The sequence below is a fragment of the Carassius gibelio genome, chromosome A18, assembly GCF_023724105.1.
Source record: "Carassius gibelio isolate Cgi1373 ecotype wild population from Czech Republic chromosome A18, carGib1.2-hapl.c, whole genome shotgun sequence".
Classification (NCBI taxonomy): Eukaryota; Metazoa; Chordata; class Actinopteri; order Cypriniformes; family Cyprinidae; genus Carassius; species Carassius gibelio.
In genome coordinates, this window is record NC_068388.1 from 29681800 (window position 1) to 29753888 (window position 72089).

The 72089-nt window shown below is 40.3% G+C and overlaps 2 protein-coding genes across 2 annotated transcripts; both read left to right on the top strand.

The window, feature by feature from the left end:
* The first annotated feature begins 1553 nt into the window (after positions 1–1553).
* On the top strand, positions 1554–56804 carry cd151l (CD151 antigen, like). Its single transcript, XM_052531247.1, has 6 exons — positions 1554–1909; positions 17162–17236; positions 17313–17417; positions 20206–20367; positions 45377–45463; positions 54854–56804. Exons 1-6 carry the CDS (start codon positions 1736–1738, stop codon positions 54911–54913), a joined length of 663 nt encoding a protein of 220 aa, XP_052387207.1. The 5' UTR covers positions 1554–1735; the 3' UTR covers positions 54914–56804.
* A 4407-nt stretch (positions 56805–61211) lies between these two features.
* Positions 61212–63262, top strand: uraha (urate (5-hydroxyiso-) hydrolase a). Its single transcript, XM_052531249.1, has 4 exons — positions 61212–61488; positions 61937–62079; positions 62264–62399; positions 62729–63262. Exons 1-4 carry the CDS (start codon positions 61444–61446, stop codon positions 62816–62818), a joined length of 414 nt encoding a protein of 137 aa, XP_052387209.1. The 5' UTR covers positions 61212–61443; the 3' UTR covers positions 62819–63262.
* Positions 63263–72089: the final 8827 nt, after the last annotated feature.

Below are 72089 nucleotides of genomic sequence, written 5' to 3' on the forward strand. Positions count from 1 at the left end.
GCACAGGGGATGAGAGAAAAAGCCATTTTAATGGCTCCTTTGGAAGCTTTCGTTTTTGTTGTTTCTTTTCTTTTCTTTACTAAGTTTATTCAACTATTCGCCTCTCCACACAAGGAAGACGAATTCTGGAACATTGTTTGTTGAACCTTTCAAATACCGCGCGAGGACAGAACAAAGGACCACGTGCTCCACGCTCACGCCAAGATCAAGCGCAGCGTGCACGCGCGTCACATGGCCTCCAGGACCACGCACGCTGTTTTCAAAAGGAACAGCGCGCAAAGCTCACACGCTCGACGCCGATCTCACGCCACGCACACTGGGCCATGCAAGTATCTTTCTCTATGGAGATTTAAATGCTGCTTTAAAGTGTTGCTATGATCTGATTGTTGTTGGCTTCCAAAAGTTACTGACTATGATTTCCATACCTGAGCTCCTTATGTGATCTCATTCTATTCTCTCTCTCTCTCTCTCTCTCTTTTATTTGGATTCCGTTATGTCTTGCATAAAGCTTACTGTTTGTAGTGTCGTACGCATATTTACTCTGTGTGATTTGTAGTTTGATGTATTACTAGTTGATTTATTAAAAACCCATATACTGACGATTGGCTTGGACTCCACCCCACTTACATTACGAGTCACTGAGTTGTCTGATCTTTAGCTACAAGCTTTAAATTTAGAAACTAAATTTATCATAAGGATAGGATAATGTTTTCATGGCCAGAGAATATTTTTCCTTGAATTATAATAAGATAGGTCAGTCTGGTTTGCTGGACAAACCACTGTTTTATTTGCAGTAATTTACAGTAAGGCATATCACAACAATTGATATGGAGAATGGAATATTGACATGTTAATGAGTAAATTACAGTGCCCTGTGATTATTTATTGGTATAGGCAATTGAGCTATTTTTCATAATCAATCAAATTTAATGTAACTGTCATCTTAGATATAAATTAATCATATTCCTGATTAATTATTCAAATTCCCTATTTATCATTTGAGTTAATTATTCTGTAAGACTCATTGTTGTTACATAATATATCACTTGGGTGCTGAAATCTGTTTGAACTAAACTCATTTAAAGGTGCCATATGCAAAAATTGAGGTAAAAATATCCATAACATGACCTACACGCATCAAAAGAATGAGAAGAAATAAGGGCGATGATGTCATAAAAAAAATGTCGAGTTATAGTGCTGCTGAGATATTAACCTTAATTAGCATTAGCATTTTTTTCATGCGCCTGCCTTTACTAACATGCAAGTTCATCATCCTTCCTCCCCCTTCTCGTTCCGTGAACCTCTGGAGTTGTGAGTTTAGACTGTTCCTGTGGTATTGAGCAACTACGATTTATTTTAATCCTATAATTTTATATTATAATTTATTTAAAGTGAATAAATTGTAATGAAAAATAAATACAATTAAATAGCTAAAGTAAATCATAAGTGAAATCATAAGTTACACATGTTTAGGGGAATAGGGCATTATTAATATACCATGTAAGGTGGTATGTGCTAGAAATGGGTAAACCACTATCAGTGAGTCTGCCCATGGGGTGTGTCCCGCATTGTCCCTCAGAAACATACCCCTTGTCCCCCCTTGGACTTATTAGCAGGTGGTCACCCTAAATGTATATCCAAGTGAAATAGCATCTTGGAGAAAAGAAATTTAGTTTAGAAATTTTATTTGGTAATTGACTTTACATTTTTTTTCCAGCTGGCAGGGGGTGCAGTGATGGCAGTAGGCATCTGGACGCTAGTTGAGAAGAGTGACTACATCAGTCTGCTGTCCTCAAAGATTTATGCTGTCTCTGCCTATATACTGATCATGGCTGGGGTGATTGTCATGGTAACGGGGGTTTTAGGCTGTTGTGCCACCTTCAAGGAGCAAAGACGACTTCTGAGAGTGGTGAGGAACCCATTTAAATGTTTACTTTAGGATTATGTTTCCATTTTCTTATGCTGTATGTTCCTCAATTTAAGTATAAAAGCATGACTGATGGGCAATTAATTTATGGATGGGTATATATCAACACAGTTTATAGTATGACCAAAAGAGGTTAGCACACTAAAGCTTTCCTCATTTTACATCCATAGTTGGCCTGTAAAATGTAAAACTGTAATTAAAGGGATACTTTAAAAACACACACACACACACAAAAAAAAATTAATTAGTTATCAATTACTTTTCCCTCATGTCATTCGAAAATGATAAGATAGCTTCTGAATGACAAATGCATATATATTTACATTTGATAATGCAGTCAGTGTTTGTGTATTTTTTGTTTGATTTTGTTATAAATGACAATGATATAATTCTTTATAACTATATCATATGTTAGAACAGCCACTGATTTAAAATATGTGCTGTTGAATACAGAGATAAGGTGTTGCATGGTCACGAGTGTGATATTGCAATTATACCACAGTTAGATGGCATAAATATGTAAATAAATAGGAGACAAGAGAACTGTCTTTAAAAACAGCTTGTGTGCAGAACTTCTTCCACCAGTTGAAAGTATCAATAGGGCTGCACGATTATATGAAAAATAATAATTGTTTATTATTTCCTTGAAATTGTAATTGCAATTATTAATAAAGATTATTTTGAAAGGATTTATGCCATTATTTAAAGCTGCATGTCATGTTTGTTTATATATATATATATATATATATATATATATATATATATATATATATATATATATATATGTATTATAATATATGCTGAAAGCTCTCTTCCTGAATTTTATTGCTTTTCTGTAGCATTGAGCCTCAAATAGTGGTTTGGTTTCTTCCTTAAAAAAAAAAAAAAAAGTAAAAGTATCCATGGTATAATAATATTATACTAAAAATAAAGGAAGCAAAAAAATAAAACATTACTACAGTAAAACTATGGTAAACGTGGGTGACTTGTGGATCAAAACGTCTTCTAACTGGATTGTTGTAGCTCTATTTATACTGCTTTCTGCATCAGTGTTGATGAGAATAACAGCTCTGATTTATTTAGCTTTAAACTACTTTAAATCAGAGAGACATACAGGTGCTGGTCATATAATTAGAATATCATCAAAAGTTTATTTATTTCACTAATTCAATTCAAAAGTGAAACTTGTAGATTATTTTCATTCATTACACACAGACTGATATCTTTCAAATGTTCATTTCTTTTAGGAAAATCCCAAATTCAGTATCTCAGAAACAGAGCTGGGTAGATTACTTATGAATTGTAATCAGTTACTGATTACAGATTACATGAGAAAAATTGTAATCAGTAATATTATCTCTTAGATTACATATTTTTGGTAACATAATCTGATTATTTCTGGATTACATTTAGATTACATTTGTGCTAACCCTTATTTGATATCACATATATTCGGTTAGCCTGATCTTGTACTTTTTTTGCAAAATTTGTACATATGGTAAATGGACTGCATTTATATAGCACTTTCAACAGACCACATGGCCATCCGAAGCGCTTTACAATTTGCCTCACATTCACCCATTCACACACCGACTGCGGTGTCAGCCATTCATATAAACACTAATTATAGGTGCACCCTCGTGATTCAGGACAGGCTAAAAACACAGTTTTGAAAATGGATTCATGGTGTACTCGCTTATTATTATATAAATTTTTCTACATTTTGAACACAAACAAAGTTACGGACGCAGCTCTGATTGGTTGCGGTAATACCCCGCCAACCTCAAAAGGCCCGTACCTGTGTTTTAGAGGTGGGCCGCAGCGCGGAGTGGATAGCTGCCACCTTCTTCGCTTGAGGTTTGATCAGGCCGCGACCCACCTGATATCCGAAATATTCCGGTCCCGACCCAGCGCTTCAGCAGATTAATGAGGTAGAGTTGATCCTCCCTTCTTCTACAGGGCTGCCATACACGGTACGTAACGGGGCCGACCTTTTCTGTGACTGTATAGGGGCCCTGCCAGGTGGCCAGGAATTTGCAGGCAGCTGTGGGCACAAGGACCAGGACATGATCTCCTCGCTGGAACTCCTGTGGTCGGGCCGCCCGGTTGTAATGCCATTGCTGCGCCTGTTGTGCTTTAACGAGGTGTTCCCGGACGATGGGCATCACTCTATTAATCCATTCCCTCATTTCACGCACCTGTTCGATGGTGGTTCGGTGTACCGCCGGCTGTTGTTCCCAGGCCTCTCAGACCACGTCGAGCAGACCGCGGGGCTGTCGGCCGAAGAGCAGTTCAAAGGGGGTGAAGCTGGTGGAGGCCTGAGGGATTTCACGAATGCCGAAAAGCACATAGGGGAGCATCTGGTCCCAATCCCGTTGGTCTTCAGTCACCACTCGGCACAGCATCTCTGGTTAACCTCTTAGCCAGCACCCCGACGCCCTCGTCCTGAACGCCTCTCAACTTGCACGTGTCAGTGTTTATGAATAGATTAAATGAAACGGGACAAATTTAATCTTGACAAACTATGTATCATTATAAAGATCTAAGCCTCAAGCATCGACGACAGATCACTGTTTTTCAATGGAAAGCTAATAAAGACTGTATTTGCTACATTTGTGTAAGCAGTACACATAAAAAATGAGCAATGGAAATGCAGTACATACCAGATCCGTCGTAATAATGAGTCATAAACACATCCACAGCTGTAAATCCCAGTTTAGTTAGAAAGAGAAGGGTCCACTGAACGACATCTCATGAAGCACGTTTAGTCCAACGAAGCAATAAGGTTGTAATATGGATCATAATTCCTTTGTTTACACTTCAGTTATTCAGCGACATAACGGTTTGCTTCCATTATGGAATAACTCACAGTCAGAAACTGCATCTTGGTAGTAAAAAAACGGCATGGTTTTGCAGCGTACAGTGTCACAAACAGAATGAGATGATCCACCGGAAAAAAGAATGAATGAAAGATAGTATATTCGAATTTTGGCGGCTCATTACGCGCTCTGACGCACCTGTCAGCTGATGGAGGCGGAACTTATAGCGATCGCCTTTTTCTTTCTTTGTTTTATTTTTCAACAGTTTTTATATATGTGAGAGTGTGTTTTATGTTGAATGTGAATGTGTCTGCATGATTACCATCTGTTTGAGTGCAAATCAGCCCAAATCAGCTCGCTACTACTGTATGATCATGGCTATCAAAGTGAACAGGTCTATATGAATAGAGAGAATGGATTATTTAGTTTGTGGCACATTTGTGTTATTACCATCTGTATAAGTGGCCATCAGCACTTATTTGCATCGCTGCATTTCTAGCAATCTCAGGATTTTCTGTAATTGGCAAACAAAGTTAAATCTTTTTTTTTATTTACTTATTATTCTTATTTTTCTTACTCATTCTTATTGTATTTTTCTGGTGCTCAAATAAGTTTCTGTCTAGTTTATTATAATTGAAAAAAATATGCAGTGGTATGTTTACTGACTAAATAGTTTGTAGAAGCCTTCAATACTATTGGGAAATTTATTTTCTTATATTTGGGGGATATTTGCAGGAGTCTCATTTTTCATGATATCTTATTCAGAATTGAAATATAAACTCATGAGACATGTGGCTTTCAACCCATTACTTTCATAGATTGCTCCAGGACTCATATCATGTATTTTTATATCAAATAAAAAAAATATCTATGTGTGGTTAAAAAAAAAAAAAAATTCAAGGCACTTCAGTGTCTATAACTTTTAATATTTTTGAGCATTTTTAAATCTGGTTGATAAAAAGTAAAGCCCAAAGGGTCTTCTTTCAATAAGACACCAAAATTATGTTTGTAATACACTGAAGTAGGAAACTGTTACAATTATAAGTAAGGTAGAGCACTTTCAGCTGTGAGTCTCATAATTGGGGGTGCTGGCTAACAGGTCAAACTGCTCGACGAGCCCGTCAGTCTGGGGGTGGTACACTGTGGTGCGGAGCTGTTGAACCTTCAATAACTTGCACACGTCCACCATGATCCGGGACATAAAGGGGGGGGGGGTACCCTGGTCAGTCAGGATCTGCGATGGGATGCCGACCCGGTTGAAGAGGAGGAAGAGCTCCTGGGCGATGGCCTTCGTCATGGCCTTTCAGAGGGGATGGCCTCAGGGTACCGGGTGGCATAGTCCACGATGACCAGGATGTGTTCCTGGCCCCGGGCGGACTTCAGCAGCGGCCCCACCAAATCCATGGCAGCTGGTTAGCAGCTGGGTTGCCTGGACATGGGGGTCAGGTAGCGGAGTTCGCGGGGCTGTGGTGAGGCGAAGCGCGGCCAACTCCCGCTCGGTGTCCCCCTGCTGAGAGGCCATGTGCTCCATAATTTGTTGCTGGCGGATGCTCACCTCGGTGAGATGTTTCAGAAGCTCTTCCATCATCGGGGGAGGAGCGCCACCTGGGGAACCAGAGAAGACACATGAGGTAGAGACCATTGGGGAAAACAAACCAGTCCAATAGTAGCACACGGTGTGGGGAAGGGTCCTCTTCACTGTCCTGCCCGCATTCTCCACCAGTGTGGCGGGGTGAAGTAGGACACGACTCAAGGATGAGGGTAAATTCCCCGAAAGGGTGGATTTTATTGGTAAAAACGGGGCGGTGGAAGGCGTTGCTGTGAGGCGGTTTGATGCTCGGTGCTCGGCGTCTTGCCTTGAGACAAAGTTAGCCAAGCCTTGTGGAGACATCTCTCACCTCATTGCTCGCTTGCGGGGTTCATGAGAGCCTCTGCAGATGAGGCGCAGGTGTGGCCGCTCAGCCCGTGATGAGCAGGTGCAGGTGTGTCTGCTCCGTTGCCAGGGCGACGCTGATGAGCGCTCGGGACACGTGTCACAAATGGCAAAGTGATTTTATTTATTTATTTATTTATTTTTTATTATTAAGTTAATTTAGAAAAACATTTATTCATTTGTTAAATATAAGTTTTTAATTTATTAATTTTTTAAGTATAATGACCAACCGGTCAGCGGCAGACAGTGAGCCTATGTTTGATCAATTTAGCCCTCTAAAATCATCACGGCTTGCCTAAAATAAAATCTATAGACATAAAACTGTTCAAGCATATAACAATGTTTAAATGTTAAAACTAGATAAATGTGTGCTATATCAAATAGTTTGTGCAGAGACGCTTCAGGACATCGAGACGCTAGCCTGATCACTTGAATTTTTTGCAGTGTATACACTGTCATTTTTGCTCATAATGTTAAGAGTAATATATCATTGATAACTGCAAAGGGTCTACTTTTATTTGTGTGCACTAACAATATCAACAATGTTTTATGCTTTTATAAAATAAAATAAAAAACATGATGCGCTCTCTGCCATCTCATCTTTAACTGGAGTACAAAAATGAACCGAAAATCTGTGAAAACATGCCTCACAGACATGATAAACATATCTCTTTAAATGACTACTTAACTAAATTAAACAAATCGAAAACAAAAACTCTTTAATTATAAACATAATCCGTAAAGATGCACTTCTCTCTAAAGGTGCTTCTGAGGAGATGACGAGTCAGGTTTGGCAACCTTCATCCTTGCGACACAGACTCAGAAAACAATAGTTTTCAGTAAATAATCTACTTACTATTTCTCCATCACATTAATGGTTATTACTTTTGCGGGTGCTTTGCGGCTAGCTTAAGCCTATTGCGTGCATTTAAGTGCAGAACTATACATAAAAAAGTTGGGGCCAGTCAGCCTCACACTGAAATGCAGGGCTCTAGTGTCTGTTGTTGAACCACATGGAGACTTTCAGTCGTCGTGGAGACTTTTTTTTTTTTTCCTCAAACGGCTTGTCGCACCATGCAACCTCTGTTTTTTTTTTCACACCATTGAGAAATTAAGTTGCATGTGCGACCAAATTGGTCGCAAACTAGAGCCCTGAATAAACTTAAGTTCAAAGGCCAATTTAAAATATTGGTACAGTAAATAAAGTGCACAAAATAAGCATTTTATTTAGGCAGTATTTATAGCTGTTGATAAATCATGTTGCGAGATTTGTCCAAAAGGTGTGCGTTTTTGCACCAAAGCCAGTGGTGTCAAAAGTATTGACATTCATTACTCAAGTAGAAGTATAGATACTAGGGTTTGAAAAGACTTTTGTAGAAGTTGAAGTATCAACTCAAGCTTTTTACTCAAGTAAAAGTGTAAAAGTACTGGTTTAAAAAACTACTTAAAGTATAAATGTAAAAGTAATGTAAGGGGGAAAAAATGCAATTAAGAACAAAATAGTAGGCCGCACCACAGGGGCCTATTGTGCACTACCCCACCTCCTCAAAAAACATTTTGCTAAAGGCCATAGGCCATAATGACTATGTTATATTAAAATGTTCATGCTGAAAAATTTGGGATGAACTAGGCTACCTGTTTCAGCTGCATATATGCCCATTGAAAATGAACGCACTTTAGTACAATGCAAATATATTAAAGAACTAGAGATATGATGACTAGTTGCCTATAAGTATTGTTATGGTGCAAAAAGTCAAACTTCAGAGGCATGTCATCAATAACCTTTAATGGAATGTAAATGTACATCCAAGCTTAGCTGCGGGAATCTGTGATGGCAATGATCATTGGTGCAGGCTTAGGAACGATTACCCTTGTATGGTTGTCTATATACAATAAACATTTAGAGCTCTGTCAAAGAGAATGATTTATCCAAGTGAATAATCAAAAACTAAAAATGAAAAATAACTCTGTCACTATCATTAGATGGAGTGCCCATGAACTTCAGTAGAGGGCACTCCAATCAGGACCATTCCACATCAACCACCAGATGTCACTCGGACTCTAGCACCTCTCATCTGTTGCACCACACCCGAACTACATTCCCCATGAGTCACTGCATCACAATCACCCTGCCACACCTGCACATCATTCATCAGCCAATTTCCTTGCGACACCTGCACCTCATTTACACACACATAAAAGCAGCACACTCACTCCCACTCTCTGCGAAGTCTTGTTTAGCCAGTCTGACATTTCCAAGCATTTTCCTTGTGTTTGTTCCTTCTGTACCTGACCTTTGGATTGTTTATACCGACTCTGATTCTCTGCTGCCTGCCCCCGACCAGCGCCGCTGCACAAGATGGCCGCCAGCCCAGCACCGCTGCACAAGATGGCAGCCTCAGTTGACTTTCCAGAGTCAAGTCAGGTCCCCACTAACACCCAAGAGTCAAGTGAAACAACAATTAGGGTGTACTCACACTGCCAGTTTGAACCGTGCCGGGGTGCGTTTGACCACCAAAGCGCGGTTTGTTTGACTAGTGTGAGTGCTCCGAACTGTGCCTGGGCGCGGCTCTATTGGCCGGCCCTGGCCCGCTTGGAAGAGGTGGGCCAGGGCACGGTTCAGTTGGACTCGGGCGCGGTTCGCATGCAGTGTGAGCGCTAACCGTGCTGGAGCACGGAACAGGACGTGTGACGTCATGGTTTTGCGACGCTCCAAAACCAACATGGCGGGGAAAGGGTCGCTTTGGTCCACGGCAGAGGTGCAATGCTTGTTGGAAATTTGGGCAGATGAGAGCATACAAGAACAGCTGAACAAAACACATAAAAACTCAGATATATTTAGAAAAATCTTATTCGTCATGGATATCAAAGAACTACCGAGCAGTGTAGAGACAAGGTAAAAAAACTGCGCGCACAGTATTTAAGGGTACGGGATGCACTCCGTAAATCGGGCAGCTCTGCAGAAGAAAAGGAAACATTTCAATGGTATGACGCTGTCAACAGTATAATTGGCAGCAAACCTTCTAGCCAACCTAATGTGCTGGAGTCCCATCCACGAAGATCGCTGGATTCTACGTCATCTGATACGGAGAACACAGGACTGGAGAGATCACAGAGCTGTGAGTAACGTTAACATACATACCAGTTCCATTTGATAGCTATTCTGTTAAATCAGTATGTGCATGTCCCTACAGTAAATTACGCAAGGTTTTACTACGAATCCAACCAAGAAACCATGGTTACTGTAGTAAAATCTTGGTTTCCACAAACTGACCATGGGTATGCTGTTAAAACTGGGTTTTACTACAAAAAGAAATAAATTAGTTTACATAAGGGATGTTTGTTTAATGTTATTATTAAAATGATTACCTTTTGTGTTTATTTTGCTTTTATTTCTGTAGTTACATCGGTCAATTCAGACTCAACAATCGCTTCAAACACTGGTGATGAGACACAGGACACATCAGATAACACTGAGACAATACCTTCAGAACAAGGCAAAAAGAGAAAGAGAACGGCAGAAGTGAGTGACATGATGACTGCCTTTCTAGATATGCAGAAAAAACAGCATGAAGAATTCATGCAAAGGGAGCACTTGCGTTACCAGCAAGAAAAAGAAATGCTTGATAACTGGATGAAGGCTCAAGTACAGATGGAGGAGCGTCGACTGCAACAACAGAGGGAGGAACGCCAAGAAACAAACATTATGTTCCTGCAAACCATGAACCGACTGTTTGATGCCATGATTCCCTCACACTCTCATCACCAGCTCTCTCCTCATGCTCCTCCTCCTACACCTCCTCCTGCTGCTACTCCTCCTCTTCCTCCTCATCTGCAGTATCCCTACCATGCTGAGACATCATCATCCTACTCTGAGCTTGATAACTCTACACATGTTTATCGCAACCTGTAAAGGCACAGTTGTTTACGTCCATGTTTTTATATTGTTATTGTATTTGGACGTTGCCTTTCATTATAAGGGTTATTTAAGTTTTATCTTGTTTTTTTAATTAATAACATGTTTGTAATAGGTAAATATGACCAAAAGTTGTTTAATTTCCTGTAGCATATATTTACTATGCACTTTAACCTAACACTATGCACTACCTCAAACCTCTACACTTTATAAATCTACCTCGAACCTCTACAATATATACCACACACTTCCATAAATTATACACCACACACACTAGGTAGCCTATTTTGTTTCACCACTGCACATGGTCGTGTTCTGTGAAGTACCGGTTTTTTTTTTCTTGTGAGAAGTGCTCCTGAGTTTATGATTAAAACTTTTTTCGGCATCATCTTATGTTTTGTGTGTTATTCGCAAATAACTCCTGCACTGTTCTTGAAATGAACAATATGGCTTTATTGACAACAGCACAATAATAAGTCATAGTAAACCAATAAGTAAAATAAATATACATGCACTGAATGTAGTAGCGGCATGACACAGAAGTATGTAATGAAAACCATCCTCCTGAAATATACACTATCTCTCTACAAATTTGAGAAATATGAACACAATGCATCTCTGGTGACATTTGAACTAGTGGCTGTATTATGAGGATTCCATTCACTGTTCACATTTTCCTCTTCTGTGGCAATCTTCTCACATTCCTCACCATTTACTTGACAAAAATTGTGGAGAACACGCAACATGCGCTGATAATAGTGTTTATGTTGTCTATGCGGCAATCACACCTCTTCATTAAGCATCTCCACCTTCCTTTCAGGAGGCCAAATGCCCTTTCCACAGTCATCCGTGCCTTGCTAAGGCGGTTGTTGAAGGTGGCCTGTGCAGGGGTTGTTTGTTGATTTTCTGGATATGGTTTCATCAACCATGGCAGTAATGGATATGCAGCATCCCCCAAAATCACCACTGGCACATCTACTCCTTCAAACCTCTCTGTTATTCGAGGGAACAGTGTATTACTCTGACCCCTCTCAAACAAGGATGAATTGGCAAAAACTCTTGCATCATGAACCTTGCCCGGCCATCCCACATTAATGTCCCAGAACATAAGTCGGTTGTCAACCACACCTTGCAGAATAACAGAGTAGAAACCTTTCCGGTTGTAGTAGTCTGCAGAGCTAACAGGTGGAGCCAAAATCCCAATGTGAGTGCCATCAATAGCTCCTCCACATTGTGGGAAGCCCCACCTGTCTCTGAATCCCTGAATTATGCTTTCAAATTCCTGTTCAGATGGTGTTCTGATGAAAAGGGAAAGCTAATTTTTCACAATTGCAGAGGCTACATGGTTGGTAATGCTAACAGCAGTTGACTGACCAATCCCAAATAAATGGGAGATGGTTCTGAACTCTACATTTGTGGCCAGTCTCCATATGCATATTGCAACACGTTGGTCCACGGGCACTGGTTTTCTGAATGAAGTGGTCTGTCTTTGAAGGTGCGGCTGCAGGCTGTTGCACAGCTGCAAGAATGATGTCCTTCTCATTCTGAAATTAGCCTTCAACTCACAGTCTGTCCAGCTGCTGAGAACATGCTGCCACCACACAGCAGATCTCTGCCGAATCCATATGGTCCTGTAGCAGAATGGAGAACTATTGTTAACTGTATATAGTTTATGCATACACAATTACCTTACAGTTTTTTTAAGCGGAATTAAAAAAACAACAAACTACTACTCCAGTGCATACATAACAGTTATGTGTCCCGTTGAAAACAGGTGTCTTAATACAAGAATGCAGCTAATATTAACCAGCAAATTATATTAACTTACATGATTATTAGCTTTAGAACGCTACTGTCATAATTAAAAAAAAAAAAAAAAAAAAACATTATACACATATTGTATTTAAAATTTCACAATACACTTTTCAATTGTATTCAATTACATTTCAGTATATTAATTCTAACCTTGTCAATGTACGGGAACTGTAGTAAGTAATCAAAGCTGCAAAGTCCTTGCTGCACTTCAGCTGGTACCTTGCAAACCTCCTCATACGAGCAGCACGATTGCGTGAAAATTTTCGCGCCACTAAGGCGACACATCTGTTTAACAACAGGCTGTGAGAGGGCTGTGGACCACCGTGGACCAAACGATACAAAATTAAACACAAAGAAAACAGAGCGATGGACTCCATTGTGTTCACAGAGCGCCGCTTTTCCTGTTTATCCCGAAACCGTCGCACCATAATGATGTAAGCGTGCTCCGGCACGAATGCTGAAACCCTATGTGAGTGCAGGACAGAGGGGGAGTGGGGAGGGGGACAATCGTACTCGGGCCCGGTTCATGGCAACCATGCCTAGTGTGAGTACACCCTTAATCTTCTTGATTCTAGTCAGGTCACCGTTGATCAGGTTCCTGTTGATTTTCCGGAGTCTAGTCAGGTCACCATTGATCATCCAGAGTCAGGTCAAGTCTCCACTGACCGTCCAGAACAAGGTCAGGTCACCATTAACACCCAAGAGTCAAGTCAGGTCCCTGTTGATTTCCCAGAATCTAGTCAGGTTACCATTGATCAGGTCACCGTTGACCGTCCAGAGTCAGGCCAAGTGTTCGCTGACCATCCAGAGTCAGGGTTAGTTACCGTTGACCTTCCAGAGTTAGGGCTAGTTCCTGTTGACTGTCCAGAGTCGAGTCAGGTGCCCATTGACTTTCCAGAGTTGAGTCAGGTTCCGGTTGACCCTCCAGAGTCGAGTCAGGTGCTCGTCGAGCTTCCGGAGTCAGGGTTAGTCACCGTCGACCTTCTGGAATCAGGGCTAGTCACCGTCGACCTTCCAGAGTCAGGTCAATTCACCGGTGATCGTCAAGGACAGAGTCAAGTCACCGGTGATCGTCAAGGACAGAGTCAAGTCACCGGTGATCTTCAAGGACAGAGTCAAATCACAGTCGTTCTTCAGGAACCAAGTCAAGTCACAGTCGATCCTCAAGAGCACAGTCAAGTCCCCAACAATCTTCATGAGCAAAGTCAAATCACAGTCGTTCTTCAGGAACCAAGTCAAGTCAAAGTCGATCCTCAAGAGCACAGTCAAGTCCCCAACAATCTTCATGAGCAAAGTCAAGTCACAGTCGATCTTCAGGAACCAAGTCGAGTCACAGTCGATCTTCAGGAACCAAGTCAAGTCACAGTCAATCTTCATGAATCCAGTCAAATCACTATGGATCTACCAGAGCCTCGTCACATCTCAGCCGCACTTCCAGAGCTCTCGTCCTATTCGGTCACGGCCATGGAGGCCGTCTATGAGCTTTCATTCATTCCGGTCATGGCTACGGAGGTCCTCCATGAACTCACCGCCTGCCCTGTCATGGCCATGGAGGCCAGCTACCATCTTATCACGGCCACGGAGGCCGCTATTAACCTGTTTATGTTCCCTGTTTCAGTCCCACCTGACCAGACTTGCTTTCCTGTGCCATCAACTCCACTGTGGTGGTCCTCTGCTCCGCCCTGGTGGGCCTCTGTCATGTCTGCTCAACTATGGTGGTCGTCTGGTCCACCCTGGTGGGCTTCTGTCATGTCTGCTCAACTATGGTGGTCGTCTGGTCTGCCCTGGTGGGCTTCTGTCTGATCTTCTCAGCTGTGGTGGTCGTCTGTTCCGCCCTGAGGGCTTTTGTTCCCTCTTCTCAGCTGTGGTGGTCGTCTGCTCCACCCTGGTGGGCTCCAGCTCCACCTGCTCCGCTCTGGTGCACACATCAGAGTGTGATGTGATTTGTGTCATGTGCAGATGCGATGGATCGCGTACAAACCAATAGGGTGTCGGAATGGTATAGGTTTAATACTTCTCTTCAAACCACAATGAAATTCACTGCATCCGGATGGCGCGATTTATCTGGATAGGATGAAAACAAGCTGAAATGAAATAGCCATAACGAAGCTATTTTTTAAATGTAAAGACTTGTTAAAGATCTGTTGTGGTATGATGAAGCTCTGGAAGATCTGTTGATACGTGATGAAGTTCTGGAAGATTGGTAGTGATTTGACTGGATCAACTGTTACTTGACTTTGTTCACGAAGATCAACGGTGACGTGACTTGACTCATAAAGTTTAACTGTGTTTTTTACTTGACTCATGGGTGTTAATGGTGACTTGACCTGACTCTGGACATTCAGCTATGACTTGACCTGACTCTGGATGGTTAGCGGTGACTTTACTGGACCTTGATTCTGGGAGATCGACAGTGACTTGACCTTGTTCATGAAGATCAGCGGTGACTTGACTCATGAAGTTTAACTGTGGTTTTACTTGACTCATGGGGGTTAATGGTGATTTGACTAGACTCTGGATGGTCATCGGTGACTTGACCTGACTCTGGACAGTCAGTGGTGACTTGACCTGACTCTGGGTGGTCAGCGATGACTGACTTGATCTGACTCTGGACAATTTGGGTCTACACTGCTGTGTGGTGTAGTGGCTAGAGCATTGGGCTACCAGCAACACATTTTGGATTCTAGCCCCGGTCATAACATCATAAAAATAGTGAAACAAAGATTTTTAATCTAAAATATTGTATATAGATATTTGTGACTGTTTGCGGCTGACTGAAGCGGTGCTACGAGGATGAATAATAATTTGCACTGAGGTGAGAAACACCTCGCAATTCTATTGCAGATCATTCGATCTGTGATTGTCACACAGTAAAATGATCTGCAACGTCAAATTCCTGAGAATTAGAACTTTCTGTGAAATATGACTTTACTGTTTTGTGAAAAATATTTTTCATTTTAATTTTCACATTCTTCTGAAAAATTATTGGCAATCTTTAGACGGAAATTTGTGTGTGGGGAAAAATGTATTTCTTAGCTCAATTTCACTACTTTATGAATCAAACCCCTATTAATGGTATTCTTGTTAAAGAAAACACTCTAAGCTTTCAAATGAACCCATATATCGGCTGATAACCATATAAGGAAGGCTTTGCAAATGAAGCACAATCATATTGCATGATATTTTCAGACCCGGTACTGGGTCTGCAGAGTCAAAGGGGTTTTAATATTTGTTATGGAATATTGTACTTTTTATCTCTATTTGTATTAAACAGATCTGGTTGGTTTGCTGCTCAAAAGCTCTTTTTTGTTTCGTCTGACCATAAAAGCCAGTGGCATTTTAAGTTCCAGTTGTGTCTGACAACAAGGATAATTTTCTTGAAAACTTCACGAACAACGTGGTGATGTAGGGACTCTTTGATTATTTTATTTCTTTTAGGCTTTCTGACCCCAAGTTTTAACTCATCTCTGCAATTCTCCAGCTGTGATCCTTGGAGAGTCTTTATCCACTCAAACTCCCCTCCTCACTGTGCATTAGGACATTAAAGACACATCCTCTTCCAGGCAGAATTGTAGCAAATTGTATCAAATTGTATTTGATAGAAGCCCCTCAATTTCAATGGTTTAGCTCTTTATGTACAGCCACTTTCTATTTTGTGAAGCTCAACGGTCTTTATTCTGCACATCAGAGTTATATTGTTTGGTGTTAATCCTTGTGATGGATGATTTATGGGTGTTTGGCCTTTGTGTTATAATCCTGTGGAACAGGAAGTCATGGCTGGACAATTTCATGCTCCCAATCACCCTGGTGTGCAAAACATTTATGGAAATATACTTCAGAGATATTTTACTCATAATAAATTCTAGGGGTGCCAATAATTGTGGCCAACATGCATTGGAGAAAAACATTTATTTCACAGTTAGATTTCTCCACCACTTTCAATTGACTTGATTGAATTGAATGAATTGTTAGAATTTTGTGAATTTGCGGAATGAATGAATAAAAGGATAAACAATGCAGATTTATTTTCACAACTGCCTTTGCTCATATTTACCAAGTGTGCCAATAATAGTGAGGGCACTGTATATGTATGTCTGTGTTTGTGTTTAGCCTATTACACCCTCATTGGGGGCTGATCCCCCCTAATATGAAAATCCTGGAATTGCCCCTGGGCAACAACAATCTGATAAAGCAGTTTTTACATAAAATATAAAGTTATGAGACTTTGCTCTCTGCCAAAACAATTTGTTCTGAACTAATAACAGATTAATTAGACCAAAGATTGGAAATTAGATATACCCAAAACAAATCATATCTCATGTTTTACCACTATAGAACTGGCTGAGGTAAGGCTGTTCTCAGCTGGTTCATGAGCCCTGAATGGGCATTGACATCCTGGATAGGAGACTTACCTAATTTCAAGACGAGGCTTTTTGTAACACTAACATTTACATACAATTGCACTGTATGCGTATGAGTGTATTTTAATTGCTTAAAGGGACCATGAAAAGAGAAACATACAGATTAAGAGATATTTGTAACATTAAGTTTCATAGCTTAAAATGTACTCATGGTGCTTTATTAATAGCTTAGCAGTGTTTTTTTCCCTCATTGTAATTTTGTCAACAGTATTAGTATGTCTTTTAATAAGTTATCAAAATAAGTTATCATCATGACTGGCATTTTCAAGCTATATTTTTCCAGTGATTATAGTGGTCTCAAATGTATTGTCTCTCTCCTCCCATTGTCAGTATTTTGTTTTACTGCTGTGCATTTTCCTGCTGGAGATCCTGGCTGGAGTTTTGGCCTACATTTATTACCAGCAGGTTAGTTACTTGTTCTTTCATTAATCGTTTGCTGTGTATTTGTGTCTTTCATTGTCATGCTTTGTGAATATTGTAGCTGAATGAAGAACTGAAGGAGAACTTGAGGGAGACCATGGTCCAAAAATACCATCAGCCTGAGCAGGACCATGTGACGAAGGCTGTGGACAAACTACAGCAGGAGGTGTAGTAGCATATGGATGTCTTGTACGGATGTGACTAGATCTCGTGGCATGATCGGACTGGTCTCATGAGAACCTGATGATATCCTTGCAAAACATTTTGCAGTGTTTACACTAGAGCTCAAAAATGTAAAGATCACGATCTCAGTTTAAACCCCCACACAATCTTCTTCCTGAATGACAACAATTCAGTTATGTCCATTATGACTTTCACATCGTGAGTGTCAGTGGATCGTGAGAAGCACGTTTTGTCGCTGCCCATAATGGATCATTCACGCTGCTGCTAATCCAGAAAAAGCAAGTCTTTTCAACCACACATTATTATTTTTGTTACATACATTTAAGAAACAAGTACTGGGATAAAAATGTACAGTTTGGGTATAAACACTTATTCTCTACAGTAGCGATCATAACGAAAGTATTTTAATATGCGCATATGTTGTAATGCTTATCCTCTTCCACCAGGTGGCGACAACTGTCCATTTAAAAAAGTATTTGTCATTGAATCGTTCATTTAGGATATGCCAGTGGGGAAAAAAGTATATGAATTGGGGCAATGACTCCTTCATTGATTTCTATTTTAAAATTTCATTTTGTTCAAATAAATATATTTCTTTAAAACGAATTGTTTTAAGAAGTGCTGAACATTTTGTCAGGACCACTAGTAAATTAGGTTATTTTGTTTAGTTTTCAGAAAATAATGATCTCCAATTCATGTTTATACATGATTGTTAATTTGTCCAGAATAGTGCAGCTCTAGGTTACATGTTGTTTATTGCTGCATATAATTTAATTAAAATATAAGTAAAATTTCATAAAGTTGATTTCAAAATGCTACTCATTCTCGTGAACCCAATCTCATGTCTCGTCTCATGGGATTTCTCGTGGGAAGTATCTCTTCATACCCCTAATGTCTTGTCATAAATAGTTTTAATATGACCAAATTTGTATTTAACATGATGACAAATTAATAGAAACATTGTAAGGTACTAATTATAATGTTTATTTCCTTAGTTATTCAGCAGAGACAGAAAACGAAGAATATCATCACTGGCTTCACTCTAGCGCAAGTTTATGCCCTTTAAAAATCACTTCCGTTATAATCAGTAAAGAAATCTACAATATATGCTGAATAAATCTTAGCACGTACATCTGCACTTTGTTATTTATGATGAGAGAATTGTAAAACAAATTAATATGGAACATATAAGCCCAAATATTAATTGGAAAGTATCACTAGCCTGATAATAATAATTAAATCAATAATCGTCTTGCTATCGTCAAAGGCATCATCCACAGGCTGTATCTCTGACTATTGATACATAGTATTATCAATACTCAATACTATTCTCTTATCGGCACAACCCTTATACACAGTATCCAAATTATGTAAGCATTTAGAGAAATCCGCTCAGACAATTACATACTTCATCATTGCGATAGAGATGAGTCTACACTTACACTAATAGCGGCTTTAAAGAATGGGGCAGGGGCACCAAGAGCCATCACAGACAAGAGGTAATTTTTTCACTTACTAAGCTTGTTTAACTTTAACAAATTGGTGAACAGAATAATTTGTCTGATGTCACGGTCTTCACCCTAAATGCCACATACAATGTACATCACTTCAGCTTTTTATGTGGTGTTATGGCAAGACAGATCTTTAATAGATTCTTAAATTACCCACTTTGAGAGTTCTAATAAGTCTGACATAATGCAATTGTAAACCTTCTTAATTTAATTTTATAATGTTTGACAACAAACATCTACTGAAAGACTAATAAGTTTGAATAGCTGTAAAGTCAATTTCCAATGCAAAGTCACTCAGATGACTCTTTGTCCCTCATGAGGCTTGATCATGACTTGTAAATGTGGTGATGCATTACAGTATAGTATGTTACACCTCTGATAATTTGTTTTCCTAGTTGTAAGTAATTCAACATCTATGGACCGGTGAGGTGGAGATAAAACTACTGATAGAGTAAAACTTATGAGGAAGACTTCACCGCAGAGTTATCCTCTGAGGCACATTGTACTTTGCTTCCTCCCTGGACTCCTCACTGGTCTGTGTATCCTATCTGCCCCTTTAGGTGATTTGCACAGTTTACAGTATGAGACATCTCCATCCTCCACTGAAACATCAGTCATAGTAGATATCATAATAGAGGATGGGTGAGTGACTGGAGTATGATGTAGTATAAAATCTAATGTTGTGAGTTTACTAATCAACTAGTGCACCCTTAGTGGAAGGAAGTGATAGGCAACTTTCTTTTTGTTCTATTAAAAAAAAGACTTTTATCTTTGTTTTAAATTACTGGAGAATGTATGTACTCACAGCACCTCAGCAAGCTGCACCATGAGTTCTGTGGGAGAGGGGATGCTGCTTTAGAGTAGGACACAGTTTTTGTCTATTCCCTGTGTTGACATTTGCCTCTAGTGTACATTTGCCTCAACATCAGAATCTCTATATTCAAGTTATTTTATATAGTTTCATTCAGTCATGTGAGGTTTATGATGGACAGTGTGGAGCTGTACCCTAATCAAAGGCCATCCAACTATATGCAGACTAATGGACCATTATTATACCTTTTAAGGAGTATCAGCTATACCACTGTATGCGGCAGGTGACTGATAAAACATTAGTGTACACTCTTACTCATTTTTCTTTTACAAATAACAAGTGATCCTTGACCAGTCTACATATGGACCAACATTGTTCTTTGACATTAATTCAATAACAGTTCAATACCCATTACTACATGGGCTAAGGATTTATTTTGTTTCTGTCAGTTCAAGTGCTGTGGCAGTAACAGCTCTTCTGATTGGATGGAGAGCGTTTGGATCCGCTCCATTAAGGCTGACAGACGGTCGGTTCCTGATAGTTGCTGTAAAAACCCAGTCATAAAGCTGTGTGGTCGGAGAGATCACCCCTCAAATATATATAAAGTAGAGGTGAGTACCACGAATTACATTCTTGCACTAAACAAAGGTGAAATGGATTCTGATGGTTATTTTGGACAATACAAGCACTTTTACACATTAAAATGTACTATTAAAATTGCTAAATTAACTTTCGCAGTAAACCTACATCTGCTTTTCTTACAAAGCTCTCTGCACTTCAACAACAACAACAACCTTTATTTATAAAGCACATTTAACACAATAAAAATTTATCCAAAGTGATGTACATTGTGCATAGCAGGACTACACTATAAAAAACAACAGTTAGAAATTTCCAAAAGCTAAAGAATAAAAATGTGTTTTCAGAGTAGATTTAAATATATATTCAATGAAGGAGCAGACCTCACATGATAAGGGAGAGCATTCCAAAGCTTGGGCCCAGCCACAGAAAAGGCCCGATCACCTTTTAATTTATAGCAACTTCGTGACACATTTTAAAAGCAAGTGATATGAAGATCTAAGTGCCCTAGCAGGACGGTATGGCACAATAAGATCACAAATATACCTTGGTGCACACCCAGACAACGCCTTATTAACAAACATAAGGAACGTAAAATCAACTCGAAACTTAATGGGAAACCAGTGAAGGGATGCCAAAACAGGAGAAATATGATCCCTCTTTCTAGAGACAGTCAAAAGTCTTGCAGCTGCATTTTGAACAATTTGTAATCGAGATTGAGGAAGACCACAATAAAGACAGTTGCAATTGTAACACAAATGAGTCGAACCAGACAAATTAAAGAGTCTATCAAAGCGATGTTTGAAACACGAGAGCCGAATTCCTCAGGAAGTCATAAATCAGTTCTAGTGCCACAAGAACCAAGCAAGATGACCAACCAACTTGTTCACACAACAGCTTCAACATTAACACCACTAGAACAATTATTTACAATTTCAATTCAAAGAAGAGAAATTTGGTGCCAAATGTGTTGTTCGTAATTGAAATGCAACGCTGGACATCACATGGAAACCCATGAGTTAAACACTTCCATTGACTTCCCCCCCCCTAGCAGAACCAGACTGAAATTCCTAAGGGGGGGAAGGGCTTTAAACCTCTGTCTTCACAGAAAAGTCTTTGTCATGAGAATGGCAAAGAAACTGCTTTTGTACATATATATGGACCAGAATGAATTCAAAAAGACTCATAAATGAATCAGTCCATCGCATCACTCCATATTCATTTATGTGTAACCCACACTTTTGACTATCATGTTATAATCACTTATTGTGTATGTTTTTTTTAATAACTATGGCATAGCTTAACGATTTATAATTGTGTTTGGTATGTGTGTGATCGAATCTTCTTGCTTGAATTAGCCCTGACAATAATTTATTTGTCCCATGTATCGTATTCGTGTTATAGGAATCATGTCCAAAATTAGATCCTGCAAGGCAGGAAAATTCGGACCACATGCTTGGTAAGATAAACAAATGATTTATGATACCCCCCCGAGCCAAGACAATATCTGATTGGTCAAGACAACATTTGAGGTGTGGCCAACAGGCCACTTTATATACCTAGGACACCATGAAATTTGGCTTTTAGTCTGCTTTTAGTCTCTGCTGTTAGTCATGCCTGCTCTTAGCTTTTAGCTTGTAGCTTTGCTACCTAGCTTTAGCTTTTAGTCTCTAGCTATGCTTCTGCTAGCTTGTAGCTTCTAGCCATGCTGTTTAATCATCACTGTTCTTTGATCACGGTTCCAGCGTGCTTCGGCCTGCAAGCCTGCTGCTACTTAGCCACGATGAGAAGGAACACAACCTTGTCTCGTCAAAATTTATTTCTTTTCTTTTCCGTTTGAGAGTTTCGTGTTCTGAGTTAAGTTTTGTAACGTCGACCTCGTCTGCGCTTTTCAACTCCAACCAGCCACACAACTTCAGCTTCAGCCAACGCCCAAGCACGGGCTTTCCAAGACGTCACTTCACCGACTGAACTTCCAGCCAATCAACGACCTCGGGATAGCCCTTTCACGCAAGTAACTTTACCTCCAGACTGTGACCTTTGCTGGTGTATCTAATATAATTTTAACCTCACTGAGGAACTCAATGCGAGGGCTAATTACGTGATTGATGGTTGTTCATGTCTATGCAATTTAACGTATTGCTGTAAACTTGGGATTCCAGATTTCCATTCTCTTAAACTCATCTCTCCCTAACTTTATATCTTCCTGCAACTTGTGTGAATGTGTGAGTGCGTGCGTTTATGTGTTAGATTAGTTTATATGTCTTAGATTTATCTAATAAAGCCTTATTCATATTGAAAAGAGAAGTATCTTGTGTTTTGTGCTTACAACTTAATGTCTTAAACTGCCGATCTTGTTACTGTGCTAATTGATAGTGTTTCACTATAGTTTGGATATTAGTATCCAGCGCAGATTTGATGTTAAACGGCTCGTTCACTGAATCGAAGGGCGTCTAAGTGACCAATCGTTAAACAGTGATTCTGTTCAAATTCCCTTTAAAATCTTAAATGATTTCCTTTGAGCTAAATTGACCTGTTTCCGTTACACAATAGTCTAATTGTGATGTTACAAAAGCATGAATTGCAACTTCTAAATCTTTGCTTGAAAGAATATTCTTCAACTTTGCAATAGATCTTAATTGGAAAAAGCTTCCTCTAATACCCACATTAATTTGTTTATCAAAGAATTGTGAAGAGTCAAAGATCACTCCAAGGTATTTGATTTTTTTGCATACATTTGTTGAGAGAGGACCTAACTGGGCTTTCAGAGCAGGAGAGGAATCTACCAGACAACCGGGAATTAAAACCACTGTTTTATCCTCATTTAGCTGCAAAAAAATTATTCCTCATCCACCTCTTGAAATCATCACATTCCAATAACACATCAAATGAAGCAGTGGTGTCAAGCCTTACTGGAAGGTAAAGCTGAGAATTATCTGCATAGCAGTGATTTGAAATGTTGAACTTCTGAAAAATGAGGTCCAAGGGCAGCATATAAAGGGAAAACAATAAAGGTCCCAAAATAGATCCCTGGGGCACACCAAACAAAATAGCCGCAGATGACAAGGAACAATTTACAGAAAAAGTCCTCTTTTCGAGGTAGGAAGCAAACCATTTTAGTACAGTGCCCTTGGCACCTACCATATATTTTAGCTGTTCAAGAAGAATGTTGTGGTCAATGGTATCAAATGCAGCACTCAGGTCTAACAAAACCAGTACAACAGAAGAGCCTGAATCTAGAGCAAGAAAGATATCATTTGTAACCCTGAACAGAGCTGAATCAGTGCTATGTAATGATCTAAAGCCAGATTGGAACGTGTCCAAAATATTAAAAGAATTCAAATATAATTGGAGCTGTGAAAGAAACTACTTTCTCTAAAAGCTTAGAGATAAAAGGCAGTTTAGAAATCGGTCGATAGTTACTGCACATTTCTGGATCAAGTTGAGGTTTTTTCAACATAGGTTGTACAATTGCATGTTTAAAACTAGCTGGAACAACACCTTTGGTTAAAGAGCTGTTTATGATAGCGGTCACCATATGACTAATGGTAGAAAAAACATCCTTAAAAAGATGAGCCTGGATAATATCTAGCTTAGAAACAGAACACTTCATAGTAGAGATTATATCAGCTATCTGAGTTGGAGAGACAGGTTTAAAGGTTTAAAGACATCTCATAGGACAAGGCAGTTGGAAGTGCCATCGTTCAGATGGAACCATTAAGCTTCTAATATCATAAATGCTTTGAGGGAAATGTTTTTAAAAAATCTTCACAAAGCTCAATAGAGGCCTCAGATAAAATATTTGTGGTCGGATTTAGAATAGAGTCAATCGTATCAAACAGGATGTTTGGTTGCTTAGCGTTGTCAGAAATTAATTGAGAAAATAATTTCGATTTTGCCCTTTTTACTGCCATTTGATAGTTGAAAAAACTTGATTTTAAAATGTCAAATGAAACCTGTGGCCAATCTTTTTTCCACATTCGCTCCGCTTTTCGACACTCTTGTCTGAAAGTGCAGGTGACAGTATTTAACCAGGGCTGGCCAGCAACCTTCATCAGAAAATTGTTGAATAAAATCCTTATTGCATTTAGGGGGTCTGTAAATCAGAGCACATAGCATAGGACCATTTAAATCAGCCTTCAGTACCTGGACTTCAAAACTGGAAAAGGTGTCCATAGGCACAGACTTACATTTGAAACCGTTTTTAAAAATTGTTGCAACTCCACCACCATGTCCAGAGGCCAGTGGAGAACTGAAAAAAGCACAGTCAGGAGGAGCAATCTCGGCAAGAGGCATCAAGTGACCCTGTTTTAACCAAGTCTCAGTCACAAATAAAAAGTCTAAGAAGTGAGAGGTAAACAAGTAATTTAAAATAGCATATTTGATCAATATTGACCTTGCATTCTCTAAGGCCTTCTTTACAGTAGCAGGGCGAACAGAATGCAGAGACCTGAGAGGCGGGTGTTTGAGCAAAGTAATGTTTTCAAGATTGACACTCTGACTCTAACCATTTGATCTGATGGAAGAGCGGCGATGTGGCGACCAGATGACCGGGGTGGGATAATTATCTTGAGACACTTGGATGTATAGCCACCTCTCATACAGATGCATCTCAATAAATTAGAATGTCATGGAAAAGTCATTTATTTCAGGAATTCAACTCAAATTGTGGAACTTGTGTATTAAATAGATTCGGTGCACACAGACTGAAGTAGCTTAAGTCTTTGGTTCTTTTTGTATTGTGATGATTTTGGCTCACTGTGGCAGGGGGGGGGGGCGTGGTTTAGCGAACCCTGCAGCAGGGGAGAGCATCAGGAGATGCGTGGTGAGTGAGTGGGTTAAGCGCAAATAACGAACACCTGTCTTGTTGCAGTAATTGGCATGGAGAGAGTACAAAACACCAGGAGAAACAGGAGCGGGGGAGAGAGAGAAGGACTGCTGGCTGCTACATTTTGACTGAGTTTATGTTGATTGTTTTGTCTTTTGTTGGTGCCTGTTTTGCCCACTTTTTGTTTTGAATTTATAAATAAAGCAGTCAGTAGTCACAGCCGACCCTGCCGTCTTCATTCCTACACAACGAACATTGTTACACTGGTGCCGAAACCTGGGAAGGAAGATGGATGCTGCCGCCGTGCCTGTGCCCTCCGCTGCACCATTTGCAGAGATGTTTACATCCCTCGCGGTCATGCAACATGATCAACACCAGGCCCTGTTGGAGTTACGTCAAGATCAGGAGAGGCAGTTTCAGGCCGTCCTCCAAACCCAGCAGGAAGACCGCGAGAGGTTCCGGAGCTGGATGGACCGGGAGGTTCAGCCAGAAGCCACGGTCCAACAAGCTGTGCCTGCCCACCTCCCTCTTCACAAAATAGGGCCTGAGGACGACCCAGAGACATTCCTGGATTTATTTGAGAAGTCGGCTGAGGTCCATGGCTGGCCGCGGGACCAGTGGTCGATGCGCCTGGTCCCGCTGCTCTCCGGGGAGTCCCAGGTAGCGGCATGGCAGCTTCCGGTGCGGAACCTCCTGATTTTTGATGACCTGAATAGGGCCATCTTCCAGTGGGTCGGCCGACCCTTCATGATGGCCCAACAGCTCCGGGACTCTTGCCGCAAATGGTTGCTGGCCGACAGAAGCGACGTGGAGAAAATAATCGATCGTGTGGTGCTGTAGCAGTTCGTCACTCGGCTACCAAGAAGAACTGCCGAGTGGGTCCAGTGCCACCGCCCCACGTCGCTGGAGTCGGCTATTGATCTCACAGAGGACCATATGATGGTGTTCCCCGGGTCGACGAACCTCTACCATCAGCTTCTCTCTCTCCTTCTTTTTTTCCTCCTATCTCTCGGCCTGTCCCTTCACCCAGGTCCTGTCCACCCGGCCCTCCTCGAGAATGGCCAAAACCACTATACGGCTCCCCGAGTCCTGCCCAGGCATCGGCCGGGTTGGACCCCGCCCCTGTTTCCCCGCTCTCTCCACGCCAACTGCTTAACCCACTCCCTGCCACTGGAGTGCGGGGAGGTCTGGGCTGGCCTGCTGGCATTGCGGGGATCCAGACCATTTTGTTATCCGTTATGGAGGTGGGGACGATGATCGGGTCCCGGACGTCCCGCAGGCTGCCCCCGGTCAGGCTGGGTGGTACCAAATACCTATTAGTATCAAGGGGGTTACCTATCAGGTGTTGGTGGATTCAGGATGAAAACCAAATCTCAATCCATCAAAGTTTGATACAATCCGGGGCATTGGATACGAGCCGCATGGTTAAAATACGGTGTGTGCACGGGGATGTGGTTGAGTATCCCATTGTGCCAGTCATCATTAAATTTAGGGGACAAAACCATAGTGTTGGTTTTAATTAAAGATAGGTTGTATCGAGTGACCCAAGACGCTCAGACAAAAGAAGATACAACCCAGTTATTAGTTCCTAGGAGCCGCCAGGGAAATGCGTTTTCAGGCGGCTCATTCTAATCCAATGGCTGGTCATTTAGGACAAGGAACGACACTAAATCGCCTCATGACCCGTTTTTTTTTTTTTTTGGCCGGGCATTCACGAGAATGTGCGCAGATGGTGCGCGGCATGTCGTGAATGTCAGTTGGTAAACCCACCAGCCACCCCAAAAGCGCCTTTGCGCCCCTCCCATTAATGCAGGTCCCCTTCGAGAGAATTGGCATGGACCTCATCGGCCCATTAGAGCTATCAGCACGAGGACATCGTTTTGCATTAGTCATTATGGATTATGCAACACGATATCCAGAAGCAGTGCGTCTTCGCAACATTTCCGCAAAGAATGTTGCTGATGCACTGTTTTCTTTAATCTCCCGAGTGGGGATTCCTAAGGAAATCCTCACTGATCAAGGCACGCGTTTATGTCACGGACATTACGCAAACTTTACAAATTATTAAATCGATTCGGACCAGCGTCTTTCACCCACAAACGGACGGGCTGGTTGAACTTTTTAACCGTACGTTTGAGGTCACACGTTAAGTTGGAGAGCTCGATTATGAGGTAATACGCTCAGATAGGAGAGGAGCACATCAAATTTATCACCTCAATCTCCTAAAAAAATGGGACGAGGCAGAATCAGTGATGTTGGCGATGGTGATTAGCAGAGAGGATGATCTTGGACCATAAGCTAATATAAAAAATCAATCTCTCGCTCTGGCCCCAGGGGGAGATCATCTCTCGCCCTCCCAGCTCATTGATTTGACTACATTACAGGTGGAGTTTGCTGACGTGTTTTCTCCCTTACCTGGCCATACAAATCTCATTCAGCACCATATCGAGACAGAGCCGGGCATGGTGGTTCGCAGCCGGCCATATCGCTTGCCTGAGAACAAGAAAAAAGTAGTTCAGGAAGAATAAGTGCGATGCTTGAAATGGGGGTAATAGAAGAATCCAACAGTAACTGGGTGAGACCGATAGTTTTAGTTCCGAAAACGGATGGCTCAGTGCGGTCCTGTGTGGATTTTCGCAAGGTGAATACTGTGTCGAAATTCGACGCATATCCAATGCCACAGGTTGACGAATTGCTTGACCGGCTCGGTACGGCTTGTTTTTTTTTTCGACATTGGACTTAACAAAGGGTTATTGGCAGATCCCCTTGTCTCCATTATCCAGAGAAAAAACAGCTTTCACGATGCCGTTTGGATTAAACCAATATTTTTACACTGCCTTTCGGGCTGTTCTGCGCGCCGGCTTCTTTTCAGCGACTGATGGACAGGGTGTTCCGGCCCCATGGTGCATATGCTGCTGCTTATCTAGATGATATCATTATATTTAGTAATGACTGGCAGTGGCATATGCAGCATGTGAGGGCGGTACTGAGGTTGCTGAGAGGGGCTGGGCTCACGGCCAACCCGAAGAAGTGTGCGATTAGGCTCGTGGAGGTAAAGTATCTGGGTTTTTCCTTGGGACATGGACAGGTGCATCCCCAAATTGATAAGACTGCAGCGGTTGCGACCTGTCCGCGTCCCAAGACCAAAAAGGAGGTGAGACAGTTCTTGGGGCTGGCGGGATATTATAGAAAGTTTGTGCCTAATTATTCGGAACTAACCAGCCTCTTGACTGATCTCACTAAAAAGGAAGCACCAGATACGGTTCAGTGGATAGAGCCATGCCAGCAGGTGTTTACCAAGGTGAAGGCTGCTCTATGTGTGACGGCTGTTGCCGTCTGACAGGGGGTTCTGGGAGTGTTCAGATGGCTGTGGCCGATTTCCTCTCCCGGAATGGGGGGGGGGGGGTTGCAGGCCGGATGGTACCCTGGCCTGAGTCGGGCGGTGGGGGTATGTGGCAAGGGGGGCCGTGGTTTAGCAAACCCTGCAGCAGGGGAGAGCGTCAGGAGACGTGCAGTGAGTGAGTGGGTTAAGAGCAAATTACGAACACCTGTCTCTTGTTGCAGTAATTGGTGTAGAGAGAGTATAAAACACCAGGAGAAACAGGAGCGGGGGAGAGAGTGAAGGACTGCTGGCTGCTACATTTCTAATGAGTTTATGTAGATTGTTTTGTCTTTTGTTTGTGCCTGTGTTGCCCACTTTTTGTTTTGAATTTAGAAATAAAACAGTCAGTAGTCACAGCCAACCCTGCCATCTTCCTTCATACACAACAATCATTGTTACACTCACATTTAACAAAAACCTACCAATTCACTATCTCAACAAATTAGAATACTCCATAAGACCAATTAAAAAAAAGTATTCATTCAAAAGTAAACATTCACATTTATTCATTTAGCTGACGCTTTTATCCAAAGCGACTTACAATTGCTATATATGTCAGAGGTTGCACACCACTGGAGCAACTAGAGGTTAAGTGTCTTGCTCAGGGACACATTGGTGTCTCACTGTGGATTCGAACCCAGGTCGAACCCGGGTCTCTCACACCAAGTGCATTTGTCTTATCCATTGCACCATCATCACCCCTTAATTTAAAGTATGTAAAGTATGTTCACAGACCCAATTTTTCTTCCACAAAGGAGATCCATACCGGGGATTTTTCAGATCTGCTACTTTTGCTGATACCCATGATCATTAAACACTGCCACTGAGCACCATCAAACGTCATCGCGACAGCTGCTCTTCTCGCCAAGCCACACGTCTTGGCCAATAGACCGTGCAAAGCCTGAGCTCGCCTCGCTCGACACCACGATTGATCCAATCAAGACTGGCTCTCCTCGAGCACTGGAATCACACCTCAGTTCTTACCCGCCGCAGCTTAGCCTGTCACCGCGGCTTTTCTAGCTGAGGCCCAGTTTGAGGCTGCCTCCTCTAGCCGCGCAGACCGCTCGTCGTAATCAATAAATTTTCAGGTGAAGACGCTAAATACAGGTTCGCGGCTAGAAGTAGTGCGGGAGCTGCGTGGAGTTCCGATCACATACGTATACGGAAATTTCAGATCCGATTTGAGCCTCGGATGAATTCAAATATTTGAACTTCTGCAACTAGACCGTATGCGAACACCCAACCGGATGTGACGTATTCTAATCAAATCTATCGGTGGGATGTCAGAATTACCAATATTTTGTTAACTTTAACATTATTCTTCAAACACAATTTATGTAAAATGGTGGTTTATAATAATTATGGGAGAAATAATTATTAATAATTACCATTATTTACTTCATTAGCTCCATAAAACCTACCGTTTTATTTTGGGGGCCATCTGATTTATGACTATGTATTCATACATTATATTCATTAAAATTATTAATTTTACCATGGTGAACATGCCAAGGTAACAGTTGCTGCATGACCAGTTTAAAATATCTGCACGAGAGGGAGAAATGAGAGAGAAATGTGACAATCATGTCCAAATGTCGTGTGCCATGGAAGGTGGCTTAAAGTTTGTTAAATGAGGTTATGACGTAGTTCTGTTGGATGATGATGCCTTTTTTTTTTTTTTTTTACCACGAAGCCAAGGCATTTTTTACAGAGTCGTCATCCACACTGAAATGTCCAAAGATATTATCTGCCTTACCGTGCATGTTTAAACCTCACACAGACATAAGTTTCATGCAATTATTCTGGCAGGATCAATTTATTTAGGGACATATTTCACCATTTACTGGCGTGATTGCTTAGAATTTATCTAATACACCACTACCCTCGTTTTGCCGCAGGACAGCAAGTGTGAGTAAAAATTCTGTTGTCTTTCTAGGACTATAATATGAAAAGCATGCAAGTAAATATCTTTAGAAACTGCTTGGAAGTGAATAGCACATAACTGCAATTAATGTTATTGCCATAATCATGTCTATTGGTATGTTTTACAAGACTAAATTATATTCATTGTTTTCAGAAGCCTCTGTTTCCACAGTCTATACTACAATATGAAACCAGTGTTCCAAATGTATTTTGGAGGCTGTTTAAAAAGGCCGGAAGGCCAAAACAAGAGGAATGATGCTTTTCCAACAGGAACGTACTGATGTGGACAAAGACTTAAGGAATTGTCGAATTAGGCAACCAACCGCTAAGCTGGCAACACAGTAGGCTACGCATTAATTTTTTAGGTTGCCTCATCAAATGTTACTAACCTGTCTACTCTTCCCCCAGCCAAGGAGGGGGAAGATGGGCCTAGTGGTTAGAGAGTTTGATCCATAACCCTAGGGTTGTGGGTTCGAATCTCGGGATGGCAATACCATGACTGTGGTGTCCTTGAGCAAGGCACCAAACCCCCAACTGCTCCCCGGGCGCTGCAACATAAATGGTTGTATCTCATTCTTTTGTTTCTGTGGTGTTGTGTCGGTCTCATCATGAGGCGCATGGAGCGCGTACGACCAATGCATCAGTTTCAACTAAACCTTACTCCAAATATATTTACCTGTTTTGAATACTATATTTAACATGTTCATTTACGTCCATATTAGGGTTTAATTGTTGAACTTTAAATGAAATCCTCTATTGTTTCACCATTGACCGATTTCCAGATCATTTAGATAGATAACTTCCGTGTGCAGATGCGGCAAATTTTTCACAAGACAAGAGAGATGACAGTAGTACCCGATTACATGAACTAGCTGTTTTAAATATAATAATTTTATATTTAACATCAGTTTATCAGTGCATCTGAAAGTATATATTCTTTTATAGTCATGCCATGACAAGAACAGAGTCTCTCTCTTCCTCCACCCCAGCACGATTACATCGTCGATACGTATCGTCGATCTCACGTACCGACAAGATGACGATTGACAATGGCCATATCGCTGATTCATGGCACTCATCTCGGGTACACTGGCACAGGAAATTCTATTTATTTTTTGTACACTTAATTTTTCAAATACAATGACTGCACCAAGATTTTCTGAATTGATATCGGAAGCAGCTCATTGGATACGTTAAACAATTATGCAGTAATCCTCATAGCATCTACCTTTTAGACAACCAAATTGTTCTTAATATTGAACCCCTGTCAGGCACTGCAAGAGTGCTCCCGGTTGATCCAACCTTTGCCTTTTCCGTAAAAAAAAAAAAAAAAAAAAAAAAAAAAAACTCCTTCACTGTCTGGCCAAATACTGTCTCATGTACAGCACTCAATACTTAGTTGGGGCTCCTATTGCCTGAATTACTGCAGCAATGCGGTGTGGCATGGAGTCGATCGGTCTGTGGCACTGCTCAGGTGTTATGAGAGCCCAGGTTGATTTGATAGTGCCCTTCAGCTCTTCTGCATTGTTGGGTCTGGCAATATCGCATCTTCCTCTTCGCAATACCCCATAGATTTTCTATGGGGTTAAGGTCAGGCGAGTTTGCTGGCCAATTAAGAACAGGGAAACCATGGTCCCGGTTGATCCAACCTTTGCCTTTTCCGTAAAAAAAATAAAAATAAAATAAAAAATAAAAAAACCTCCTTCACTGTCTGGCCAAATACTGCCTCATGTACAGCACTCAATACTTAGTTGGGGCTCCTATTGCCTGAATTACTGCAGCAATGCGGTGTGGCATGGAGTCGATCGGTCTGTGGCACTGCTCAGGTGTTATGAGAGCCCAGGTTGCTCTGATAGTGCCCTTCAGCTCTTCTGCATTGTTGGGTCTGGCAATATCGCATCTTCCTCTTCGCAATACCCCATAGATTTTCTATGGGGTTAAGGTCAGGCGAGTTTGCTGGCCAATTAAGAACAGGGAAACCATGGTCCTTAAACCAGGTACTGGTAGCAGCAGGAAAGCATGAAGTGCTTTAAAACTTCCTGGTATATGGCTGCGTTGACCTTGGACCTCAGAAAACACAGTGGACCAACACCAGCAGATGACATGGCACCCCAAACCATCACAAGCAATATGGATTGTGTGCCTCTCTTCTCTTCAGACTCTGGGACCCTGATTTCCAAAGGAAATGCAAAATTCATCAGAGAACATAACTTTGGACCAATCAGCAGCAGTCCAGTCCTTTTTGTCTTTAGCCCAGGCGAGACGCTTCTGACGCTGTCTGTTGTTCAAGAGTGGCTTGACACAAGGAATGTGATAGCTGAAACCCTTGTCTTGCATACGTCTGTGCATAGTGGTTATTGAAGCACTGACTCCAGCTGCAGTCCACTCTTTGTGAATCTCTCCCACATTTTTGAATGGGTTTTGTTTCACAAGGTGCGGTTATCCCTATTGCTTGTACACTTTTTTTCTACCACATCTTTTCCTTCCCTTTGCCTCTCTATTAATGTGTTTGGACACAGCACTCTGTGAACAGCCAGCTTCTTTGGCAATGAATGTGTGTGGCTTACCCTCCTTGTGAAGGGAGTCAATGATTGTCTTCTGGACAACTGTCAGATCAGAAGTCTTCCTTATGATTGTGTAGCCTAGTGAACCAAACTGAAAGACCATTTGAAGGTGTTGTGGAAATTCTAATTCAATAAAAATTTGTAGAGACTGAGAATGAAAAACCAAACAGAGTTTTGTCTTTGTATTGCTTTAATTCTCTGCAGAGAATGATCTGGTTTACACACAGCTTCTGAGTCTGTGTGCAAAGAGATAACACACAGACTTACAGCCCACTTTTTATAGAATGTAAAAAGATACATTGAAGGACAGACTAGGACCTTTGAGCCAATCATGTTGCTCAGTGCACATCACATCATAACACATGTACATCTCATGCACATCTCATCGTAGATGCCTGGTAAATTCTCAAAAACTGCCCATCCCTGGTACACAGTTTCCCCTTAAATGTTTTTATTCAACCTAAAGCAGTTACGTGCACAAGTTACATAAAATAACTCAGTGCCCCTATGGACTATATATACTACCTTATTCATTGTATGTTTAAAAAGATACTTAAATGAGATTAATGCAATCAATGCCAAATTAACAAAACTAAAAATTTCCATAACACTCCTCCCTTTTGATCATTATTGATCACTTATATTGATTAAATGTAGATAAATTTGTGAACACACTACCCTTATAGTTTACATCAATCATGTAAATTCAAGATTTTAAACACCATTACTGTCATCAAGGGTGGAAAAAGCATCTGCATTGTTTTTTTTTTATGGAACATAGTCATTCCTAACATATAAGCAAGCTATAAAGAAAACAATAACTCTTATTTTATTTGATTATATGTAAAAATATTAGTGTGATATTCAAACAGAAGAAGCTTTCTTAACTTTCCTTCCAGTCGCATCATCTCGTAACACTGACAATGACCTGCTTTAGACCCTCTTTATTCTACAGCATGTAATGCTTACTTACTACTCTTCTTCTGTAGAGCTGCTGCAGGTGTCAGATTTTAGCATCTCATTGTATCAGAAGTACTCACATATACAAGTACTTGTACATTAACATCTGATGAACTACTAAAGATTTCATGATTGAATTTACAGCTCTTCTAATCATTCCCACTACACAAGGTCACATACACAGCAAAAATAAATTCATGGCCAGTGCTGAGATGGCAATTAACCCAATGTATTCTTCTTTTTACCATAAACCCTTAAACCAATTCCATTCCCAATCATCATTGGCATTTACTTCTCTAGCTGTTAACCTGTGAATTGAATTAGTCATGTTTTGAATACATTTCCCACAAGTACACACAACCCGGCCAGGAGATGCGGAGAGCTGGTCCAGGACAAATCTTGCAGTGCAGTCGGCCTCAGTCCTCGTAGTTTCTTCTTGATGCCTTCCATCATCACCTTAGTAGTGTTCATGAAACTCATCAGTTCATACCTCGCAAATTTCAACATAAATTTGAAGAATGCTGACCCCAAGCGCCGGAATTACAGCATGGAAGAACTTCTCAGCTCCGTTCCCTCTTGTTGAGTTGGTTGTATAGTTTCACTGCAGTGGTCGGATGGTATTTCTCCTAACAGCTCAAGTCCCTCGATGTCATCCGTTGGCCCAAACTGACCTCAGATCACCCCCACACAGTGATGTTGCTGCGTGTTCAGCTCCCATACACCACTGTATGTTTGTTCACCTAAGTCAGCCAGACGCCCCCCTTGGCACGGGGCAGCTGGTCAATCACTTTAGTGAGCTGTAGTGTAGCCATCTGGTGGTGCTCGAACCTTCCTGCAGTGACTTGCATGTACCCACGTAGCTCCCTCTGCCACTTTAACCTCAGTTATGTGTGTTATCAGCAAGACCTGATATCATGCAAGATTCCTTCCACTGACTTGGGCAAAGTGTCCTTGACCTGCTGAGATATCTGAGAGAGAACAAGAGACAACTTTCTACTACACTTTAGCATGTCATCTTCACACAAGGCTGTAGAGCACAGTGGTTGTGGTTCTGGTCCTACTCCACTGGAAGTTGGCCTGTCAAACAAAACTTCATATGGATTCAAGTTAGACTTTGTTCTTTTTCTCATTCTCATATACATTAACACAATGGGGAGTGCTTTTACCCAAGACAGTCCTGTTTGCTCACAACACTTCATTAATCAGTTCTTTTATGTCAAATCTTACTGATGGTTTTATTTGCATTATCAATTATGCTTTCAATTGTACATTATATTATCAATTCGCTGATTTGGAAGTGGGTGTGCCACTTGAGACATCATTTGCCCTCTGTCCACTTTGCTTGTGGCACAGATCATACATGATTGACAATACCTGTCTGCAAAGGAAATTAATCTCTTTGTGGACCAATATTAATTTAGCAAATCAAATATCCACCCTTTACTTGTCATCTAGGCCATGTACAAGTTTTGCATAGTGTGGGAAAAAGTGTTTTGGCAGACATGGTATGTCTTCAGTACTCGGCCTGTTTTCAGTTTGCACTCGGCCTTCACATGTTTCTTGTCCTCTGCTGTGGCAATAGATTGCATAGCTGTAAGATAATCAGAAGGGAGTGTGAATTAATCATTGTTAAATGTTACACAGGTAAAAGAAAGTTATGTTCTCATCGCTGCGTCCTTCATCATGGTATCAGCTTACTTGTTACCTAAAATCACAAAATCATAAGTTTTGGAATGTGTGACGCATTTGCAGATAGCAACTAACTTTGGTAGCAAAATTGCTTCAAACAATGCTGCTATTTTATCATGGTTAAAAACAGGCTTACCATTAGACTTTAGAAATTTCCTGTGTTTCCACAATTTCCCAAAATCATGACAAACCCCAAAAGTGTGACAAGAATTTGTATAAATGGTAACTGTTTGTCCATCATCAATTTTGCAAGCCTCCATCAATGCTACTAAATCAGTCGCTTGCGCAGAGTAATGCGCGTGGAGCGCTCCAGATCTTATTGTTGCATATGAAGTGGTTACAGCTTAACTTGCTCTGTTTTTGCCAATTATTTGGGTCTCTCAGAATCAGAATCAGAATCAGAATGAGCTTTATTGCCAGGTATGTTTACACATACGAGGAATTTGTTTTCGTGACAGAAGCTCCACAGTACAACAGAATGACAGTGACAGAACATAAAACACATAATAAAAGAATAAAAAAATACAAATAAGTAGATAAAAGTAGATTCATTGATGCTAAACCATCAATGAATAGAATTAAGTCAGCAATTTCTAAGGGGGTTTCTTTTAAATCTGGTCTTGGTGTACAGACCTGTTCAAATGTGGCAATACAATCGTGTTCTTCCCCATCCTGCTTGGTAGGGAACAGTGTAGCTGCATTTAACACTGTGCATTTTTTTAATTGTGATGTTTGGCATTTCCAGTAGAATTGCATTGTACCTGAACCACCTGACCGTTGACAAATGGGATGTTTTCTGTTCCAACAGGATCACAAAGACTTTGTGTGGCCTGAGCAAAGTCACATAAGATTACCCCACAATTTCCCTTGAAGCTAAAATAGCTTTTTCTGAAGATGCAACAGCTCTCAGGCATTTTTGGTATGCCTACCGCTACCGGATCGAGCTTACTCAAAAAATAGGCCACAGGTCTCCCCCATGATCCTGTAACAGAAGAAAACCCATTCTCTCATCAACAGTTTGAACACATGCTCAAAAATGACATTAGTTGCTTTTTCATGATAAGCTTTAGAATCTTTTGAATTGTCTCTTTTAGTTTCTCAGATAAAGATTTGCCATTTTTAGTGGTGATGACCTAAAAATGTCACCTCCCTTTTTACAAACCGCAGTTTTGACAAACTGACTTATGACCCTCAGCTGCCAAAAGTTCTAAAAGTTTGACAGTATCTTGCTCGCATGTTTCTTTATCTTTTAACAGTGAAAATAGGTGTACGCACAGGAGAATTTTCACAGAGTCTGTAATCAGACTTTGGAGTGACTTGTACTGGTTCTCAATTTTTAACCAGCCCCAAGTCAAATTTAGATAAAGCCCAAAGTGTTTTAGGGAATTCTTTGAGCACTGGGTAAGTCTCTACTTCCTTCTAAGAAAAAGGTTGTTGTCATTGTCTCATCAATTACACAGACTGTACGTACAGCTTTAACAGCAGGCCCATGCAAACACATTCGGTATGCAGACAGTGTTGGATTGTATTCAACATTTTCCTCTGCTGTCTCCACCCAATTCACATAAAAAAGACACATTTTTACAAATAAATCAATGTCTTCCCTATGGTCATTGTTCTTTTTGGACAATGAAACGTGGCAGAGAATCAAACAACATTTGCTGTTCATTTCTCAAATCAACAGAAACAGCACATCTATTTTATGTCTCGATTAACCATTTCAGGTCTGTTGTTTCTATAAATGAAACCATTTTTATTCAAAAATGTAATCTTTTCCAAACTATATATGTGCTGAACAATGTAAATCAGAGAATGGCACAATTCAGTGAAACTGTCTTTTGCAGCCTTGACAAGCTTTTCACATAATTCTTCATCTTTCTGTTTACACTGGTAAATACACAACTGCCATTGCTAGATTGAGCTAAAGTTTGAATTTGGCACTGGACCACTTCCCAGTTTCACATGAAATCTCTTTCTAACAAATTTTGAAGGCATTTTTCTGACAGTAGTAAACAATGCTGTTTGTGCTGCGTGGCCTTGGTGGACTTTGCTCCCGACTCCCCTCTCCTTCTCCAGCTTCTGCTGTGAAAGTCTCTGTTGTCAGTCTGCCTCAGCTTTCTCTGGTCCAGCCGCCGTTTGGTTGATCAAATGTGCATAGTGAAATTTTTCAATGTCCCCTCTCCACCAGTAAAAGCAAACATTTGGATCAGTCTGAGACAGTCTTTGACCTCTGCTCTTCTGCGTGATTTTGGTGGTGTTCACTCTGACAGGAAAGTCAGTCTTGATCCGTTGACACAATGTTTCCACTACTTGATGATATGCTTTGTTTTGCCTGTTTAAAGTGTTTCTCGTTCCATGGTTGAGAGACCATCACAATTCTATTCAGCCCAGCCACTTGAATCATGGGGAAAGCTCTGACGTGCTCTCCTTTTTCCTCCAGTTTCTTCTCGTTCAGGCTGTCTGGCTGCAGTGTCACTCTCTCATGATCTTTAGATCTGGTGCTGACTCTGGCCATGGAGTATTTCGTCATTCCGATGACATTGCTGGTGGCAGAACAGGTGGTTTGGATGATGATGATGATGATGCTGTCGAAGTTGTGCTTGTCTTTCGTCGGGCAGTAAGGACTGTGGTGCAGATGCAGTTGTTCTGTAGGATGGAGGCAGCTGTGGTGGTTGAATCTGGTGCTGCTGTGGTATTTGTCGATAGGGGTGAAGCCAGGAGTCTAGATCAAAGTCTACTTTGGCACACTGCAGTTCTCTAAGGGGATAAAGAGAAGAATTCTGAACAGTACGATCAGTTCTTTTGTAAGCATTTTCTACAGAACTGTAATTTCTCAGTTCTTTCCTAAATAGCATTGATATTTATTTCTCAGTGTTCTGCTGCTTAACGCCTGCCCTATAAAAAGTAAAATAAAAATTCCTATGTTTCTGAAACTTGTCTTTTTGCTTGTTTTTCACTTTTTATATTCTCTTAATTTATCACATTTTTCCAAGTTCTCTTTTATATTGTTAAGGGCTGTTATGCTAAAGGTACCTTTTCTTTTTTGAAAAAAACATAATTCTCAACCCAGGGTATGACTTCCATAATTATTTCCCATAATTCTTTTTCATATCATTGTAAATTGAACTGTCCAAATCATTAAGATCGATCTTAGATGTGACATTCCCATACTCCATATCCAAGACTTTCTGGAACGTGTCCACTTTTCTGCACACTTAGTTGTCACTACAGTGTGGCTTCGCGCTTACACTGTTAGAAAAAGAGGTACAATACAGGTCCATTTTTGTTCCCTAAGGTACAAACTTTGCATATGTACCCTTAAAAGTACAAAAATGTATCTTTAAGGTGCAATTGTGCACCTTTAAGGTACAATTATGCACCTTCCATTGTACATTGTGAGCTTTTCAAGGTGTAAGGTACATATTTGTCCCTTACATATTTGTACCTTAATGTTTAAATATAAAATGGCAGGAATTAGTGGATGCTGAAAATGTCATCTCTCAATATACAAACACAAGTTAACCTACACTATCAAACTCAATAATTGTCAAACTAAATTAACTGTGAAGTTTTGAGATATGGGCAAAATAAATCAGAATGTTTTTTTTTTTTTTTTTTTTTTTTTGTGAAGTGTCCCTTTGAATCATTTTTAATCATGTTAATGAGGATTATGTAATCATTTATATTCACAAACAGTATTGAAGAATTTGATTTTCAAACCATTTACCCTATTTATATTAGAATAAAACAGACAAATAATTGTTAACGCTTTAAGTTGTGTTCTATTGAAAGGATCTAGCTACAGGCTAACCAGAGTTTGACTCGGCGGAAGCATAAATATTGCAGCGCGGAAGGATACATGTGTGAATCGACAGTGATCCAACTGTCAGTCTCTGTCAGTGTCGATCAAAAGTGGGACGATGGCCCTTCGACATTTATCCACGGAGGATTTAATCACTGAGTTAATTAATTTGGGGATAGAGGTCACTGAAGAGGAGAAAAGTAAATTCAAAGGTAAAGTATTTGAATTTTTAATCAGTGTTTGTGGTGTTAATTCAAAGTTGGAAGTTAACTTTTACTGTTAATGTTAGTGCTAGCCAAGTTCATACTCTGTCAAGATTAGCTAGCTAGACTCACGTTGACGATTGCCATTATTAACGTTAACTAGTTAACGTTAGTTAAAATATTATTATATAATAATAGCATAAATAAATATTATTATTATAAGTAGCAGTACTATCTTGGCTACAGTTCACCATCGAGCTAACGTTAACTTCTCGGCGGCAAAAACGCTTCTCATCCAACTCTGCAGCCGAAAAGTTAACGTGAAATATTAATTAAATATTAAAATATTTCAGAACAAAAGACTAATGGGCGGCAAAAACGTTTTTTCCCCCATCATTATAGCTTAGCTGTAAAACTACTGCGTCAGAGTTTGATGAGAAGCGTTTTTGCCGCCGAAAAATATTTTGTTCTGACTTATGTGAGCTAGCTGGACTGCTTTAGAGGAGAACGATAAAAATAAAATAAAAAAACTTTTTGCCGCCCAACAGTCTCTTGTTCTGGAATATTTTAAAGCTGAAGCAAAGCCATTTGGCCGGAATGTGACTATCGATTTCGGTTTGAAAGTATGATTTAGTCTTTAAATATGCGGTTTATTTATAAAGACAGTGTCTATTTAAAAAATGTGTTTCGCCGATCTCGGAGACATGAGCTCCACATGATCAGCGGGAGCTCCGTCATCATGTATCCGCCGAGAGCAGCCTCAGCTCGGATAGACCTTCTGACATTTGCCGCTGGCTCTGATGTCTCTAGTGGTTCAAGATAAAATGTAATTCGTTTGGGGTAAAACGAAACGTTTCTTATCTTTGGCCTTTATTCAATTAATCTATTAATATGTTTTATATGTATATATATAAAACATATATATACACATGTAAAACATTAATATCGCGCGAAACGCTCAATTCGCGTCATTTGCGCGAACTAGACTCGAACTTTTTCCCCATTGACTTACACTAACGTTACAGTCTGCCTTTTTAAATTGTTGTTAAGTTGTTACCATAGTGGTGGTTAACATTGCTGTTTTTCTTTTCTCTATTGTCTAGATAATCATGTTGACGGAGAAGCAGTGGACTATGGATTGACTGAGAGGATGATTTCATGCCTCTTTGAAGGATCGTTTAAGAAGCAAGCCAAATTCAACCGATTTGTTCAGCAGTGGAAAGAAACCGTGATACTAACCCTTGAGCCTTTCCCGGTTCATTCAGAGAAGGCTACAGCAGATACATACTGTGTCGATGATAAACTAGTTAGTATGGGGCATTTATGTTAAGCTGTGTTGGGAGGGTTGTAGAGCGTTGTGAATGAGCTCAAAGCTTGTGTTTTTTAATCCAGAACACATCAAGTGTCATTTAGTTTATCCGTTAAGTGACTCTCTTTACTTTGGTGTGGTGCTTGGTCTTTGATAATAAACTTATGTTTTTCTGCACTATATTGCTGTTCTTATTAGTGATGTTCATGAAATTGAAAGAAGGAAAATATAAATGGTTTCATTGTATTTATTCCCTGCTATGCATCTATTCTCTGACATCGCTGTTCATTTTGTTTTTGGAGTGGCAGTAAGTTGTCAGTGAACTGCTTCTTAAAAAAATGTATAATTATTTTTAATGTTTTTTATATCAGACATGACATCCTAAACATTGTTACATTTTATTTTGGGTTGTTACATTGTATGGTTGTGAGATGAATTATTATTGAATCTGTGATTTTCCATTTAAGGACTAAAATAAATGTCTAAAATTCAGTTAGTTGTTGTTTGCCTTATTTTCTTTCACTCCTTAAGGAATAAAAAGGAACTTTTTTGCCACCTAAAGGTACAAAATGGCTTTGTCACTGGGGTGGTACCTTAATGGGACAAAATTGTACCTTTTTCCAGAGGTACTTTATTGTACCTTTGTCTAAGGTACATTATTGATCCTCAAAGGTACAGTATTGGCCCTTAGAAGGTACAAAAACGTAAGGTACAAATTTGCTCCTCTGACTCAAGGTACAATAATGTACCTTTGAGGGTACCACCCCAGTGACAAGCTTTTGTTCCTTAAAGGTACCGTTTTGTACTTTTTTTTCTGAGAGTGTACTTGCCGAAGTCTTGCCTTGTCACCTCCTGTCTTGCTTCCTTGCAAGACGGTCCTGGTCCTGCTTACTCGCAGACCTCTGGTCCTGCTTACTTGCAGACCTATTTTCGCTTACCTGCGAAATCTTGTTTCACTTACTCATGAAACGGGGTGGCTTGGACTTGCAGCAATGGAGGTTTTAGGCCAGTAAAGTCTGGGAATACCAGATCTTAATTTGCCAATTTAAAATACCAATTTGTAAATTTTAAGGTTATTGGAATTTCAAAATCAGTCTCACCGCTTGTAGCACGCGTTTTCTAATTCGTTGAAAAACCAGCAGTGAAGGTCCACAAGCCCTCAGACGTCAGTCCCCCCTTCCCTGAAACCTTTTTGGGGTTTAGGGCTAAACCCTTTGTGGGTTTAGGGTGATCAACCAACTAACGTCCTCAGGTCCCGGACGATTAGCTGTGGAATCCCGTCACTCGTCGCCAAGTTTGTTGTGGAAATTCTAATTCAATAACAATTTGTAGAGACTGAGAATGAAAAACCAAACAGAGTTTTGTCTTTGTATTGCTTTAATTCCCTGCAGAGAATGATCTGGTTTGCACACAGCTTCTGAGTCTGTGTGCAAGAGATAACACAGAGACTTACAGCCCACTTTTTATAGAATGTAAAAAGATACATTGAAGGACAGACTAGGACCTTTGAGCCAATCATGTTGCTCAGTGCACATCACATCATAACACATGTACATCTCATGCACATCTCATCGTAGATGCCTGGTAACTCTCAAAAACTGCCCATCCCTGGTACACAGTTTCCCCTTAAATGTTGTTATTCAACCTAAAGCAGTTACGTGCACAAGTTACATAAAATAACTCAATGTCCCTATGGACTATATATACTACCTTATTCATTGTATGTTAAAAAAGATACTTAAATGAGATTAATGCAATCAATGCCAAATTAACAAATCTAAAAATTTCCATAACAAAGGCTCAGGTGTTTGCAGGTGTTTTGAGTTGATTAGCTAATTGGCATGAGATGAATGAATTGGTGGGCCAAATGTGAGCCAAAATCATCTCAATTAAAAGAACCAAAGACGTAAACAACTTCACTCTGTGTGCATTGAATTTATTTAATACATGACATCACAGTTTGAGTTGAATTACTGAAATTAATTTTTCCACAATATTCTAATTTATTCAGATGCACCTATACATGGGACTGGGCAAAATAATCAAATAGTTCCTAATATGGCTTTGCAATTAATAGCATGCGATTGTCATGTGCATCTCGTCAGTAAAGATGGCCCCGTGATTGTTACTAAATCTCAATCACTTTCTTTCAGGTTGAGTGGCATTCACTACACAGAGCTGTAGTTCACTGTGTATTAAATGCCACTCCATCTGCCGCTGATACTGATCATCAGCTGGTAAAGCTGTGCTGGTTTTGAGGAGGTAACACAATTGGAAGTGGACTTTTTGGAGCCATGGTGTGCCAACTTTATTCTTTTTTTCTACTTGAAGTTGTCTTTGGTTGAGCACTCTCCTTGAGCTATTTGCTAGTAATATGCACTTTTTTTCAATGCTACAGTCTGTAGGTTTTCTCTCTCGCCATCTCTGTTTGAAAACCTGCAATTGCAGCTATTTACTGTGTTATCTTCCTTGCCTGGGTTGTGCACCTGCAAATGTAAATGTTTGCCTATACATAAACTAAAAAATACAAACTGTACGGCTACTTCACATAAAACTGTACATGTGCAAAGAGAAATATCTTAAGTCAAGCAGCTGGCTGTGGAACAGTCAAGATGATTTGCAGTGCATGAGCCTGTAAACATACACAATGATTATTTTTTGGGATTATGTACACAGCAGTGTTTGTGAAAATGTTTATAGTGCTCAGTATGTGGTTTGTGTGGGGTTTCAGAGGGGGGCAGGGTGATTTGAGTTCAAGGCTCTCACAGCCTAGAGGAAAAATCTGTTGAGCAGTCTGGCAGAGCAGGCTCTGATGCTCCGGTACCATCTTCCTGATGGTAGGAGCTGGAACAGACTGTGGGAGGAATAGGTGGGGCACCTGAGCTCAGTGTGGTAGTGCTCGAGGTGTTATGACCGACACGGACTGACTGAGGTCTTCCTCTTAGAAAGTCCAGGATCCAATTACAGAGGGAGGTATTTAGGCCCAGGAGATTAAGTTTATTAATGAGCTGTTGTGGGATTATTGTGTTAAATGCTGAGCTGAAATTGATGAACAGTATCGGAGACGAAAGCCTGGCTCAGCAAGGTGTTGAAGATATCTGTTAGGACATCTGTCAGCTTTACAGCACAGTCTCTCAGAAAACATCTAGGTGTGTTGTCAGGACCTGCAGTCTTGTGTGGGTTAATTGCCATGCTCAAAGCAAGAGATTGCACTGAAGAATGTCATCTGAACAATTAACAACTTTTTTTCTGTAGCCAATTGTCAGTATGAATTATTTTGGTTTTTGCTACGGGTGAACCTCTAGTCACTGTTGATTACCGTTTCGATATTTCTGGATTACAATCTGCCATTTATTCCAGCTGCTGTGAGATAGGCTATAAACACAGATATAAATGTACATATCTCGCGTATAGAGGAAATTTGCTGAACCACAGACAACATCAGAGGCGTTTTACCTATGCTAAGGAGAAGAAGAAATTGACTGCCCAGTGGTCCAAAGGCCTCTTTTAAGATAATAACAAGTTTTGTATTTTGGGTCGTGACGCTCATAGTTCAAGTTTCTTGAAGTCCAGTGTTAAGTTTCCAAAGTCTGTGATGATTTGGGGTGCAATGTCATCTGCTGGTGTTGGTCCATTGTGTTTTTTGAAAACCAAAGACACTGTGCCTGTTTAACAAGAAATTTTGGATCACTTCATGTTTCCTTCTGCTGACCAGCTGTTTAAAGATACTGATTTCATTTTCCAGCAAGATTTGGCACCTGCCCACACTGCCAAAAGCACCTAAAGTAAGTTAAATGACCATGGTGTTGGAAAATGAGAAACTGGAGAGCAAAAAATGCAGATGAGCTGAAGGGCACCGTCAAAGAAATCTGAGCTTCCATACCACCTCAGCAGTACCACAAACTGATCACCTCCATGCCATGCCGAATTGAGGCAGTAATTAAAACAAAAGGATCCCCTACCAAGTTTTGAGTACATGTACAGTAAATTAACATACTTTCTAGAAGGCCAACAATTCATTAAAACATTTCTTTAATTGGTCTAATGAAGTATTATAATTTGCTGAGATTGTTGGGTTTTGTAATGTGAGCCAAAATCATCACAATTAAAAGAACCAAAGACTTAATCTACTTCAGTCTGTGTGCATTGAATTTATTTAATACACAAGTTTCACAATTTGAGTTGAATTACTGAAATAAACTTCCACAACATTCTAATTTATTGAGAAGCACCTGTATAAACATATATAAAAGCTATATAAAACATAAAACCTATATAAACCTACACATAGCTAACCTGTGGGTAATTTGACTCAACATATACTTTATATTAAACTTGAAATATTCTTGATTTTTGCTTTGTCAATTGTTTTTATTTTCAGGGTGGCTGCATCACAAAGCTTGAGAACTTCATTCTGAATCACTTGCAGATCATCGGTGCAGTGGGTGTGGGCATAGCCTGTGTGCAGGTCAGCTAAAGCACTGCAGTGTTTTTTTCATCTTCATCATGTGGTTGTATACCTGTAAATGCTACTATAATTAAAATGTAAATATGAAATTAAAAGCATGCATGGGTACTTTTTATGACTCTCTTTATACCAACACTTGTTTTTCATTACTTATGGCCCTTGTTGTATTGGTCTGATATAAATATAAGATTATATTTTACAAACAATATGCCTTTCTAAGTAACATGGTCTTTTACATTTATAAAGGTGTTTTGTAGACAAATAATTCCTGTATAAAGACGATATATGTTGTGTGTATACATAGGATTACAAGAGTGTAGAACATCTTAATTCTTAGAATTCATTACAGAGGGGTGACATTCATACTTAAAAAAAAAAATCTCTTTATAAGGGAGTGTCAGACACAGACGAGTACAAAGAGGAATTAGTGCAATAGTTTTTAATGTGACACAGAGGTTTCAGACACAGGTGAATCTTGACACGCAGATGACACAGTGATGATATAACTTCCCTTGGGTGATGGTGACACAGATGGTGACTCAGACGAAGACGATGGGCACAGGAACACAGATGATGAAGACGAGGGTTCAGAGGATCAGGTAGGTTAGCCGGTTTGGTGAGGAGATCGGTGCAAGACCAGACACTGGGTGATGGTGACGGATGGCTTTATATGTGGCACTGGTGATGACGCACAGGTGTTCAGAATTCCGGTGATTGGGGACGAGTGGGTGTGGCGTGAGTGTCTGATTCCGGGAGTGTAGAAGGTGTGGCTGTGACAGTACCCCCTCCTCCACGGGCGGCTCCTGACGGCTGGGATCTTGTGCGACGACGGGGTCTACCTCGGCCACGGGGAGTGGGGCGGTCTGGATGGTCTCGGTGAAAGTCCGTGAGAAGACTGGGGTCCAGGATGTCGTTACGATTAACCCAGCAACGCTCCTCCGGGCCGTAGTTCTCCCAGTCTACAAGGTACTCCAGTTGAGGACCCCGTCGTCGAGAGTCGAGGATAGCTCTCACCCGGAAGATGTCGTGGTTTTCTTTGATGGCTGGAGGAGGAGGTACGGCATCATCACCAGGCTCTGTGGATGGAGGAGACAAAGGTTCAGTGAAAGGTTTGAGGAGTGAAACATGGAATGAAGGTGAGATACGGTACTGTGCAGGTAGCTGGAGTCTATAGGTCACTTCGTTCAGTTGCCGTTCAATCGTGAATGGTCCGATGTATCGGGGACTCAGCTTACGGCAGGGCAGTCGGAGGCGGATGTCCCTCGTCGAGAGCCAGACTCGCTGTCCAGGTTGGTATTGTGGTGTAGGTCTTCGAGCATCCGCTTGCTCCTTATGCCTCCGAACTGCCTGCTGAAGATGCACGTTAGCCGAGTCCCAGACCCTCTCGCTCTGTCGGAACCAGTGATCTACCGCTGGGACCTCCGAGGGCTCACCTGACCATGGGAAGAGTGGAGGCTGGTATCCGAGGACACATTGGAATGGGGTGAGCCCGGTGGTAGATTGCTGGAGGGAGTTCTGAGCGTATTCTGCCCAGGGTAGGTACTGGCTCCAACAGTCCTGGTTATGGTGGCAGTATACCCTCCGGAACCTCCCAATCTCCTGTATCTTACGCTCCGTCGGGCCGTTGGTCTGTGGATGGTATCCTGAAGAGAGGCTGACGGACACCCCTAGAAGATGGAAGAAAGCTGACCAGACTCTGGAGATGAATTGGGGACCCCTGTCGGAGACGATATCCTCTGGAATGCCAAAGTGACGGAATACATTGTGGAATAGTGCCTCTGCCGCTTCAAATGCAGTGGGAAGTCCTTTGAGAGGGATGAGTTTGCATGACTTCGAAAACCTGTCGACCACTACCAGCACACAGGTGTTGCCTTGAGAAGGAGGGAGGTCCGTCATGAAATCTATGCCAATATGGGTCCATGGACGTTCAGGAATAGGCAGAGGCACCAGTTTACCTTCCGGGAGTCTTCTAGGGGTGTCTGCTATGGCGCAGACGGAGCATCCCTTGAGGTAGCGGACAGTATCCAGAGCCATCGATGGCCACCAGTAACGCTGTTGTAGGAGCGGGAGGGTCCGCCTCCTGCCTGGATGTCCAGATCCCGGAGAGGTATGAGCTAAGTCCAGAAGGGTAATCCGATGTTGAGGAGGGACGAAGAGTTTCCCTTCTGGACCTCCCGGCGGAGCAGGGTGTTGAAGGTTTTCTTGTTCAATCAGACGATCAATATTCCATTGAATGGGACTTACAATCATGGCTGGAGGGAGGATTGGTTCAGGAGATTCGGGTTCTGGATCTGCCTGATGAAGACGGGAGAGGGCATCGGCTCTATTGTTCTGGGAGCCAGGGCGATAAGTGACTTTAAAGTCGAATCTCGTGAAGAATAAGGCCCATCTAGCTTGGCGATGATTCAGTCTCTTAGCTTCACGGAGGTATTCCAGGTTCCGGTGGTCTGTTACTACCTCGAAAGGGAACTGGGCTCCCTCCAGCCAATGACGCCACTCTTCCAGAGCCAGCTTGATGGCCAGTAGTTCACGGTTACCAATGTCATAATTCTGCTCCGCCGGGGATAGCTTCTTTGAGAAGAAGGCACATGGATGGAGTCGTGGAGGATCCCCCTGCCGCTGGGAAAGTACTGCTCCGACCCCGGTTGATGAGGCGTCCACTTCCACGATGAACTGTCGGTTGGGATCAGGGTGGACTAGGATCGGAGCGGTCTTGAAGGCTTGTTTAAAGTTGGTGGAAGGCTTCAGTGGCCACGGGATTCCAGGACACAGACTTGGGCCGGTTCCGGAGGAGAGAAGTTAGAGGGGAGCTGAGTAAACTGTAATCCTTGATGAATCTTCTATAAAAGTTGGCAAAGCCCAGGAAGCGTTGGAGTTCTTTAATGGAACCAGGTTGAGGCCAGTGTGTGATGGCGTCCACCTTCCCCTGGTCCATCTTCACGCCACTTGGGTAGTTTGTATCCCAAGAACTGGACTGAGGGCGTGTGGAACTCACATTTTTCTGATTTGAGGTATAGATGTTGTTCCCGGAGTTTTCGGAGGACGAGTGTGACATGTTGGATGTGTTCCTCCTTGGATTTGGAGTAAATGAGGATGTCGTCGATGTAGACTATTACGAACTGGTTAAGGTATTCTCTGAAGACTTCATTCATATAATTTTGGAAGACGGATGGACTGTTGGATAACCCATATGGCATGACCCTGTATTCATAGTGCCCGGAAGGAGTGATGAAAGCAGTCTTCCACTCGTCCCCCTTCCGGATGCAGATCAGGTTGTAGGCGCTCCTCAAGTCCAGTTTAGTGAAGATCTTGGCTCCGCGTAGTTGTTCTAACGCCGCTGGGACCAGGGGAAGAGGATAACTGAATTTGACGGTTTGAGAGTTGAGATGGCGATAGTCGATACACGGCCTCAAGCCTCCGTCCTTCTTGGCCACGAAGAAAAAGCTGGAAGCGGCAGGGGAAGTAGATGGTCGGATGAATTCCTGAGTGAGGGCTTCCTGTATGTACTCCTCCATGGCCTTCTGCTCTGGGATGGACAGAGGATAGACTCGTCCCTTAGGAAGGGTTGCTCCAGGCAGGAGGTCAATGGCGCAATCCCATGGCCTATGAGGTGGAAGTTTCGTTGCCAACCGCTTACTGAACACATCCTGGAATGCCCGATATTCAGGAGGGATGATCCACCTTCATGTCGGGGCTTTCCACTTATGTGGACTGGACCGGTAGGGATGACTTCTTGATGGAAGGAATGACCTTGGGAATTTTAACTGGGGGAGTGATGCAGGTCAGATGACAGGACTTTCCCCATTTCAGGATCTCACCTGTGGGTCAATGGATGTGAGGTTGGTGTTGGTTAAGCCAGGGGCGTCCCAGGATGATGTCTGCGGTGGATTCCTCCAGCACCATAAACGTGATGTCCTCCTCATGCAGGAGTCCGACGCGGAGGATGATTGTGGGGGAGAAATAGCGGACACGACCTTTGCCCAGCGGCTTTCCCTGTATCGTAGTTACTTTGAGTTCGACGGGGCTTCGATGATGCTTGGCATTTAGACGAGTTAATGTTTGCTGGTTGATGAAGTTCCCCGCCGAACCGGAGTCGATGAGGGCTTGTACTGAAACAGAAGAATGGAGATGTCTTAGAGTAACCCAGGTTTTAGTCAGAGGAGCAGTTTGAGGTGGTATATGGATGGTACTCACCGCTGGGTGTGGAGGCCGTACTGGACATGATGGTAAGAGGTGTCCATCTCCCCCACAATAGAGACACAGCCCGGAGTTAATCCTCCCCTGATGTTCCGATGTGGATAGGTGGTTTGAGTCCACTTGCATGGGTTCAGGTGCTGGAGGAGCGACAGATGGTATAGCGGGCGGAGGAATTACAGCGGGAGTGAGTTGATGACAGGCAGTGAGTCTCTGGGCGACTCTGATGGATTTCTGAATAAGACACTCAAGTCCCAGTGAGTCTTCAAATATAACAATCAAACTTTGTATTTTATCACATAACCCATGGCGATATGCAGTAATTAAGGCAGTTTCATTCCAGCCGCTTATGTAAGCGAGTGTACGGAAGTGAATGGCATAATCACTCACGGATTCATCTCTCTGTTGGCGAATTGTAAATAGTTGATCATGAACAGATAATACAGAGGTTTGTTGACCAAAAACAGATTTTAGCTGAGAACAGAAATCAGTAACTGATCCAGTGGCAGATGAGTTCGACTCCCAGAGAGATTGAGCCCATTGGAGAGCTTTACCTGAGAGCAGGTTGATGATGAATGCGACTCGACTGCGTTCAGTGGTGAATAAATGAGCGTTAGATTCCATGTAGAGGGAACACTGTAGCAGAAACCCGCTGCAATCCTCCACCGTGCCGCTGTATGTCGCTGGTTTGGCCATGGGACTCGCAGGGGCAACTGAAGAAGTGACCGGAGTTGTAGCGGTGTTTGAACTGTTGACAGCCGGTGAGGAAAGTTGAGCTTGTTGCATGAGTGAGGACCGTACAGCGTGAACCAGTTCAGTGAAGGGATCCGCGGTGCGGTCCCCGCCTGTATCTGAAGAGCTCTGCATGAGGTCTGGTCTTCTGTCAGACACAGACGAGGACACAAAGGAATTAGTGCAATAGTTTTTAATATGACACAGAGGTTTCAGACACAGGTGAATCTTGACACGCAGATGACACAGTGATGATATAACTTCCCTTGGGTGATGGTGACACAGATGGTGACTCAGAAGAAGACGATGGGCACAGGAACACAGATGATGAAGACGAGGGTTCAGAGGATCAGGTAGGTTAGCCGATAGGCGGTTTGGTTAGGGTGAGGAGATCGGTGCAAGACCAGACACTGGGTGATGGTGACGGATGGCTTTATATGTGGCACTGGTGATGACGCACAGGTGTTCAGAATTCCGGTGATTGGGGACGAGTGGGTGTGGCATGAGTGTCTGATTCCGGGAGTGTAGAAGGTGTGGCTGTGACAGGGAGGAAATAGGTTTTTAGCATCTATTTATTCACATGGTAGAAGTAAATCAAGCAGCATATTCAATTATTTAGCAAGTGAGCTCCTTGATATTATAATCCCCAAACTGTTATGATAAATCGATGAGCTGTTGCTTTCAGTAGAGGGAATAAAATGGTTATCCAATATCTGTTTGGGTATTAAAATAATCTAAGATAGCGATGAAAATGATATCCATATCCTTGATTAAACTTTAGTTTGGTATGAACCTTGGAAGCACAACATAAAAATTTTCAACCCTCAAGGACTGAAACAAGATTCAAGTTTCATGAGCATTGCCTGTACATGTATGCATGATTCCTGAAACTCGTGAGAAAAAGGTATTCGGACACACTGCAGAAGAAGTGATGCTCAAAGTGAGACTAATTTAAAGAATTGAAAGAATAAAATATGGGCAAATTGTAATGTAAAGATACCAACAGTTGTTGCACTTTAGTGACAAAGGTCATGTTTATGTGTTGAGTTCAAATAATCATCCCATTATTGTCGACGTACAGCAAGCTGGATGTCTTTCATCACCAAACATTCTTCTTTAGAAGTAAGTGTAAGTAGACAAGGAAGGAACTACACAATAAAAAACTGCCCAGACATGAGAGGTAAGAGGTCATAAATGTAGTCATAAATTTACATCTGACAATACATGGTTGATGCATCCTGCCATGTCAATCAGGGGTCATAAATTAAGGGCTTTAAATCGTAAATTTAACATTGTTACATGCTATAACTACGGAGCCCCTCTGGTCCCACTTTGTCAAAATAATATATACTAAAAATACTAACTCGTGGCCTCAAGATACTAGCTCGTGCCCTCAAGATTCTAACTCGTGGCCTCAAGATACTATCTCTTGGCCTCAAGATAAGTAACTTGTGGCCTCAAGATACTGACTCGTGGCCTCAAGATAGTGAAGTATCTGACACATCAATCAATCACCTTTATTTATATAGTGCTTTAAACAAAATACATTGCGCCAAAGCACTGAACAACATTCATTTGGAAAACAGTGTCTCAATAATGCAAAATGATAGTTAAAGGCAGTTCATCATTGAGCTACATGGCTACATTGGGAAGTCATGGCCTAATGGTTAGTGACTCAGACCTGCAAATGAAAGGTTGTGAGTTTGAGTCTCGGGCCGGTAGGTATTGTAGGTGGGGGGAGTGCATGTACAGTTCTTTCTCCACCTTCAATACCATGACTTAGGTGCCCTTGAGCAAGGCACTGAACCCCCAACTGCTCCCTGGGTGCCACAGCATAAATGGCTGCCCACTTCTCCAGGTGTGTGTTCACAGTGTGTGTGTGTGTGTTCACTGCTCTGTGTGTGTGCACTTCGGATGGGTTAAATGCAGAGCACAAATTCTGAGTATGGGTCACCATACTTGGCTGAATGTCACGTCACTTTCACTCTTTTTCACTCACTTTGTTATTAAACTGGGCCCTGTACTGTAGTGCAATGTAATACTTCACATTCTGTGCAATATTATCTGTTTTAATATTATGAGTAATATAGTTTGCTGCAGTTCTGCTTCTATTTATTTACTACTACTGTTCATCACAATCAATTAAATTCTGTTAATACAGTAATGTAAATCTTGTAGGCTGCATATCCATAGTTCTTCATAATTCTTCTTCATATTTTTTAGCATATATTTATATTTTTTTACATGTACAGTATATAGGCTACTTGTTTATTTACCAACTTCTATTATTATTTATATTCCTTTAAATGTCTTGATGTGCACATCAACTGTGACACAAGAATTGTCTCCCGGGTTATCAATATCAATAAAGATCAATAAAGTATTTCTGATTCTGATTTTAAGTTAGCCTATAGTAGTGTGCAGACTGGTTCATTAATTATTAAAGTGTTTTACAAATTGAAGCATGTCCATGTAGCCCTAACGATAAAAAGTCAGCAGAGGGCATTCTAGGCTTAGGTCACGGTACCTCCATCTGACTGTATGTATTTATGTGTATTTCCGGGTATTTCCCAGCCAGTACTATGAATTAATAGGATCTTGCCAGGACATTGCCAGTTTTAATATACAAAAGTTGGTGTTTTGAGGTGAAACAATCGTCGTCTGCATGCCACATAGTTGTTGTGCAATTGGATGCACACTTGAAAGCATTTTGTCAGCGTTTGTTGCCCGCAAGGTATCCATGGTAGTCACCTGACTGCAAAGTATGAATTGCGTGTTTACGTTAATCACAACAACAAAGTTGTCAGGCATCTATGTCATCTGAGGAGATTTAGGTTACAAAGATTAACCGAGTGTTGTGTTATGTATCATTGCAATTACTTGGTTTTGTTTAAATCAGAAACATTTGCTATAAAATATGAAGAAGAATTATGAAGGACTATGGATATGCAGCCTACAAGATTTACATTACTGTATTAACAGAATTGAATTGATTGTTATGAACAGTACTAGTAAATAAATAGAAGCAGAACTGCAGAAAACCATATTACACTGAATATTAAAACACAGAATATTGCACAGAATGTGAAGTATTACATTGCACTACAGTACTTGGGTCCAGTTTAATAACAAAGGGTCCATGTGTCAGATACTTCTTGAGGCCACGAGTTAATAGCTTGAGGCCACGAGTTACTTATCTTGAGGCCACAAGATAGTATCTTGAGGCCACGAGTTAGTATCTTGAGGCCACGAGTTAGTATCATGAGGCCACAAGATAGTATCAATCAATCAATCACCTTTATTTATATAGTGCTTTAAACAAAATACATTGCGTCAAAGCACTGAACAACATTCATTTGGAAAACAGTGTGTCAATAATGCAAAATGATAGTTAAAGGCAGTTCATCATTGAATTCAGTTATGTCATCTCTGTTCAGTTTAAATAGTGTCTGTGCATTTATTTGCAATCAAGTCAATGATATCGCTGTAGATGAAGTGACCCCAACTAAGCAAGCCAGAGGCGACAGCGGCAAGGAACCAAAACTCCATCGGTGACAGAATGGAGAAAAAAAAACCTTGGGAGAAACCAGGCTCAGTTGGGGGGCCAGTTCTCCTCTGACCAGACGAAACCAGTAGTTCAATTCCAGGCTGCAGCAAAGTCAGATTGTGCAGAAGAATCAAATGTTTCCTCTGGTCTTGTCCTGGTGGTCCTCTGAGACAAGGTCTTTACAGGGGATCTGTATCTGGGGCTCTAGTTGTCCTGGTCTCCGCTGTCTTTCAGGGCTGTAGAGGTCCTGTCTGAGGCCACGAGTTACTATCTTATGTAACTCGTCAGGCATCAGTCATCTGAGGAGATTTACGTTACAAAGATTAACCGAGTGTTGTATGTATCATTGCAATTACTTGCTTTTGTTTAACTCAGAAATATATATGCTATAAAATATGAAGAAGAATTATAAAAGACTATGGATATGCAGCCTACATGATTTACATTACTGTATTAACATAATTTAATTGATTGTGATGAACAGTACTAGTAAATAAATAGAAGCAGAACTGCAGCAAACTATATTACACTGAATATTAAAACAGAAAATATTGCACAGAATGTGAAGTATTACATTTCACTACAGTACAGGGTCCAGTTTTATAACAAAGGGTCCATGTGTCAGAGGCCACGAGTTAGTATCTTGAGGCCACAAATTACTTATCTTGAGGCCACGAGTTAGTATCTTGAGGCCACGAGATAGTATCTTGAAGCCACGAGTTACTATCTTGAAGCCACAAGATAGTTATCTTTTTTGTTTTGACAAAATTGGGACCAGAGGGGCTCCGTATATAACTGAGTAGTTCTGTCCATATTATTATTTTTTCCATGATGACTATGTACATCATATGTACATTTATGATATTGTTTGGAATTTTATTAATATCAGGCTTTTCTTCTCTTGTTTGTTCTTTCAGATTGTTGGCATGTTTTTCACCTGCTGTCTGTACAGGAGTCTTAAATCAGAGCCATACTGAAGAGACCACTCAACTACAGGATTAATCAGTGACCATAATTCTCTACAGCATTTTTTGTTTCACAATAATTTTAATTGATAGGAAATAATTAGGAAACAAATTAGTTCCAACTATCCACAGGCACAGACACACATATACAGTAATAAATATAGTGTTTTATGATTTTACACACATTAGGTATTAAGGAGTTAGAAGTGGCTTTATTGTTCTTATCAATTAACTTAATTTCGGACTGTATTTTATATATGAAAAATTTTATGCAATTATTTTTTTCTTTTTATGTTTGTACTCCCAGATCCTAAATCGAAATCTAAAACCTCTGGCACAATACATTTTGTTTTGGTCCAATGCTTTGTAATTTACCACTAGAAGCACCAGACAGAATTGCAAAAATAAATTTCAAACAAATAGAAATGTCAATGAAAAACGTGTTTTATACAAAAAAAAAAAAAAAAAACATGTTGAATTGTATAAACTGCTGTTTTGTTTTTGTTTTTTTGTTGTTTTTTTAATGACAATTTCTTCATTACCTCAAATTTTGTCCAGTTCTGCCCAAAATCTGATCAGATGATCTTTGAATCAAGCTGCACAGAAATGACTGAATTTATGATAATCGCTGCCATTCTAAATAAGAATGCTAAATGGTTAGCATGCTAACAGATTGCCCTTCTTTATCATTCTCTTCAGCTATCAAGTCAAGTCAACATTTATTTCAATAGCACATTTAAAAACAACAGAGTTGCACCAAAACACATATCATATAAAGAGCATTAAAAGGAAGCATGCATCACATGAAAAATAAACACATCAGAACACTTTAACATCAAACCCTTAAACTAACCTTAATCAAAAGCCAAAGAAAACAAATAAGATTTGAGAGCAGATTTAAAACTTGCTAGTGAAGCAAATCGCACATTTATAGGTAAACTATTCCAAAGTTTCAGCTATTAGTATTAGTCAAGTCAAGTCTGCTTTATTGTCAGTTCTTCAACATGTACAGTACATACATGAAAAGTCAAACTGAAAAGTAGAAAATTATGAAATCCCCATGAGAAATATCAAACACAAATGCAATACAGAAATGGCTAAGTTACGACATGTTCATTGGACAAAAAATGCTGACTGGGTCAGCGGGGTCAGAAAAGAAGAAGAAGGGGGAAAAAAACAGGTCGAGAAGAAATGACAAAAAGAATTTCAAAAGAATTAGGAATTAATGTGAAGATTAATTTTTAGTAAATTCTGCAAGACAGACTTTTCAGGATAGGAGATGGAATAAAAATAAGCTCCTAAATCAGCACCCTAATTCCAGATTCTGGAAGATATATTCCTCAAACCGTTGTGCAAGAGGAGGTGGTGCTGGTCCTTCAAGAGTCACTCAAAACCTATCTGTTCATAAAGCCTATATATAAAGTCTTAATATATAGTATTTCACAATACTTCACGGTATTCTAATTAATTCATTTTTTGGGATCTTTTAAGTCTCTCAGAACCTGACACCTTGTAACTCCAGGAAAGTTGCAGCTCTGGAAAATGGTGGTACTGTAGACTAAATGCTCCCTGATAGTTTCACCTGATTCTTCACTTTAATTCTTAATTCCTTTGCAGTTAATGTGTTCCTATTCTTCTCCACTTGTTTTTTTTTTCTGACCCTTTTGAACCAGTAAGCATTTTGCTGTCCAGTGGTCATGTCTTAACTTTTTTTTTTCTTCCAGCCTTCATGGTCAACTACATATAACACCAGCCTTCTCTAGTGCAGCTCAACCAAGTTTCATCCCATTTGTCCATATTTGTGATATCACAAACCCCGGAAAATATTTGTTGTAGTCCAAATAAGTTGTTCATTGTAGTTTTTAAAATGTGATTTTTATTAAATAAAATTTCTCCTTTTGAATTGGACTTTGAGCTTTGTAACTTTGCAGAACTTTTTTTATGCTGAAACAGCAACATTACAGACTAACTAAAGTTGAAAAAGTGAAACAGCATAATAGTACTCCTTTAATAGGCATTATTAAGTAGTTCATAAATACACCTATAAATGTTTGGTAATGTACTGGCTTCCCAATGCCGTTGCCATTGATAATAGGAGTAAGGAAGTTTAAAACACCTACAAGAGTCCATGCAGATGGATGTAGGTGGCGATCAGCTGTCATGCAAAGTTTTGCTCCAACCAAAATCAAACACACCTGAAGCAACTAATTAATGTCTTCAGGATTGCTTGAAGATTAAAGGTAGGCGTGACTCATTAGATTTGGAGCTGAACATTGCAGGACAGTCGATCACCATGAAACAGGGGCACACTTGGTTTAGCAGTTTTGAATTAAGGGATACAGCAATGAAAGGGTTAATTCGAACCATCAAGAAACACATACAGACACAACACAATATATAAAACTTGAGTAACACTTCCAATAAGGTTTCAGTTACTAACATTAATTATATTAAATTACATTAACAACAATTGTATGGCATTTGTCTTTCTCACACACTCAATTACACATACACACAATTATTGTAATGCTTTTCAATAATGTTTTTTTTTTTACCATTATATAGTTAACATGTACATCATTTTTATAGCATTTATGAATCTTAGTTAATATATTGTTCAAAATGGATTGCTACATTATTAATTACAATTTATAATGTACATCAGTTACTATACCATGAATTAACATATAAATTTTTTACTAACACAAACAAATGCAGTAAAAAATATGTTTTTCATACATGCATACATATACATATATAAGCTTATTTAAAATATTTTAATACATTATTACTAATAATTTGTTTAATTACAGTTTTATTTTAAGATTAGTTTATGTACTGTGATATAACATAAACATTCATATTTTTAATTATAGGAATAACTAACATAAAAAAGATTAATAAATTATTTGAAAAAAAAAGATTGTTCATTGTTAGTTTATGTTGGTTAATGCATTAACTAATGTAAACCAAAGAGAGCTTATTATAAATTGTTGCCAACACTTTTCATGATTTATAACCACTTCTAAAAATCATTTTAATGATCATTTAACATTTGTGAAATTATTATATAAAACTATATTACCAGTAAAATTCATTAGCTTTTTAAAATACATATTATTTTTCTTTGAAAGATTTTAGAAATGATTTAAATTCTCTATACACATTTCTACAACAATTATTTACCTTATCTACCTCTCTCTCTCTCTCTCTCTCTCTCTCTCTCTCTCTCTCTATATATATATATATATATATATATATATATATATAATTTTTATATTTTATGATATAAAATTCTATATGTTAAGAATGCATTGTTGTAACATTACAAAACTTTGCATGTACTCAAAATGGTTTGAAAAGTTATAATGAAATTTCAAATAAATGCTAATAACTTTCTGTGAATTCTGCCTATTGTAATGAGACCATGCTGACAAAAAGTTATGGATTTTGTGTTGATAGACAAAACCATTTTTGCATACCACAGCAATGAATTTGAGCTTGATGCCAAAATGAAACAGGCTGTACCTCTGAAATGCTTTGGAATATTGACACCAAACTTTGTGTGTGTGTCATTGTCAACTCACACAGAACTCCCATCGATTTGATAACAGTGCCACCTATTGGTCAAACTTGATAAGCCAATAAATCATGCTCCCAGAGGTTTTATTTATGATTTTTAGCCTTTTCAATTACAATCATCCTAAAATAGCTTTTATTGCTTGCATTTGGTCTGATGCTCCATGCCATGCTTAGCTCCTCAATTTGCCGCTGGAATAATTGGCCCCATAATTGCTTGCTTGCAGTTATATTTCATCTTGTTATTTCTCATTACTCTTGCCAATTTATTATTTGTGAGCAGTGAACATGGATGTAGTAATTAACCCCTTACCAGTCACCCCCCATTTTTTGTCATAAGACAGAAATGACATACAATATAAAAAGGTTTTTGCTCATGATTCTTTCTGACTAGATACATAATCAACATTTGTTTACAAAGCTGACACTTCAAAGTTTACTGTTCAGGAATCAAAATTACTCAGACTGTTATGATAATAGAGATATATAAGCTCAAACATAAAAATAAAAAGATTAAAAACATATTTTTTAAAAATTTATTAAATAAATTATTGATGTAGGATATGAGTTTAGGAACACAATGTAACTAAAGCCACAAGTCTACCACAGCTTCAACTGAAATTTCATAATCCAATCTGTAAAACTGGGAAGTTTATGAAATATTTTCTAAGGCCATGTCATGTGTGTTTTTAGAGAAGGCTAATTTGATTAATTTATGGCACTTGTCATCTCTGTAAGATCACATATGCAAACACTCCTGTGCGCTCTGTCTGTGTTTTTGGCTATGAATACTCCCACATTCATGATTCTATTGTTCTCACCAAACGGGTCTTTCACACCTCCGCCAGGTATCAAGTCAAGTCAAGTCACCTTTATTTATATAGAGTATATGTATTTTAAACAAAATACATTGCAAAGCAACTGAACAACATCCATTAGAAAAATAGTGTGTCAATAATGCAAAATGATAGTTAAAGGCAGTTCATCATTGAATTCAGTGCAGTGACCCTCTGATCTGGATACAGACTGGATCTGGTGGCTACGATGACCTTGGAATAAGAGAGAAACAAGACTAATATTAGTGTAAATGCCATTCTTCTAATGATGTAGCAAGTACATTGGGTGTTATGGGAAGTGTCCCCGGTTCCGGTTTACCTAATTAACGCAGCCTAAAAATCCTTTAACGGATTTGGATATTGGAAGTATTTTAGTGTGTTATGTGTAGCCTAGTGATGTACCTTACTGCCAGTGGAAGAGGATGGAGGAGTCTTTACAGCACAAAAAAATCTGAGACTCCTGGAGGTGGTGTACTGGAATATCTGGGAGGGCTATAGTCCTGAAGAACACTCATGGGTCCCAAGAAGGAACATACTGGACCCTGACCTACTCACCACTTTCTACAATACACATCTGGAGAAACCTGCACCTCGCAACAGAGGTTTCCATCACAACAATGGGGTCATCGGCTTTCAGTAGTAGTCCGTGTTGAGGGGGTTCTGTCATGGAATCCCCATCCTCCACCCTCACCCAGTATCAGCCCTGTCAATCTCCCGATTACTAATTATCACCAGCTGTCACTGATCACTCCAGGACTATACAGAAGGACTTACCACACACACTTTGTCTGGTCTCGTCTATGGCTAAGAATGTATCCATTTGGATTTTGAATCACCTGAGGATTACTTACCTCTGTGGTTCTATACTGTTGTTGTTGTTGATATGAAGATTGACAGTACAAATGTCTTTGAATCTTGAGTGAGGCAAAAGACACATTCTGTGAAGAAATAGAAGCAAGAGGTTGGACCAAAACATTAATGAATATATCTGAACATATTTATTCCATAATAATGTCACATAAGATTTATTTTCGCATTTCTGTAGCTTTTTGAGTCCCATGCTTTAAAGCTGCAGTATAGGTAACTTTTGTAAAAATATATTTTTTACATATTTGTTAAACCTGTCATTATGTCCTGACAGTAGAATATGAGACGGATAATCTGTGAAAAAATCAAGCTCCTCTGGCTCCTCCCAGTGGTCCTATTGCCATTTGCAGAAAATCATCCGCTCCCGGTAAGAAAAAAACAGAGCTGCGGTCCGTAACTTTTGTTTGTGTTCAAAGTGTAGAAAATGTATATAATAAACGAGTACACCATGAATCCATTTTCCAAACCGTGTTTTTAGCTTCTCCTGAATCACTAGGGTGCACCTATTATAAGTGTTTATATTCGGACTATTTTAGATTGCTTCGGGGGTACCGTGGCGGAGTAACCCAGTACCTTTGTGATTCTTCATAGACATAAACAGAGAGAAGTAGTTCCGGCTACAATGTTCTTCCGCAAGACGCAAGCAGTTCTATTTATTAACCGCTAGAGCGTCAACAGTTACCTACCGCAGCTTTAAGAATAATTGCAAGTCAAAAAAAATTAATCTATGCATTTAGCAGACGCTTTTATCCAAAGTGACTTACAGTATATTCAGGCTATCAATTTTTACCTATCATGTGTTCCCGGGGAATCGAACCCCCAACCTTGCGCCTGATAGCACAATGCTCAATAAATAAAACAATAAATAAAATACTTATTATATGAGGACCATTTTGGCATTTTAAGATATGTATATGCATTTAGAAAGCTCCTTACAGTAATTTTAATTGTGAAAGCATTCATTGCACTTTGCCCCAAGTTATCAATGCAAGGCAAATTACCCAGAGGTCACTGACTTGGTATTTACACTTCTGCAGACACACAGTCCACATTTTTAGTGAAGAAACTCTGAAATCAGACAACCAGCATTTGTGCTCAATTGAGGAATCTGTATCGAATGGATTACATTTTCTTCTCACAATTCATTTAATTAATGGGCTGTCGGGTGCTGGCTCATTTGTGATCTCACACTATAATGCCTCTGCACAGTTTGTATTTATTTTAAACCACTGGTGTGCACTACTACAAAACACACTTCAAATGAACAGACTTCAACATATCAGGTGTCATATGCTAGCATATAAGGTAAGATTATTTTTGTTTCTAAATTAATCTACCAGTAATGAAATGAATATAGTAATAAGGGAATAAGTATAAAATAAAGTACTTGTTGAGATAAGTCTGTCACTAAAGGATGTCTTATGTAACATAGCTATTTACAGTTTCTTTATCAAAATGCTTTAATTGTCCACAACACACCAGAAAAAAATAAATAAAATAAAAAACATATATTTATAGATCACCTACAACAGATTATTATTCTGCAAAATAAAACGTTTCTGCTTTTCAACTGACAGGAAAGCATTCCTGGGGCTATATTATGTTCTCAATATTAAGAAATTTTAAATTGTGTGAAATTTTAACATTTGGTGTTATGTCAATATTTTGGAAGGTGAGCAGGATTCCTATCATTAAGCTTCTACAGACAATCCTGGATTATACTGCATTCATGTAATATCACTTTCTGCCACAGAATATGAACATAGCCACTACTCTGTCTAGCCCTCTCACAACTCATGTGCTAAATACAGCCAAAGGAGTTCCTGGAGCCAACATGACCATTAGCCTTCATCGCCTAAACCCCATTTCATCAGAGTGGTACTTACTCACAACAGGGTAAACAAATAATCAAAGTTTTGTCAAATTATTCCACTGATTAACTGATTCCAATGATTAAATGTCTTCAGTTTTGTATAAACCAGACTGATTTTATGCATTTTTAAGATTTAGTGAATTCCAAGTAAATCAATTTCAAAAGTTTCTAAAGATCATTAAAATAAAAATAAAATATAAATTATAGGATAACTAATGATGATGGACGGTGTCCTGGGTTAATCACAAAAGAAAGTTTTATTGCTGGTGTGTATAAAATCCGTTTTGAGACTGGAAAATACTGGGATGCCTTGGGGGAGACATGCTTCTATCCATATGTTGAGGTATGACAATTTTTTTTAACTTAATTTTAAAGTTACCTAGAATACTTTTTTTTTTTTTGTATCAGATGTTCAGACACTTTCACACCACTTTGCACATTTTGTGTGTCTCTTACATTACACAATCAGTTTTTATTTTATCATCAGTTTTTATTTTATCATAACATTTGAATCTGGTGTTAAATGATGATATACAAAATGTGCAGACCAGAGAGTCCCTGGGATCAAGAATGAAAACCACTACTTCACAGACCTTCTAATAACAGCTGTTACTGAGTTAATTATTACTGCATCTCTCTCTCTCTCTCTCTCTCTCTCGCTCTCATTTTCAGGTCATCTTCACCATTAGTGATCCTTCACAGAAGTACCATGTTCCTCTGCTTCTGAGCCGTTTCTCTTTTAGTACATATAAAGGAAGTTAGATGTAATGTTCATGAATCTTTCAGTGCCCGTGCAATGATAAAATAATGAAGTATGTTTTCTCTACTGTTTTAATACTTCATAATAGTGTTCAGTTTTTGTTGAAAATTAGTTAATCGTTTACTAAATGTTAATACACATTTGTATATGATTAAAATGTGTTAGTTACAAATTTGTTATCATCTACAAAAGGTTTTGTAGATCTTGAAATCATCACAAACTAATCATTAAATACATAATTAGTAGATATATTATGAGTCACTCACTTAACTAAACATGGTATCTTGATACACATTGCTCGATCATGAACAAATAACAACCAAATCTCTATAATAAGTAGCCTATTGAATTTGTTGATTCTAATTTTTATCATTGAGTACACTGTAACAAAATGTTGTAAAACTAGCAAATAATGTTTTCCATTAAAACAGTACAGTGTATCCTGAGCACCTGTGTCCTATACTATAAATATATTAACAGTGATATACTCTGTATACACATGCAGTGGTGTTAATTCTGTGTCCAGACTGCCCACCTTCCCTAACTTACTATTTCCTATTATAACTTTAACAACTTTTAATTACCATTGTAAAATTGAAGGAAGTTGACCAATCAGAAGAAAGAAGAGGAAGAAAAAGAGGATGTGGCATATGAACCAGAAGGGTTGAGAAGAAAAGGAAGCAGTAAAGAAAAGAAGAGAGGACCATCACCAGTACAGTCAGACTTAAGTCATCTGTGTGTGGAACTAGCACATTTACAATCAGCTAGAGAACAAATGCATGCTGTGTTTTGGATTGATGCAGTCGACTGAGGTCGATTTTTTTAATATATATATATATATATATATATATATATATATATATATATATATATATATATATATATATATAAGTATATTAAAAAAACTTGAATGAAGCTTGAATGAAGTAACACATTTTTTGGACTGTCTCTGCTCGTTTGCAATGCAAGGATAAATAAAGAAATGGTTGTTTGAATATGTACAGCATTTTCTTTACTCAGGTTCTATGAATTTGAGGAATGGACTGTCTTAGTCTAGCATTTGACAGCAGTCATAGCGAGTACCAATTAGTCTTAAATAGACTGTGTGTAGCACTTCATTATTAAACATTACAATTTAGTGAAATGACTGAGTGCGCCCATACTGAAGTTCTAATAATCTTCATAACCTGTAAGTTGATAAAAAAACTTAATATGATGCATTTACTACCTCAGATGTGGCCGTTCAAATGATGGGCAAGACACATAGATGTCTGACTAGTTAAAAATCATCCTGAAATTTTTATTTTTTATTTCACATCATCTTATAGTTAGTGTCCTGCTCACAAAACTTAAAGTCATGTTGGTGGTTACTGGGGTAGCTTGGTGAATGGGACCTGAAGAGCATAAAATACACCTCTTATCTCTGTTTGTGACTGTGTTTTGTGTGGGTTTTATATGATGCGTAGTTAGACTTTAGTCAGGGTAGACAGCATTTACAATTTTTTTGTGGATGAAACTGAGGCTGTGAGCAATAGACCTAGACTTTACAGTGGCACACACCAAAGACTATAGAAATACAAAGATGGTTCATTCCTATACTTATGAATGGGAGAAACTGCAATGCACAGTATGGCGGAATAGTCCCACCTTCTAAATGAAAGAGCCAATCGCTGATTGGTAAGGTCATTGAGAAACTGCAGCTGCCGTTAGAAGCTCTGGTTCCCATAGAATCCCAAAGGATAGACCAGCCATTCGCATGCATTCTTAGCGTGTTCTTAGCATGTTATAAATGCATAAGTGCATTGGAAGGTCAAGCCTGAAAAAATAACCTTTTTTTAATGCTATTTAAGCATAAGAAACAACATTCGTGGGCCAGTTAATTGCAGATTTAGTTGCAGATTTTCCTGTTAGCCAGTACCCCCCATTATGGGACTCACAGCTGAAAGTGCCCTACCTGACTTAAAATTGTAAAAGTTCCTTACTTCAGTGTGTTACACGCATGATTTTGGTGTCTTTGGAAAGAAGACTCTTTGGGTTGTACTTTTTATCAACAAGAGTTGATAATGCTTAAAAATATTAAAAGTTATATATTGCTGCTATGTTGATTTACAGTTTGTCTTGGCAGTGTTTTGTTTTCTCTCTCTCTCTCTCTCCCTCTCTATGCCCTGCAAAAACTTAATGAAGATCAGCTGGTCCTGGTTTTTAATCAATCACCTGGTTGCTCTGATTGGTTGCTGGAGGGAGAGCTTGTGGATAAAAACTGGAGACTCCATCTGAAGTGTGCCCTTCTTGGCCTTTACTGCCTCTGGAGACTTTTCACCTGCCCCAGACCATAGCATGTGTGCTAGCTAGCTGTCTGTTGTTGTTGTTGTTGTTGTTGTTGTTGTTGTTGTTGTTGTTGTGTATACAGTTTGAAACGTTGGAGAGTCGTTGTTTATTTGTTTTTGTACAAGTAAGCTCCCAACGTGACACGTAAGTTGAAAGTTTTTATTTTTGGAGCAGTTGGGAATGCTGGGACAGGAATAAAGAGCTCCAGGTGGTCCAGGTTGAAAATTTGTCTTTTCTAGCTCATTCATAAATTTCCCTGTTTCTGCCATCCTTGAGCCTAGACAACACATACACAAAAAAAAAAAAAAAACAAACAAAAAAAAATTTATATATAAAAAAAAAAAATACGGTTTGACTCAAGTGCTGTGCCAAAAGAGGAATTACATCTATTATAAACTTTGGATGATAACATCAGAGAGATAACAAAAAGTTTAGGAGAAATCAGGGTGTCAAAACCAACTGGATGGATGGATGGCTGGGAGGATGACAGAAAAAAGTTCAGTCTAGCACTCCCAATCCAGGACAGTTATACAGTGGATAAATTAATCCTCTCTGAGGATCCTGGACACAGTAAAAAATGATTAGCAGAGAGGATATCTCAGAACATATAAGGTAAGAGCACACGTAACACAAAATACATAATGTCACAGAGAGAAGCCATAGATGGGAACTAGAAAAAAAAGTTTGTTGAGACAAACTTTAAGTTGGCTTGAGAAAGCCTGACCAGAAAGTTTGAAGAAGTTTAAAGAAGTTAGAAGTTTATAGTTAAAAGTTAGATTGATAGATTAGTTGAAAGAAAGAAAGATATATTAGTTAGAAAGAATGACAGATAGTTTAGTTAGAAAGAATGATATAGATTAGTTCAAAAGAAAAATTGATAGATAGATTAGTTTGACAGAAAGAATGCATGTGACTAACATTTTTCTAACATGATTAACAAGTTACTAACATGTTGTTAGCATGACTAGCATGTTGCTACCATGTTTCTAGCATGACTAACATGTTGCTAACATGTTTCTAGCATGATTAGCATGCGAATAGCATGTTGTTAGCATGACTATCATGTCGCTACCATGTTTCTAGCATGTTTCTAGCATGATTAACATGCTGCTAGCAGTTTGTTAGAATGACTAGCATGTTACTAGCATGTTTCTAGCATGACTAGCATGTTCCTAGCATGATTAGCATGTTAATAGCATGTTGATAGCATATTGTTATCATGACTAACATGTTGCTAGTATATTTCTTGCATGATTAGCATTTGACTAGCACGTTGCTAAAATGTTTCTAGCATGATTAGCATGTTGTTAACATGTTTCTAGCATGATAAGGATGCGACTAGCATGTCGCTAGCATGATTTTAGCATGATTAACATGTCGCTAGCATGTCTCTAACATGATTAGCATTTTGCTAGCATGTTTCTAGCATGATTAGCATGTTGCTAGCGTGTCGCTAGCATGCTTCTAGCATGATTAGCATGTTGCTAGCATGATGTTTGCATTTTTCTAACATGACTAGCATGTTGCTAACATGTTTCTAGCATGATTATCATGCGACTACCATGTAGCTAGCATGTTTCTAGCATGATTAGCATGTTGCTAGCATGTCGCTAGCATGCTTCTAGCATGATTAGCATTTTGCTAGCATGTTGTTTGCATTTTTCTAACATGACTAGCATGTTGCTAACATGTTTCTAACATTATTAGAATGTTGCTAGCATGTCGCTAGCATGTTTATAGCATGATTAGCATGCCATTAGCATGTTGCAAACATGATTAGCATGATTTTGTCACGGTAGGAAATCCATTGTTTCCTCCGTGTCATGTTTTGTGTTTGTATTTGTACTCTCGTAGTCTCCATGTGCTCGTTTGGCTAATTGTTGTCACCTGTATGTTGATCGTCTCGTTCCAGCTGATCCTCATCTCCACTCAGCTATAAACACTCACCTCTCTCTCTGTCTGTCGTCAGATCCTCACTCATGTCTCCGCTTCCTAGCTGGATTACCGTCTCCCGTGTTCGTGTGCTGGATTGTGTTCGTGTTGTCGTCTTCGTGTCAGTGTTCCGGTCCGTTCCTGGTTTCATCCATTTGACCGTCTTCACCTTCACCATCGACTTCACCATCCAGCTCTTCTCACGCCACCGTAGACCTTCTTTTCCATTGCCAACATTCTGGACTGGATTTCAATAAACTTCATCTGATTGCCTGCAATTGCTTCCTCCTCTTTTACTAGTCGCCACAGTAGGATCTGACCATCATGGAAGCAGCAGGCAATCGCTCCCCATCTCATCTGGAGGAATTTCTGCAGAGAGCCATTGGTCGTATGGATCGCCAAGACAAGGCGATAGATGAGATGGGTCGAGCTTTCCAAGCAATGGTGACAAAGGTGTAACAACAATGAGTCTTACAGAATAATTAACTCAAATGATATATAGGGAATTTGAATAATTAATCAGGAATATGATTAATTTAGATCTCAGATGACAGTTACATTAAATTTGATTGATTATGAAAAATAGCTCAATTGCCTATAACAATAAATAATCACAGGGCACTGTAACTTACTCATTAATATGTCAATATTACATTCTTCATATCAATTATTGTGATATCTCTTACTGTAAATTACTGCAAATCAAACCGTGGTATGTCCAGCAAACCACTGTAGACCTATCAATTTTCAATAAAGTTATCACGCCTTATAATTCAAGGAAAAGTATTCTCTGGCCATGAAAATATTATCCTATCCTCATGATAAATTTAGTTTCTAAATTTAGAGCTTGTAGCTATAGATCAGACATCTCAGTGACTCGTAATGTGAGTGGGGTGGAGTCCAAGCCAATCGTCAGTATATGGGTTTTTAATAATTAAACTAGTAATACATCAAACTACAAATCACACAGAGTAAATATGCGTACGACAATACAAACAGTAAGCTTTATACAATACATAACGAATTCAAATAAAAGAGAGAGAGAGAGAGAGAGAGAGAGAAAATAGAATGAGATCACATAAGGAGCTCAGGTATGAAAATCATAGTCAGTAACTTTTGGAAGCCAACAACTATCAGATCATAAAAACACTTTAAAGCAGCATTTAAATCTCCATAGAAAAGTGATACTTGCATGGCCCAGCGCGTGAGCGTGGTCTTTTTGTGAAGCTTTGTGCGCTTGTCTTTTTGAAAACAGCGTGCGTGTGCTGGAGGCCATGTGACGCGCGTGCACGCTTCGCTGGATCTTTGCGTGAGCGTGGGGCACATGGTCCTTTGTTCTGTCCTCGCACGGTATTTGAAAGGTTCAACAAACAATGTCCCAGAATTCGCCTTCCTTGCGTGGAGAGGCGAATAGTTGAATAAACTTAGTAAAGAAAAGAAACGAACGAAATGAAAGCTTCTAAAGGAGCCATTAAAATGGCTTTTTCTCTCAGCCCCTGTGCTGAGGGGGGGGGGCTTGCGATATGAGCGCGGCGCGAGGCCGCGCGGAGGGTCGCACAGGAGAGCAGCGTGTCCGAGAACCAAGAACGAGAAGAAGAGGAAGAAAAAGCGAGAAGAGAGGTGGACCTTGTTTGGTCAATTCTTATAGCTTGAAATAGTTCACGCCCCTTTTTCGCGTAAACAGCCAATGAAAGTCCGCGATCTGAAGCGGAGGGAAAAGTTCCTTTGTCTCTGTGGAGACAACCCCCCCCCCCGGAGATCTAGGGCTTGTCCAAATTCCAGGGTTTATTCTAGCAAGTTTGTAATTCAGATTACATACATATTTCATTACTTTGCGCTAGATAAATGGGTCTGTCAGAGCATGACGATTAGAACAAGACTAAACATAATATATATATGATCAAAGATCTAATTTTTAGATCGAATTACACATTTAAAGATTTGCTTAACACATGATAACACTGCAGATGTTGGGAAACATCTAAATGTACCAAAAGGGAATACGTAATACATTTATAAAACATAAAAACAGAAAGTTAATGAATACATTCCATAGAATGCATTGTTCAAAAGAAGCCAGTGATTTGGCTTCTCTCCTGTCCTGTGTGGTCGTAAACTTTTACAACCTGCAAAAGTGGGGGTTGCAGAAACATGGCTCTTTTTGAGAAGGTTAAAGTGAGGAGAGACATTTCCTAAAGTATGAGCTTGCAACTTATACTCTTCACATAACAAGGATTAACCATTTTATGCAATTCATAAACATAATTAAAATACATATTAATAATAAAATGAAAGTAAGGAACTTATACGAAAGGTTTCCTTTGTCTCCAGTGTGTTGGAGGAATTTGGGTTGGGGGTTTTCGTTTCTTCTTTGAAGCTCGCATGGGCATCGTAAATAATTTAAGTCCAGCCAGGCTGGCGCCAGGCCAGGCACTTGGTGCAAAAAGAGTTTCATTTGGAAAATCTGAATTAAACACCTGAATCGATGATCTGCATATCCGTTACACATCCCCCTTCCGTCAGATGAAGTCCCTGTGTGGACATCATCGGACGGCTATCATCAGGATGGGCAGATGACAGGTGAATCGTGATGGTCATGCAGCAGGTGGGTCATGATGACAGGTGGTTCCTGAAGCTGAGGATTCAGCTTGGTGAGGTTCGGTATTGTCTTTGACTTTGCGTCCCTTTTCCGGGGATTCCATCGGAGACCTCCAGCCACAGTTGTCATGAGTTTGGCTGTAGAGATTTGCATCCGTTGAGTATCCTGTATAGGATGAAGGTCACGCCAAGAGTCAGGGCGGGACCAATGACGGTGGAGATGCACCGTGCAGTGTCGGGAGCAGTCCAGGCTCGGACCGCAGATGACTGGTTCAGAACGGGCTGTCGAGGCTGTGCTTGGAGGGCTGTGTCGACAGGAGTAATGTCAATGTGTTGGGTGGTACCTTTCAGTACTTGGTCCAGCAGGTTAGCACGGGTGGCGGTGTCATGCTGGTCGTAGGTCAGCGTAGCTGAGTGCACAGGAGTGTTGACGAGCCATCTGTTACCCACAATCTCTGCTTGCATTTCTGTGACTTGTGTACGAGGCTTGGCTTCGGCAGGGCAGCGCGTATCGCTGACCCAGGGTTGCAGCTCGCAGATTCCTTCAGAGTTGTGTCTGAGGAAGGGTTTGCTAAGGCAGAGATAATGAATGTCTTTGGTTAAAGTACACATGTGCATGTTTGGGGCCAGGTACAGCTGTGTGTCGCTGTCGTGGTAGGCCACCACATTTGGAATGTGTGTTTTGGTGTGGGTGTTGCTCTTCCACATCCTGACACTGACAATGTCTTTAGGTCTGTAGACTTGGCTTGACTCGCTGATGGGTTGGTTCAGGAGCACGTTCACTTCTCTCGGTTTGGGGTTGACATGCCGTAGGAAGGCGCTATCCAGAGAGTTGGCCAGGTGCATTCGTAGCAGGTCAGCTGGCATGGTGATGGTGTAAGACAGCACAGTTAACACAAGGCTTAAGGGTATCATGTATGGTGGGGTTTTACTCGTGGTTAGGCTGTCTTTGGAGGAGCTAACCTCCCACAGCATGTCTGTTGTTAATGCTGTAAACAGCTGAGTCTGGGTAAAGTTCTTCTGGAAGACAGTAAACAGTGGTTTCAAGGAGTTTACAGTCTGGTTCGCTGCATTGACACTGGACATAACAATGTTAAACATTCTGGCGGCAGCAGCGGCTCTAAGCAAAGCTCCCGGGAACTGTTTGGAGCGGTGGTGGTGTCCACTTAACTCCATTTGTGTAACAGTCACTTTCTCATGTTGGCTGAACATGTGTTTTACATCGGCCTCAGTGTGAGTGAGGGAGTCCTCTCTCCATCGGAACCTTGTACAGCTGTATTCGGTTACAGTGCTGGGGTAGTGTGCCCTGTCATCGGTAGTCAGGAGTCTCAGCGGTTTTCTCGGTGGCAGCTGTCCTCTCTTTGGCTGACAGCACGGCACGGCAAACCACAGCAGCATCCTGGTACAGATAATAGGGAGAGAGAGAGAGAAAGGGGAGAAAGAAACAAACAAGGCCTGTCTTTGGTTGGACAGGACAGTCGCTTTGCTTCGTGGGCGGCGACTGGGTTTAGCTCGCCCTCGCCCATGTTTTGCCACATCTTGCTGCTGGCATGACGCTTGCTTCAGTGTTTTGTCAGTGGCTCTGGTGCTGCGTGGTGCAGCACATGCTGCGTCATGGAAATATATTGGCATTATCCCCCTTTTGCTCCGTGGCATTACACGCCCTGGCATTGTGATGTCAGACGGTGCACAACCCACAATATTGTTCTGTGCACGCAGCATGGTTTGTGTATCATGCAGTGGTCTGGGGCTTTGGTTGTCAGTGACTGTAGACTGGTTGCCAGTGACAGTAGACTGGTTGTCAGTGACTGTAGACTGGTTGCCAGTGACAGTAGACTGGTTGCCAGTGACAGTAGACTGGTTGCCAGTGACAGTAGACTGGTTGCCAGGGTGGATGGAGGGGTCTGAGAGGTGGTAAAGCAAAGTCATTATCGAGGTTTCAGAAGCCCGCATATCCGCTTTGTTGGTCAGTGTAGACAACGGAGCCTGCGTAAGCGATTCTGAGGTAGGCAGTTTAGCTAGTAAAGTTCTTGTGCTGTGTGTAATCACTTCAACCTTGAATGTGGGTGGGTGGGTTGGGAGTGACCACAGAATGTTGTTTAGTGTGCCAGTTTTGGCAAGGGTGTCAGTGTGATCTTTAAAGTCCTCGTCTAGACTTGGTAACTTCGAGTGTCCTTTTACCTTCTTCCAGTACACGATCACATTGTGTGTTTTTGTGATGTTATCACATTGCTGGAACAGGTTTTGGTGTTTGACATGCTTGTTGTTTGCAAGTGTGAGTCCGAGTTCCACACATTCAGGTGAGGATTGGAAGAAACCCAGCGTGTGGTGTAAGGTTTGACCACCTTGCAGGTTGAGCCGAACAGCGACCCCTTTGGTGTAAGCTGGTACCACCGTACCCTGTTTGTTGACTAA

Coding starts and splice junctions, on each gene's coding strand:
- cd151l (XM_052531247.1), top strand. CDS start 1,736: ATGGCAGTAGGCATCTGGACGCTAGTTGAGAAGAGTGACTACATCAGT. Junction 17,237..17,312: donor CCTACATTTATTACCAGCAG/GTTAGTTACTTG, acceptor TGAATATTGTAG/CTGAATGAAGAACTGAAGGA. Junction 17,418..20,205: donor TGGACAAACTACAGCAGGAG/GTGTAGTAGCAT, acceptor TGTTTCTGTCAG/TTCAAGTGCTGTGGCAGTAA.
- uraha (XM_052531249.1), top strand. CDS start 61,444: ATGAACAGACTTCAACATATCAGGTGTCATATGCTAGCATATAAG. Junction 61,489..61,936: donor GTCATATGCTAGCATATAAG/GTAAGATTATTT, acceptor TTTCTGCCACAG/AATATGAACATAGCCACTAC. Junction 62,080..62,263: donor TGGTACTTACTCACAACAGG/GTAAACAAATAA, acceptor TATAAATTATAG/GATAACTAATGATGATGGAC.